The sequence below is a fragment of the Lactuca sativa genome, chromosome 8 (assembly GCF_002870075.4).
Source record: "Lactuca sativa cultivar Salinas chromosome 8, Lsat_Salinas_v11, whole genome shotgun sequence".
Taxonomy (NCBI): Eukaryota; Viridiplantae; Streptophyta; class Magnoliopsida; order Asterales; family Asteraceae; genus Lactuca; species Lactuca sativa.
Window position 1 is genome coordinate 195022718 of NC_056630.2, and position 72089 is coordinate 195094806.

At 37.1% G+C, this 72089-nt stretch overlaps 2 protein-coding genes across 2 annotated transcripts; one reads left to right on the forward strand and one right to left on the reverse strand.

Annotated features, from left to right (window-relative positions):
- Nucleotides 1-26711: 26711 nt before the first annotated feature.
- Nucleotides 26712-31682, forward strand: LOC111900141 (ubiquitin-like domain-containing protein CIP73). The gene is made up of 18 exons (XM_052766178.1): nucleotides 26712-27168; nucleotides 27249-27367; nucleotides 27577-27871; nucleotides 27977-28094; nucleotides 28164-28274; nucleotides 28427-28488; nucleotides 28682-28762; nucleotides 28880-28966; nucleotides 29072-29141; nucleotides 29215-29348; nucleotides 29447-29614; nucleotides 29824-29895; nucleotides 30000-30123; nucleotides 30189-30253; nucleotides 30374-30532; nucleotides 30627-31073; nucleotides 31225-31377; nucleotides 31473-31682. Exons 3-18 carry the CDS (start codon nucleotides 27632-27634, stop codon nucleotides 31530-31532), a joined length of 2151 nt encoding a protein of 716 aa, XP_052622138.1. The 5' UTR covers nucleotides 26712-27168; nucleotides 27249-27367; nucleotides 27577-27631; the 3' UTR covers nucleotides 31533-31682.
- A 22575-nt stretch (nucleotides 31683-54257) lies between these two features.
- LOC111900177 (patatin-like protein 7) lies at nucleotides 54258-56540 on the reverse strand. The gene is made up of 2 exons (XM_023896055.3): nucleotides 55620-56540; nucleotides 54258-54983 (listed from the first exon to the last, which is right to left on the reverse strand). Exons 1-2 carry the CDS (start codon nucleotides 56487-56489, stop codon nucleotides 54633-54635), a joined length of 1221 nt encoding a protein of 406 aa, XP_023751823.1. The 5' UTR covers nucleotides 56490-56540; the 3' UTR covers nucleotides 54258-54632.
- Between the last annotated feature and the right edge of the window lie 15549 nt (nucleotides 56541-72089).

The following is a 72089-nucleotide window of genomic DNA, read 5'->3' on the forward strand; positions in this document are numbered from 1 at the left end:
TCGATCCACAGAGACACGCGATAATTCGTCTATACCTCTTTGCGCAAGGTACTATGGTCACCAACTGTAATAAAGGGGGTTTAGAATGCAATGACTAAACAAAAAAATTTAAAACACGAGTAGACAAATAAACGAATGAATTAGGTTCAGATTTTGTAAGGACTCCAACTCCATGTATGACAATTTAGCAATGTGACTCAAATATGACACAATATTCGTTCAATTCTATCTAAGTTGGTACTTGAAAGTGCTAATAAGCTCTAACACTTCCCATTCACCACATTAATTAACCAAAACAAGCTCTTTGATTAACCTTAACCTTATTAATCTAATCTAAACAAGCTCTTAGAATTAGATTATAAGATTGCATGAAGCTTTATGTGAATGTTCCCAACAACACCCAATACTCCTCATAAGATCGGGAGTGTAAAAGTGTATGAATAAGATTTACACTAAATTCATTCAATAGAGATCAATTTAATGCTTGTTACTTGTTCAATTTCACAAAACAATTACGGATTTTGTAAAAGAGATAACTTAAATGACCTAACCCTAATTCAAATGGCCAATAAGAATCACAATTAGAATCAAACATTCGATTGAAGCAAAATCAAATTCATTAGATAGAAATTAAGAACAAACATCAAGTCATATAATTAGATTCACAACTAGAAAGTCAAAACATGAGTTGGAGAAACTAGGGTTCTAGCCACACATGGCTAGAACAAGATCACAAGTCTAAAAGATGAAATTAAGTGTAATTACAGCTTACAAAAACAAGAATTAATGTTTCCAAATGATTGACGGACAAACCCTTGCAAAAACCTTCGAATTCTCCTCTCCAATGGAGCTCTGATATGTTCTGTGTGTAAAAATGACTCTTAACCTGTTATATGAAAGATAGGAAAAACTGAGAAAAGTTAGTTTTTGGGTCGAACACGGCCCGTGTTAAAATAGGCTAAATTGACACGGGTCGTGTTCAGCAACACACCCCGTGTTGATTTGCACTAAACTGACACGGGTCGTGTTCAGCAACACGCCCCTTGTTGATTTGCACTAAACTGACACGCCCCGTGTTCAGCATGGTCAGCAGCTCTCATTTTGGTCAAACACGCCCCGTGCCCATTTTCAGTGTAAATTCAACACGCCCCATGTACCTCTCTGACTCCAATTCCAAACTTGATTTTTCCAACTTTTTCGTTCTTCGCCCGATCATCCCGAAATCTTCACAATTGCTTCCCGGCACTTCCCAAAGCATGTTCCAACCTCCGGTTTACCTGAAAAAGACATAAAAGTATGCAAATAAGGTTGTTCTAAAGATTAACATGAATATGATGAAATGCAAGAAAAATAAAGAACAATTATGCTAAAAACATAAATAAAAAGGGCTAAAAGTTGTGCAAAAAGGGTGCACAAAATGCACCTAACATTATACTTGCTATCTATGCTGGATGAACGATTTTGTACATTTTTTTTAATGATATAAACTGTATATGTATTTTATATCTACAAAATGTGTTGGGTAAAACATTGGTAGATGTAATAGTTGCTGTGTGACAAAATAAAATGATGAGAGGCCTCGTTATAGATGTTATTGATGATCCAGTCATCTAGCGGAGTATAGATGACGACCACGGACTATTCTAGACAGTCCTGTGGAACGCTAGCAGGCTCGCAACCTGTAGGTGTTTATTTGAACTGTGTGTTTATGGTGAACTGTGTGCTCACCAGATGTACTCCATCCCCCACATGGTTGCCTTAAGGACATTTATTGATGAGGAATCCCCTTAGCAGTAGTGTCCATCCCGATGATAATCCTCAGGATAGGTCCCTTATGATAGATGCTTAGGGACGTAATGTGAGGATAACGGGAACGGGTAATCGGGTTATTGTTGGTTGAGGAAATTAATAAACTTATTTATTGTGGGTTGAAAACCCTATGTGCTCACCAGGCTCCCAAGCCTGACCCACTCAGTTTCTTGTATTACAAGTAGTGGCGCATGAGTATAGATGTGATGTCTTGGGTTGAGAGATTAATGGATTTTAGGCCTGTAAATACGAAATAATGTAGTAAGGCCTATGTTTTATTTTTTATGCTTATGATCTGTATCGAACATGACATCCCGAGTCTTTTTAATGAAATACATTTCTACGGAAATGCTTTTGATAAATCTCTATCATATTTTATTTTGGGACAAATTCCGCAACACTTTTATTTAAAATGTTACTCTGATTTTTAAACAAAGCATAAACAAAATCGGTCTTTTCTGGTCGTGCTTTTGGGGATGTCATAGTTGGTATTAGAGCATTAGTTTAAGCGAACTAGGAATTTATAGGATTTCTAGACTTAAACTTAGAATGCTAAGCGATGATTGTGAGGTGTGAGCACTAGCTTATTTTAGGAACTATGCCTAAAATGCTTTTAAGTGCTAGATGCTTTGTGCCTGATATGCTACTATTTGTTCGGATCTATGGTATGTTGCCGACCGGATTTGAAAACCCTATGTGTTTATGATTCTAAACGTACGACTACGATATTAGAACTAGCATATAAACGTTTCGGAGAGATAAGGATGATTTGAACATCAGTCCTAAATAAAGATCTAAAATCACCTTATTCGTTGTATAGATCAAGATGGAAAGGACCCGTAGCGAAAACGCGAAGGCAAATGGAAACAGAAACCAACCCCTAGTAATTGAGCAAATACTTGTTGTGGAAGCCGCTGCTGAGCCAATAACGATGGCCGGAGTGCAAGCGATGATCCAGGCGATGTTGGATCGTCAAATGGAGGAAACCAGACATTTGCTCCAGCAAAATCAAGAGGAAGCGACTATACAGATCGAACGGCCTGAGTCGAACGAAGGGCAGACTGAGGAGGGGAACTACAGTGGAACCGTTGGTCAGGTCAACCCACCAATAGTTCGACAAAACAACTAAGATGACGAAGTCGAGAGGAATGGGTGCAAGTACAAGGATTTTCTGACTTGCAAGCCATCGACTTTCACTGGAAAGGAAGATCCAATCGGGGTCATGGATTAGATCTCGGAGATGGAGTTAGCTTTTATGACGTGCGGTTGCAGAGGAAAAAAACAGACCACATTTGCAGTGTGTCAGTTTCGAGGAGGCGTTGTATGTTGGTGGAATACCTTGGGGAAGACTCTGAGCCCCAATGAGCCCCTGCAACTGACATGGGCAGAATTCCGGGTGCAATTCAAACGAAAGTACTGCTCAGCTCAAAACCTGCTCGAGCTAGAGAACCAGTTTCTAACCCTGAAGAAGGGAAGCATGTCAATCGATGAATACACGAACAACTTCACAAACAAGATGGAGTTTTCCTTGCGTCTTGTTCCGGATGAGCTGACAAAGATCGACAAGTACTCTAAGGGACTCCCATGGGAGTATGCAGTGCCAGTGCGTCAGGCACCTACTCTGGAGGCAGCTATCTGGGCTACCAAGTCTATGGAGGATATGATTAAGGGAAGAGCTTCCAGCAAAGTTGAGGTTGGCAAGAAGAGGAAATTTGAAGGGTCTGCTAAACCCAACAAAAAGAAAAGCAAGTTCGGTTCAAAGAAGCTCAGGGGAGGAGGAAATGAATTTAAATGGTGTGAGAAGTGCAAGAATAAGCACTCGGGAAAATGTAGCAAGGAAATAACCTGCTAAAGTGTGGGAAAACTGGGCATTATGCCAATGAGTGCACCATCAACAAGAGGGTGTGTTACGAGTGCCGTGAAGAAGGGCATATTGCTAAGGATTGCCCAAAGAAGAGAAATGCAGGAAGGCCCAACATATCACCGAAGCCGAAGGTGAGAGCCTTCCAGATGACGCTAGAGGCTGCGAAGGAGGCAACAGATGTCGTTTCAGGTACCTTTCTTGTAAATGGTTTGCCTGCAAATATACTATTTCATTCTGGAGCCAACTATTCCTTTGTATCGCATAAATTTGGTGGGAAATTAGCATTGCCTGTAGAAAAACTAGATAATGCCCTGATTGTAGAAGTTGCCAGTGGCAAATTCGTACCTATTAGTGATCGTATTAGGAACATCGTCATCGAATTCCACAAAGAGCTATTACCCATAGAGTTAAACGGTTTCGACATCGTTTTGGGTATGGATTGGCTAAGCACCAACGATGCCGAGATATTATGCCGAAAGAAGATAGTTAGGATTAATCCCCCTGGAAAGGAGTCATTTATGGTGTACGGGGACAAACATAGAGTGAATTCTAGAATCATCTCCCTGATGAAAGCCAGAAAATGTATGTCCAAAGGAGGTGCATCATACTTGGCATTCGTAATCGATGCTAAGAAGGAAAAGAAAGAGGTGCAAAATATACTGGTCGTATGTGATTATCCGGAAGTCTTTCCCAAAGATCTTCCCGAATTACCACCTGATAGACAAGTGGAGTTTCGTATAGACTTGTTACCAGGAACAACACTGATAGCAAAGGCACCTTACCGACTAGCACCAACGGAGATGAAGGAGCTTATGACGCAACTCCAGGAGCTATTGGACAACGGTTTCATTCGACCTAGTTCATCACCCTGGGGAGCTCCGGTGTTATTCGTGAAGAAGAAGGATGGAAGCATGAGGATGTGCATAGACTACCGAGAGCTGAATGAGGCCACAGTAAAGAACAAGTATCCATTGCCGAGGATTGATGACCTATTCGATCAGCTGCAAGGTTTGAGCTACTTCTCAAAGATCGATCTTAGGTCAGGATATCATCATCTGAAGGTAAGAGAGTAGGATATTGAGAAGACTTCATTCAGAACTAGATATGGAAACTACGAGTTCTTGGTTATGTCATTCGGACTAACCAATGCTCCCGCAGCATTCATGGATTTGATGAACAGGGTTTGCAAACCATTCCTTGATAAATCTGTGATAGTGTCATCGACGACATTCTGATCTACTCGAAAAGCCAGGAGGAGCATGGCAAGCATCTACGGGAAGTGTTGGAAGTGTTAAAGAAGTATAAGCTTTACGCTAAGTTCTCCAAATGCGACTTTTGGATACGAGAAGTCCAGTTCTTGAGTCATGTGGTTAACCAAGGTGGGATAATGGTTGACCCCGCAAAGATCGAGGCTGTGATAAAGTGGGAACGTCCGAAAAGTCCCACGGAGGTTCTGAGCTTTCTAGGATTAGCCAGATATTACCGACGATTTATCCAAGGATTTTCTTCGATAGCTGCTCCATTAATAGCTTTGACCCCATAAAGGAGCTACGTATACATGGAGTGAGAAACACGAAGAGGCATTCAAGAAACTAAAGAAGAAGTTATGCGAAGCACCAATACTTTCTCTACCCGATGGAGTTGAAGACTTTGCGGTATACAGTGACGCATCTGGAGTCAGGTTGGGTTGTGTTCTGACCCAAAGAGAAAAAGTGATAGCATATGCATCTCGACAATTGAAAGAACATCAAAAGAAGTACCCCACTCATGATCTGGAGTTGGCGGCGGTAGTTTTTGCCTTAAAAATATGGAGGTATTACCTCTACATCATGAAGTGCAAGCTTTTCACTGATCATAAGAGTCTCCAGTATCTCTTTAATCAGAAAGAATTGGACATGAGGAAACGACGCTGACTAGAGTTACTCAAGGACTACGAATGTGAGATACTTTACCACCCTGTTAAAGCAAATGTTGTTGCTGGTGCTCTCATTCGGAAAGTCAACCTTGAAAGGAAGAGGCCAAGAGTGTTGAGAATCGAAGTCGTCTCGACAATTGTGGAAAGTATCAGGAAAGCCCAAGAAGAAGCTTTAGGGAAGAATGACCGAAAGGAAGAACGTTTGGGCAAAACGTTAGTACTCGGTACAAACAGTCGAGGACTGAAGGTATTCCAAGATCGGATTTGGGTACCTAAGACGGGAAGAATAAGAGATCTTCTGATGGAAGAAGCACACAAGACCATGTACTCGATTCATCCCGGTAGCACTAAAATGTATAGGGACCTAAAACCCTACTACTGGTGGTCGACGATGAAGCTCGATGTTGCGAAGTACGTGGCCGAGTGTGTAACATGTGCAAGAGTTAAGGCACAACATCAGAAACCGTATGGGAGTTTAGAATCTTTACCTGTACCCATGGATAAATGGGAAGACATCACCATGGATTTTGTTACTAAACTACCTAGGACAAAGAACGGACACGACATGATTTGGGTAGTCGTGGATCGTTTCACCAAGAGTGCACACTTCATAGCAGCCAACGAGAAGTGGTATATGGATAAGCTCGCAAATGCTTACATGAAGGAAATTGCAAGACTTCACGGTGTTCCTCTTACGATTGTATCAGATCGTGATAGTCGTTTCACGTCGAGGTTTTGGAGGAGTCTACAAGAGGAGTTGGATGTTTGAGTATTGCTTACCATCCACAAACTGATGGCCAGAGCGAAAGAACGATTCAAACACTGGAAGATATGCTGAGAGCATGTACCCTCGAGTTCCAAGGGAACTGGGACGAGCACTTACCTCCGGTAGAATTTTCGTACAACAACAGTTTCCACTCGAGCATCAAGATGGCACCTTATCAAGCCTTGTATGGACAGAAGTGTCGTACGCCATCTTGTTGGCTTGAAGCCGGAGAAAAGCAGTGTATGGGCCCCGAGATAGTCCATGAGATTGCTGAGAAACTAAAGGTGATTAGGGAAAGGATGTTAGCAACTCAGGATCGTCAGAAGAGCTATGCTGACAAGAAAAGACGACCGATGACCTTCGAAGTTCGGGATTCGGTTTTGCTAAAAGTCTCACCGTGGAAGGGACTTATAAGATTCGGGAAACGAGGAAAGCTAAGTCCAAGGTTTATTGGACCGTTCAAAGTTCTTCAGAAGATTGGGAACCAAGCCTACAAGCTGGAATTGTCCGAAGAACTCGATGGTATTCATAACACCTTCCATGTGTGTTATTTGAGGAAATTCACGGGAGATGTTCCCGACATAATTCCAATCTCAGAGTAAAGTATGGATGAGAATAAGAGGCTGATCGAAGAGCCTGAGGCAATTATTGACCGTAAGACTAAGAAGCTACGACGCAAGATGGTCGACTTAGTGCTAGTCCAATGGAAACATTCGAATGGGTCAAATCTCACTTGGGAAACAGAGGATGACATAATGAGTCGCTATCCACATCTTTTTGTTGATGCATGATTCCGGGACGGAATCATCCTAAGGGGGAGAGAATTGTAACTCCTGTTTTTCAGGGCTAAACATTTTTGACGATGTAATAGTCTAGGTCAACTATTGTAACTTTTTTTTTAATAAAGATGAAATATTTGAGTATTATGTGAACTATGTGAATTTTTATACTTATTATGTATTTATAAATATTTAATAAATAAAAGATAAAAATAAGCGTCAAAATTAAAGTGTGAGATAAGTCCTATATCTCTACATAAAGTCGTAGTGGTCGAAACAAGGATTCCGAGGATATAAAGAATGCCAAAATCCGAGTTATAACGAAGAAGTTATGACTCGCCGAAGTTTTACGGCAAAACCGGCACGGCACCGGGAGACGTAAATAGTGAATTAACGATGGAGGACTTTTTAGCCTTAGTGATCTAAACTAAAGTTGTAGTATATGTTAAATTGAGAACATCCATAAAAAGAACGCCCAAATCCGACTTCGTATGATGAAGTTATGATTTTTCTAAGATTCGGCTTAGCAGTGCACGACCCGAAACTCGCATTTTTGTTCGAGCGGTTTTTGACTTACGCGACCTAGATGAGAGTTGAAGATCTCATTAATAGGAACTCAACGGTAAAAATACAGAAGAAAACAGAGTCCGTATGTAGAAGTTATGAATTTTACGTGGACGTTTACCAGTATAATCTTCTTGTACTATTAAATTTAAGATCGGTCGAGAATTAGCCGACGGAGTAAAAATGAAAGTTGTAGATATTATTTTTACCTACGCGTGGATATAAAAAACGTAAAAAACGGAGGTCATATGTGAAAGTTACGGATTTTAGAAGTCGGAAGTTTGTTGTGCGAAAATGGGTGATGTGGCACAATCTTGGCTATTGCTTTCTCCTCAAGTCTTGCCACTAGATGGTGACATGTGGCACCAAGTTCAGCCAATTTTCACCCTATAAATAGAACCTCTTCCACCCTCATTTTCTTCACACCTTTCTCATTCTTTCTTCTCTTTACTCTCTCTCTAGCCCCGAAACCCCCCCCCCACCCCCCCACCCCCCGAAAAGCCTAGGGAACCTCCCAAGCACGTGGCGGAAGCGCCGGAGTGCTCGAAGGCTCCGAGAAGAAGAGATTTTCAGCTCGGGAATGCTGCTCCAAGCAAGGCCCCGTTTTCTATAAAATCCACTATAAGTGAGCTACGCCTATGCTATTTTTAATATGTCGTTTATTTAATTATAGTAACGTTATTAGGAACTTATAATAAGTACTTGGGCTATTATTATGGGTTACATAAGTATTGTTTGACGCTTATATAATAGTAATAATAGCTAGACTATTAATTAGTCTCGACAAATTATAGACTAAACTCTAGTGGTAATAATATTAGGTTTTGTCGAAGGAAATTATTTTTAAGAAGCGAAGCGCTGTCTGAGTTCGGATTCACCACCTTTTCAGGTGAGTGCATAGTTACTTTCAGCTTACACATAGATATGAAGTATTTTATATAAATTGCGTGTTGTGTGTGCATATTATCTGTATACTTGCTATCTATGCTGGATGAATGATTTTGTACATTTTTTTAATGATATAAATTGTATATGTATTTAATATCTACGAAATGTGTTGGGTAAAACATGGGTAGATGTAATAGTTGTTGTGTGACAAAATAAAATAATGAGAGGCCTCGTTATAGATGTTATTGATGATCCAGTCATCTAGCGGAGTATTGATGATCCAATCATCTAGCGGAGTATAGATGACGACCATGGACTATTCTAGACAGTCCTGTGGAATGCTAGCAGGCTCGCAACATGTAGGTGTTTATTTGAACTTTGTGTTTATGGTGAACTGTGTGCTCACCAGATGTACTCCATCCCCTACATGGTTGCCTTAAGGACATTTATTGCTGAGGAATCCCCTTAGCAGTAGTGTCCGTCCCAATGATAATCCTTAGGATAGGTCCCTTATGATAGATCCTTAGGGACATAATGTGTGGATAACGGGAACGGGTAATCAGGTTATTGTTGGTTGAGGAAATTAATAAACTTATTAATTGTGGGTTGAAAACCCTATGTACTCACCAGGCTCCCAAGCCTGTCCCACTCAGTTTCTTGTATTACTGGTAGTGGCGCATGAACATAGATGTGATGTCTTGGGATGAGAGATTAATGGATTTTAGGCCTGTAAATACGGAATAATGTAGTAAGCCCTATGTTGTATTGTTTATTCTTATGATCTGTATCGAACATGACATCCCGAGTCTTTTAATGAAATACATTTCTACGGAAATGCTTTTGATAAATCTCTATCATATTTTGTTTTGGGACAAATTCCGCAACACTTTTATTTAAAATGTTACTCTGATTTTTAAACAAAGCATAAACAAAATCAGCCTTTTCTGGCCGTGATTTTTGGGGATGTCACACTAATGCTTAGCCCAGAAACACGGGCGTTATAGGCACCAAAGCCGACCCTTTATGGGTTGTTATCCGGGTTTGTCTTATGATTGAGTATGGTACTGATCTGTTAGATCAGTATCCTGGTAGATATGATGTTTCTATGTGGTTATGATCTGTTAGATCGGTATCATGGTAGATAGGATGTTGCTATGTTTTGTGATTTGTAGATCGGTTTGACTGTCTGTAGATTGTTATGTGATTACTTGATATATGTGAATGTGTTTGATTAGGGTTAAGGCTTTTCATCTTCGTGCGTGAGCCAACAGACCGGGGCATTCCAACCCGATGGTTGTAGGCCGAGAGTATTCCATCTCGATGATGATTGGACTCATAGTATGTGGGCATTCGAACCCGATGGTTATGGGCTGAGGGTATACCATCCCGAGGATAATTGGACCCAAAGTATGTTGGCATTCCAACCCGATGGTTGAGGGTCTGGGGTATTCCATCCTGATGGATAATTGGACCCATAGTATGTTGGAATTCCAACCCAATGGTTGAGGGCCTGGGGTATTCCATCCCGATGGATGATTGGACCCATAGTTTGATGTTTTGTATATGTTCTATTGTGTGTGGGTTGTTACTTTGGGGGAACTCACTAAGCTTCGTGCTTACGGTTTCAGTTTATTGTGTCATGTACTCCAGATGTTTTGGCAAGGCGAAGGCATGACCATACACATCCTCATGTTTTAGAACTTATGATTTCTAGGAAACATTGATAATGAGAATGTTTTGAAAACTATGCCATAAGAGATTCTGATTTTTAAATAACATTTTGGAAGTATCAGTGCTTGTAAACGTTTCTACAGATAAATGGTTGTTTTGAAAAGTTTAAATTTTATTGAAATTTTTTGGATGTTAAATGTGACATCCCCATTTTTCAAGGCCAGAAAAGACCGATTTTGTTTATGCTTTGTAAAAATCAGAGTACTTCTTTTCATAAAAATGTTGCGGAATTTGTTCCCAGAAAAAAAAAACACGATAAATACGTTATCAAAACATTTTCGAAAAACGTATTTTATTCATTTTAAAACGTTTAGGATGCCATTGTCAATACAGAAACATAAGCATAAACGGAACTTACATTTATTTACACTAGTGATCGACATCTCTTTAATCTCTCAGTGTAATGTGACTTCATATCAACACCTGTGATATAAATAAACTGAGTGGGTCAGGTTGGGAAACCTGGTGAGTACATAGTGTTTTCAACCCACAATAATATAATTATTATGTTTAAACAATCAAACAATCAACGCAATTACTCATCCCCATTATCTTCATTACACTTAAGGATCTATCCTAAGAGTCATCTATCATGCATTTGTTTATTTTGAAGTCCCTTGCTTCTAGGGTGATAGGACTGACACTAAATCCATAGCTGCCAATGCTCATTCGTAAAGCACTAATTCCATAGCTGCTATAGTTTATTCATCGGGAACTAAATCCATAGCTACCAGTGTTTATCTAATAGGTAATAAGTCCATAGCTACCAATTCCTATCAGGTACTAAGTCCATAGCTACCGGTATTTGTCCAATAGGCACTAAGTCCATAGCTACTAATGTTTATTAGGCACTAAGTCCATAGCTACCGGTATATATCTCTCATCATTCATGTCATACCTAACATATTCGTAGATATAAAATACGTATACAGTTTAAATAATTTAAAACATGTATAAAAATCTTTCACCAGCATAGACAGCAAGTATTCAGACAATATACACAAATAGCACGTAATTTATATTAAAATACTTCATATCTATGTGTAAGATGAAACTAACTATGCACTCACTTGTTAAAGTGATGATTCCAAACTCGGGCAGCGCTTCGCTTTTAACGATTCTATTTTCCTTCGACGAAACCTAATATTATTACCACTAGAGTTTAGTCTATTATTCGCCGAGACTAATTAATAGTCTAGCTATTATTACTATTATATAAACATTAAACAATACTTATATAACCCATAATAATAGCCCAAGTACTTATTATAAGTTCCTAATAACGTTACTATAATTAAATAAAAGCTATATTAAAAATAGCGTAGGCGTAGCTCACTTACAACGGGATTTATAGAAAACCGGGCTTTGCTCCCAAGCTGAAAATCTCTTCTTCTTGGAGTCGTCGAGCACTCCGGGGCTTCCGCCTCGTGCTAGGGAGGTTCCCTAGACTTTTCGGGGGGGGGGGGGGGGGGGGTCGGGGCTAGAGAGAGGTTCTAGAGAGAGAGTAAAGAGAAGAAAGAATGAGAAAGGTGTGAAGAAAATGAGGGTGGGAGAGGTTCTATTTATAGGGTGAAAATTACTGAACTTGGTGCCACATGTCACCATATAGTGGCAAGACTTGGGGAGAAAGCAATGGTCAAGATTGTGTCATATCACCCATTTTCGCATAACATACTTCCGACTTCTAAAATCCGTAACTTTCACATACGACCTCCGTTTTTGACGTTCTTTATATCCACGCGTAGGTAAGAATAAGATCTACAACTTTCATTTTAACTCCGCCGGATAATTCTCGACCGATCTTAAATTTAACAGTACGAGGAGATTATACTGTTAAATGTCCGCGTAAAATTCATAACTTCTACATATGGACTCTGTTTTCGTCCGTCTTTTTACCGTTGAGTTCCTATTAATGATATCTTCAATTCTCATTTAGGTCGTGTAGGCCAAAAACCGCTCGAACTAAAATTCGAGTTTCGGGTCGTGCACTACTAACCCAAATCTTAGAAAAATCATAATATCCTCTCACGAAATCAGATTTGAGAGTTCTTTTTATGGACGCTCTCAAGTTAACATATTCTATGACTTTTGTTTAGATTACTAAGGCCAAAAAGTCTTCTATCGTAACTTCACTATTTACGCCGCTTCGTGTCGTGCCAGTTTTGCCGTAAAACTTCGGTGGGCCATAACTTCTTCATTATAACTCGGATTTCGTCGTTCTTTATATGTACGGAAACCTTGTAACATATCCTAAAATTTGGTTAAGATTATTTATTCTAAATAATCTTTTACCGAAAAGTCATTTTCGACCCCTATTATCTCCAAATTGATTAGCTCGGATCTACGGGCGTTACAATTATCTCCCCTTAGGATGATTACGTCCTGGGATCATCAAAGAAACAGGGCTCTCATGGTGACTCCATACGTTATCTCTTCATCCTAAGTCATAACTTTGATGTTTCTTCGAACGAGTATCTAACTCTTAGACTCCTTGACTACAGGCGATGCTCGATCTTGCATCCACTCTTTATCTCATGTGAGACTTCCAATCATGATCTTCATGTTCTTATGTGATTTAGTCACGTCGTAGTACTTCTAACTACAATTTTCTTACTTTAACAACGATCACAATTGCTTTGACTATCTTCAATCTTCTGGCTTAAGTCGGATGTTACATCGAACTTTGTTCTCTGAACCATGTAACATACTCATCGTAGTCAGACTCAATTTGATATGACCACTAGCGTCGGAATAACAACAATCTTCTTAGTCATTATTGAAACGATGGTAACGACATGCTTGAATAAAACGGTATCAATTAATAGCTTCTTGGTAACGCTGTGAATTTCCCTGATTCAAGCGTGAGTCCTGTGCTTCCAGTAGTATATGCATCTACTACCCTTCACACCTACTCATACTCATCCCAAGTATCGTCTCGCAGTTTTCCAAGTCACCATGTAAGAAAATCACATAACAGTTTAACACATCAGATAACAAAAGGAAGGCTTTATTATTTCTTGAAAGTATAACATAGGTGTTCAAGTTCACCCTAGACTATGCCTCTAATAGGCTACATCATATGATTCTATCTCTTTGGTTACCTTATAACTCAATCTTCGGGTATGGGTGCCTAATCCTTGGTTCCTCGCATTGTTTTCCGCTTCGTTGAGGATCATGTGGAATGCCCTTGGCCTTGGTGGTGTGTTTGGCCTTACTGCTTCGTTTTTCTTTGGGAAATTTCTAGACAGGTTCCCCTTGCCTCCACATCCGTAGCATACCTTATCATTATGTGTACAATCCTTGGAATAGTGACCACTCCTTCCACACTTGTAACAAGTCACTTCTTTGTTGCACTTCCCGAAGTGTTTTTTTTACACTTCTCGCACCACTTAGTTTCACCTCCTCCTCCTCCTTCAGTCTTTGAGAATTTCCTTTCTTTGTTGGATTTTGAAGATCCTTCAAACTTCTGCTTCTCTCCTGCCTTATCTTTTTCTAGACCCTTTTCTCTTAGTTGGGTCTCTACGTTCTTAGCTGCCTGATATGGGCATATTTAGTCATATAATTCATGCATTATCTTAATACTTTATGTTGTTGTTGTCTAATTTGATGAAAAAAAGGTGCTTAATGAGTTTATAATTTCCTTTTTCAGCAACAATGACATGCACGGATGGAAAAGGAAGCGGAACTAGCGATTGGAAGCTTGGATCTTGGAGTTTGAAGAAAGAAGGATGTTGCTGGACAACTTGACCCCTCGTCAGTGATTTGGCAATATCTCATGAACCGTAACTCCGATTGACAAGATTCAAAATGTTCTGAAAACTAGACAGAATTTCGGACAACTTTCATGTTTTGAGAAAATGCTGATTCCAAACGGACTCGGTGAGTAGGTCATAAACTCGGCGCGTTGGTCAGAAGTTTTGCGATTCTTGACTTTGCCTTGCCGCACATGGGATTTTAAGTGATGGACTCAGCAAGTAGGTCACTGGACTCGCCGAGTAGCCCCTATTTTCATAATATATATATATATATATATATATATATATATATATATATATATATATATATATATATATATATATATATATATATATAAACGCTTCTCATTCGAACCCTAACGAATGAGGGAAGTTTATGACGATTTTTGGAGCCCAGAAGGGTTCTTAGAAGCTATGGTTTTTGAGATTTCAACCTAGATATCAACTTGGAAGAAGATCAAAGGCAATAACACACTACTTTTATCTTAATCTTTTGCATAAACCGTGTTTCAATCATTAGATTATGTTTTTAGTTTGTTATTTGCTGTAGATATGAGCTAAAAACTCATAACTTCTGTTTAGGATAGATGATTTTGTGATTATGGTTTGATTTATGGTAGGATTGATTTAATATTGGTGATTTTGTTGATTCTAGCTTGTTAAAGAACCTTATATGTGAATGATAACTATTTTTCTGTTAATAGAAAGATAATTGAGCTGCATGAACATCTCTTAGTTGTTAACCTCATATGTTTATGTGACCACTTTATCATATGTCTAGGATTAATGAACATGAAACTAGAATTAATAAGAAAAATAGGTAAATTCATGTGTGAGCTTGTGTGATGACCATCAACAAGAGGTTATTTAAAAGGACCAAATTAGTTAACCATTACAAGTCTAAATTAACCTGAATAAATAACCTAGTGAATTGAATTAAATTAGACAACTGGCCATTGTTTGAGTTAGTTTGTTCTCTAAGGATTAGTGCAGCGAACGTGAATCTAATCACTTGAATCGGTAGCCAATAAAAGAATTAATCCATTGCACTATTACCATAATATCAACCATAGGATCAATTGAGTTGAACTAAACAGAAGTTCCCTTCGTTATTGAATTTAGTTGAATCTTTGTTTATCTAGTTCTTAGTTTCTTAGTTTAAATTTTAGTTAATTGTTTAAGTTTCTAGTCTTGCAAAACTAGAGAAAACCCATTTTCTATTACTTGTTTTATTTAGATAATATTAGCATTTATTTTAATTGTTTACCGTTCTCTGTGTTCGATACCCTACTTGCTTGAACTATATTACTAATCGATAGGTACACTGCCTTTCGTGTGTTTATTTTGTGTCTAAGTTAGTAGGATTAAAACTAGTTTGTTTCACACACATCAAGTTTTTGGCGCCGTTGCCGGGGAACGGTTCAAATATTTAATTTTATTTGCTAATTGTTATCGTTTTTATTTTATTGATTAATTTTTTTATATAGTTTAATTTTTATTTTTATTTTTATTTATTATGTATTTTCCAAATCTCGATGCTTTTGATGCTTTTCTTGAGGAAGTAGTACAGGAAATTGAGCAAGAAGATGAGGAGTGTGGATCAGATGAAGATTTGAAGAAATTTGATAGATGGTTAGATAACATCTTGTCTAACAATCAAGAACAATTTGAGTCACAAGAGATAAAGTTACAAGATGAAGAATTTAATCCAGAAAAAGATTTGGAGGAGCTGGAAAGGTTGTTAGCAGAGAGGTCGGACGAAGAACAAGAACAAGCTGAATTGCAGGAACCAAGTTGTGGTTTGACCATTACCACGACATGGTCCCCTGTTCTTCCGGTTTGTGTTCCGAAGCATGGGGTGACAATTCCAACTTTGGAGAAAGTTCCGAAGCGCAATCCATTTCTGATTAGTATCCGACCGGTCCCAACCCTTGTCAGAATTCTTGGGTTTTATGTATTCAAGCTCATTTGGCCAATTTTAGAAGAAAAGAGCCAAATTTTACAAATTGGTCCAAAGAAAATATTTAATGCAATGGATGGATGGGCATCGAATTTATTAGAAGTTTATTAAGTTGGGAGTCCAGCTAAAGACTCGCACAAAAAGAAGCGCTTGCGGGAGGCAACCCGTCATTAGAGTTTGCTTTTTTTTTTCTTTAAACTTCTAGTTTATTAGGGTAATTTAGGATTTTAATTTTGATGTTTGTTTTCGTTTTTCTATTACTTGTGTGTTGTTTTGATCTTTTCAGTTTGAAGCTTAGGATTGCATGTGAGGGTCTAGAATCAAGGCTGACGAAGCGAGAAATTGAGTCTAGGCAAGAGAGGAAACGAAGTTTTGAGTCAAGCTATGAGTCCAATTGATAGAACGGTTATAGAGTGTTTATTCCCTGAAGAAAAATGAGGGAAATTATTGGTTTATATAACCCCCATACATCAGCAACGGACTTGGGCAGAATAAAATTTTTGTCACACAGCGGTCTACTCGTCGAGTGCATCTTATGGACTCGCCGAGTCCATGTGAAAATTCATGATTTTTCTGCCATTTACGCTTCAACTCGGCGAGTCTACATACTTACTCGACGAGTCGCTCATTCTTCTTACTTTTGAGCTGAAGATTTGATGACATTTGATATGGTCATTAGTTCTATTCTTTGAAGATCATTTTTCGAGCATTTCCAAGAGTTTTTCCCTTATATTTGGAGCTTTTATAAAGACTGTACCACACGAGATGTTTGACACCCAAGGCATGGATGAGTTGTTCCTATGTCTAAACTCAGCTGAAGATGGAGCTTTAAATAAAGAAGATCAACCTCGCAACTACTATCCCAGGGGAGTTTGTTCCAATTCCCTCTTTATTTTATTATTCTTTATCATGCATAATATGCAATGGGGACATTGCATAAGTTAAGTGTGGGGTATGGGGTTGGTTACATTAGTTAAAATTTTAGTTAAATTTTGAAATTTTTGCACTAAAATTGCTAGGGCTAAATTAGAAAATTTTGGTAAAAACAGTTAGGGTTCATGCTAGTATTATATTTGATGATTCCATGAGGACCCAAATGTTTAGTTGAGCCTATATACGTTATAATGCATTTGTGGCCTCCCTTATTCTAGTGAAATCATGGGACAAAAACACAACCTCGCTTAGTTTGAGGATCACAACACGTTTAGCATCGTGTACCCGAAATGTATCCAGGAAAGCTTAAGTAGTCATTGCACACTAGACCAATGCCTTTAACCAATAAAGTATGAAGTTAAATTCCCTTGCTTAAGCATATGTTTTTCTAGGTTTTTAGTTTTGAATGGAAAAAGTGTGTTGAAAAAAAAAAGAAAAAAAAAGAAAAAAAAAGAAAAAAAGTTGAAAAAAAAGAGTGATGAAATGTTTGAATAAAGAATCTACAAAGCTATGAAGACAAAGAAGAATATCATGAAGAAAAGCTACAAAGTATAAAAGATTCAATGAAAAGTTGTATTTGTAATTTTCTTTTCTAGGTTATTTTATCGTATGTATGCTTGGGGATTTAACCAAAAATGACTTGAGGTTAAGAAAGTTTTCTGGGGATGGATTCGGAGGGATGCATAAAATGAGCGTTGTTCAAAAGAAGTGGGCGAGTGTTTATGAGGATTGTGACTATTTAGAATTGAGGGGGGTCCTTAGGAAAAATTTTAGACACAAATGCATGCGTTGCGGTCTTGGCATAATGGTTGGGTTCGATTGGGATTGTCTTATGTGGTATCAGTATGTTAAAATTCAGTTTTGCTTGGGGGCAAGCAAAAGTCAAATGTGAGGTATTTTGATACGGGCATATTTAGTCATATAATTCATGCATTATCTTAATACTTTATGTTGTTGTTGTTGTTGTCTCATTTAATGAAAAAAAGGTGCTTAATTAGTTTATAATTTCGTTTTTCAGCAACAATGACATGCTCGGATGGAAAAGGAAGCGGAACTAGCGATTGGAAGCTTGGATCTTGGATTTTGAAGAAAGAAGGATGTTGCTGGACACCTTGACCCCTCGTCAGTGTTTTGGCCATATATCATGAACCGTAACTCCGATTGACGAGATTCAAAATGTTCTGAAAACTAGACAAAATTTCGGACAACTTTCATGTTTCGATAAAATGTTGATTCCAAACAAACTCGGCGAGTTGGTCAGAAGTTTCGCGATTCTTGACTTTGCCTTGCCGCACACGGGATTTTAAGTGATGGACTCGGCGAGTAGGTCACTGGACTCGCCGAGTAGCCCTTGTTTTCATAATATATATATATATATATATATATATATATATATATATATATATATATATATATATATACGTATATATATATATATATGTGTGTGTGTGTATATATATATATATATATATATATATATATATATATATATATATATATATATATATATAGAAACGCTTCTCATTCGAACCCTAACGAATGAGGGAAGTTTAGGACGATTTTTGGAGGCCAGAAGGGTTCTTAGAAGCTGTGGTTTTCGAGATTTCAACCTAGATATCAACTTGGAAGAAGATCAAAGGCAATAACACACTACTTTTATCTTAATCTTTTGCATAAACCATGTTTCAATCATTAGATTATGTTTTTAGTTTGTTATTTGCTGTAGATATGAGCTAAAAACTCATAACTTCTGTTTAGGATAGATGATTTTGTGATTATGGTTTGATTTATGGTAGGATTGATTTAATATTGGTGATTTTGTTGATTCTAGCTTGTTAAAGAACCTTATATGTGAATGATAACTATTTTTCTGTTAATAGAAAGATAATTGAGCTGCATGAACATCTCTTAGTTGTTAACCTCATATGTTTATGTGACCACTTTATCATATGTCTAGGATTAATGAACATGAAACTAGAATTAATAAGAAAAATAGGTAAATTCATGTGTGAGCTTGTGTGATGACCATCAACAAGAGGTTATTTAAAAGGACCAAATTAGTTAACCATTACAAGTCTAAATTAACCTGAATAAATAACCTAGTGAATTGAATTAAATTAGACAACTGGCCATTGTTTGAGTTAGTTTGTTCTCTAAGGATTAGTGCAGCGAACGTGAATCTAATCACTTGAATCGGTAGCCAATAAAAGAATTAATCCATTGCACTATTACCATAATATCAACCATAGGATCAATTGAGTTGAACTAAACAGAAGTTCCCTTCGTTATTGAATTTAGTTGAATCTTTGTTTATCTAGTTCTTAGTTTCTTAGTTTAAATTTTAGTTAATTGTTTAAGTTTCTAGTCTTGCAAAACTAGAGAAAACCCATTTTCTATTACTTGTTTTATTTAGATAATATTAGCATTTATTTTAATTGTTTACCGTTCCCTATGTTCGATACCCTACTTGCTTGAACTATATTACTAATCGATAGGTACACTGCCTTTCGTGTGTTTATTTTGTGTCTAAGTTAGTAGGATTAAAACTAGTTTGTTTCACACACAACACTGCCCTAACAGCTATTTTCAAGGTAGTTGCCATTTTGACTATTGGGCCAAAGTTAGTGGGCAATCCGTTAGCAAACCTATTAATCTTGGAGAGTTTAGTAGGAACCAAGTAAGGAAATAGCTTCATCCTCTCGGTGAATGCGGTGGCATACTCATCATCACTCATCTTCCCTTTCTTCAGGTTCTGAAACTCGTTGTTTAGGTCTATCAGATCTATCTCTGAGCAGTACTGCATTTTCAACTGTTCCAAGAACTCTTCCCATGACATCCTTAGGGCTTCTCCTCATGGCATCGTATCTGCCAATAGCTTCCACCAGCTCAAGACTCCAGTTTTCAGCTGCCTTACTGCGAAGGCAATCTTCTGTTTCTCGCTACAACTGCAGCTCTCAAACACCATCTCCATCTCAGAGATCCAATCCATAATCTCAACTGGCTTCGGGCTTCCTGAGAGACTCGGTGGTTTCGCACCCAAGAAATTCTTGTACATTCGCCCATCCTTGTCGTTTCTCCTCTCCGGTTCATCCCTTCGTTCTCCTTGAGTCCCCACTGGACTCACTTGGCGGCTGTAGTTCCCTCCCTCCGAGTGCTTGGGAATCAGCTCGGGTTGCTTAGTGGGCATACTAGGTTCGTCCCTATTCGACATCCGCCTCATTTCTTCCCTTTGTTCAGCTAACATAGTCCGAATCATGGCTTGTACTCCAGCCATGGTGATTGGCTCGGGTACATCTTCTACTACGACATGTATTTGCTGAATCACCGGGGGTTGATTCCTATTCTCATTTGCATTCACATTTCCGCTACGGGTCCTTGCTATCTTGATCTATACACCGAATAAGGTGAATCTAGATCTTTATTTAGGATTGACGTTTAAATCATCCTTATCACTCCGAAAACGTTTATATGCTAGTTCTAATATCGTATTCGTACGTTTAGAATCCTAAACACATAAGGTTTCCAGATTCGGTCGGCAACAGACCATAGATCCGATCAAACTATAGCATAACAAATCATTTAGCACGTAAAAGCAATTTAGGCATCATTCCTAAAATAAGCTAGTGCTTGTGTCTATTCAGGTGTATTACCTAAATCTATTAGACACACTCTTCACAATCATTGCTTAGCATTCTAAGTTTAAGTCTAGAAATAAATCCATATTCCTAGTTTGCTTAAACTAATGCTCAGATACCAACTGTGACATCTCCATTTTTCACGGCCAGAAAAGACGGATTTTGTTTATGCTTTGTAAAAATCAGAGTACTTCTTTTCATAAAAATGTTGCGGAATTTGTTCCCAGAAAAAAAAACACGATAAATACGTTATCAAAACATTTTCGAAGAAACGTATTTTATTCATTTTAAAACGTTTAGGATGTCATCGTCAATACATAAACATAAGCATAAACGGAACTTACATTTATTTACACTAGTGATCTACATCTCTTTAATCTCTCAGTGTAATGTGACTTCATATCAACACCTGTGATATAAATAAACTGAGTGTGTCAGGTTGGGAAACCTGGTGAGTACATAGGGTTTTCAACCCACAATAATATAATTATTATGTTTAAATAATCAAACAATCAACCCAATTACCCATCCCCATTATCTTCTTTACTCTTAAGGATCTCTCCTAAGAGTCATCTATTCTGCATTCGTTTATTCCGAAGTCCCTTGCTTCCAAGGTTATAGGACTGACACTAAATCTATAGCTGCCAATGCTCGTTCGTAAAGCACTAATTTCATAGCTGCTATAGTTTATTCATCAGGTACTAAATTCATAGCTACCAGTGTTTATCTAATAGGTACTAAGTCCCTAGCTACCAATTCCTATCACGTACTAAGTCCATAGCTACCGGTATTTGTCCAATAGGCACTAAGTCCATAGCCGCCAATGTTTATTAGGCACTAAGTCTATAGCTTCCAATGTTTACTCACATCATCTTTTATCTCTCATCATTCATCGACCCATGTCATACCCAACATATTTGTATATATAAAATACATATACAATTTAAATAATTTAAAACATGTATAAAAATCTTTCACCAGCATAGACAGCAAGTATTCAGACGATATGCACATATATCACGTAATTTATATTAAAATACCTCATATATATGTGTAAGATAAAAGTAACTATGTACTCACTTGTTAAAGTGATGATTCCAAACTCGGGTAGCGCTTCGCTTTTAACGATTCAATTTTCCTTCGACGAAACCTAGTATTATTACTACTAGAGTTTAGTCTATTATTCGCCGAGACTAATTAATAGTCTAGCTATTATTACTATTATATAAGCGTTAAACAATACTTATATAACCCATAATAATAGCCCAAGTACTTATTATAAGTTCATAATAACGTTACTATAATTAAATAAAAGCTATATTAAAAATAGCGTAGGTGTAGCTCACTTAGAGCGGGTTTTATAGAAAACTGGGCTTTGTTTGGAGCAGCGTTCCTGAGCCGAAAATCTCTTCTTCTCGGATCCGTCTAGCACTCCGGGGCTTCCGCCTCGTGCTAGGGAGGTTCCCTAGGCTTTTCGGGGGGGAGGGGGGGGGGGGGGGGGGTTTCGGGGCTAGAGAGAGGTTCTAGAGAGAGAGAGAGAGAGTAAAGAGAAAAAAGAATGGGAAAGGTGTGAAGAAAATGAGGGTGAGAGAGGTTCTATTTATAGGGTGAAAATGGCCGAACTTGGTGCCACATGTCACCAACTAGTGGCAAGACTTGGGGAGAAAGCAATGGCCAAGATTGTGCCACATCACCCATTTTCGCACAACACACTTCCGACTTCTAAAATCCGTAACTTTCACATACGACCTCCGTTTTTGACGTTATTTATATCCACGCGTAGGTAAAAATAAGATCTACAACTTGCATTTTGACTCCGTTGGCTAATTCTCGACCGATCTTAAATTTAACAGTACGAGGAGATTATATTGTTAAATGTCCGCGTAAAATTCATAACTTATACATACAGACTCTGTTTCCGTCCGTCTTTTTACCGTTGAGTTCCTATTAATGAGATCTTCAATTCTCATTTAGGTCGCGTAAGCCAAAAACCGGTCGAACTAAAATTCGAGTTTCGGGTCATGCACTATTAAGCCAAATCTTAGAAAAATCATAACTTCCTCACACGATATCAGATTTGGGCATTCTTTTTATGAACGCTCTCAGGTTAACATATTCTATGACTTTTTTTAGATTACTAAGGCCAAAAAGTCTTCTATCGTAACTTCACTATTTACGTCACTCCGTGTCGTGCCGGTTTTGCCGTAAAACTTCAACGGGCCATAACTTGTTCGTTATAACTCGATTTTCGGCGTTCTTTATATGTATGGAAACCTTGTAACATATCCTACAACTTGGTTAAGATTATTTATTCTAAATAATCTTTTACCAAAAAGTCGTTTTCGACCCCTATTATCTCCAAATTAATTAGCCCGGATCTACGGACGTTACATTACAAGTACTCTAGTACTTAACTCATTAAGTACTTAATGTAAATCTTTATCTACTAACATATACGTATTTCACATAATACCCTTCACATCTAGTCATGCATCCAAACTCTATCTCCATCTAATATATGATGGTTATGTGACACAATACCATCAATATCTAGCCATACCTACATACTCTATATTCAACCAAACTTACATACACTATCTTTAACCACACTTACATACTCTAAAAATACATACATACTCATCTACATGATTATAAACATATAATCATAATCTATCTCCATCTAACATCTTGTAGGTATTCAACATAATACCATCTACATCTAATCGTATAATTCACATTCTATCTACATTATATATATATATATATATATATATATATATATATATATATATATAAGGTATTTAAGACAATACCACTAACATCTACTCATACACACATGATCATCCATTAGGTTATAATTCATATAACCATTCACTATCTTCATGTAATGAGTTATTGATATTTAACAAAATACCTTTAGCATATAAACATGCATACATAATAACATAAACACATGTAACATGCATACATAATCTAGTGAGAGAGTGAACTCTAAATCACCTTGTTAGTTAGTTAATATTAACTACCCTTGGCTTCCATTCTTCAATTGATGCACCTTGATCCATCTTCTTTGCTCAAGGCATATTCATACAACATATCATGTCCCTTAGAACTTGTCTTGGCCTATTAAGAGCTTAATTGCTCTAACATTTGATCTTTACCTCTAAATCCACTTTACCTAATAAATTAAGCATCACATACTACCTAATTCATTACACTCTAATCTCTAATACATCAATTCACCCTCTCATTAGGTATGGTTTCAAACCCTAACTTTCTATGTATGGATTTCACCATGAAAATCACATATAAAGCTTGTTCAAAGCTTCTAAATACTCTCAATAACATCATAATCAAGGCATACGTTGATCAATTCAACCATTCTAGTGAATTGACATTTTCACCATTAAAGCTCAAAACTTCATATAAGGGATTAGGTTTTGTGGTAGGAAAAGTCAATAAATCAATAAGTTGTTTTTTAAAAAAATGTTTGTCTTAGCTTATATATGTTTTAATGAGTATTTGACTTTTAAAACCCAAAAAGTTAGTTTTGAAAAATTATAAATCTTAACTTATTGGAATTTCATTTTTAAAAGGTTGATAAAAAATTATTTTAAAAGTCTTTTATATATTGCTAAATATTTTTTTTTGACTTATTGATTTTTTAAAATACCAATAAACCAAAAAGTTGTTTTTAAATGAAAATCTCAATCATCCTCTCGGTTCCGTCTTTGAGACATCCTAGTTTGTTTATAAAAATTTAAGAAAAAAAAATTATCTTAAATATTACTAAAAGAGAAACCTTATGACATCATCTTAAATAATCTGGACCATTGATTGTATTTCAATCTTATTTTTTCCACCCTTAGATCAAATTGCTGACATCGTCTTCCCCATATGGAATATATTTACTTCCAATAAATGCTTTCCAATCATCAATCAATAACTTATATTCGTTGAAATGGAATGTATTTAATTCCAATAAAAGCTTTCCATATTTTACATCTTGAATTTTCAGTTATGAAGATTTTAATATGGTCAATTTTAAAAACATATTACTAACAAATCATTTCAATCAAGGCCTTAATATCAACCATTAATATAAATCCGTTTATATTAGTAAACTATTAATATAAAATCTTTTTTTATTAGGAAATCATTAATACCGAAAAATCATATTCAAATTATCACATACATATACGATTCATCATTGAATCCGCGACTCACATTTATTTTCAATCGTTTCTTTTCTTCAAACCTTCTCCTACAACATCGTTAATATTGCTTATAACTTCCATCATCATTCTCTGCTATAAACATTCGCTCTTGTGTGCTAGAAGGTCAGTACCTTCTTTCGTTTTTTATATTTTTTTCGATTTTTTTTGTTCCTATATCAAATGTATGTATTCATATATTTCGATTTTCTTTGTCACAAATTACATGAAATCAGTTAACTACTTTTCTGAAACTTTTCAAATAAACATGAAAAGATATTAGGTACCTTTAACAAAACAAAAATTAACTATCTTGGGAACTGACATTAATTACGAAAATGTTACTTTTATATATTATAGATGATTATGATTTTTTTTTAATTTTTATGTCATAAGAATCCGGTTAATTTTGGCATGATTTTAAAATATCATTGAAATTATTATGTTTTTGTATAATATATCAACCTGCTTTTTTATTTTTGTATAGTAACAATAAAATTTATTAATTTACACAACAAATATAGATATTTCAAATTTTGTAATATTATTATACCTTACAAAATACAACTCCCTCCAAAATAAATTTTCGCCAGTAATTTCATCCATAATTTCAACAAATTTAAATTTGTATTTTCTTTATATAAATTTTTTTTAACGATCCTAATTTTTTTCTCCAAAAGTATATCAAACATTTACGTCTTAGATAATGCTGCCTTATTATAATTATTATTTTTCCAAAAGTATATCCGTTTAATGAAGAATTTGATATAATAAAGGAAGTGAATGTTAATTAAAATGAGATATATATTCCATAATTATTACATGAGTATATTAAAAAAAATTAATATCAAGGTGTAAACATTAAGCATTTTTAAGTGAAATTTCAGAATACATACAAACGATGATGTTGTACAATGAAATATAAAATTGAATAGACTGAATAAAAACACTATTAAAGCAGTCAATCTTGAAAATAACATAGTTATGAAAAATTATAAAGTAAGATAAAAATTATAAGATATTAGGAGATCTGTAAAACGTACATTTAATAAAAGTGTTACGGTTATTAGAAAAAATAAGACCGTTAAGATTAGTGAAAATACAATATATAAAAACTAGATTATCACAATAGTAATGAATGTCATTATTTGATATTTCATATAATTGACAGATATATCAAATTACATTGATGATATACTAAAATTATTCAAAGTTGCGCCAAAACTAATGCAAAGTTCTTGCGAACACTAAATAAATAAGAACAAACATAAAAGCTAACATTTATATTTATAATCAATTTAAAATAAACCAATCATGATTTAGAAAAGAATCTCTATTGATGATATACTAAAATTAAATCTATATAACATTTAACATTTTATAAATTATATTACATAACTTTATTTGAATAAATGAAATAGTTGTCAATATTTAATGCAATAGAAAAAATGGTATATTGGTTGTCAATATATGTTTAAATTAAGTAACATTATTATGCAAAGAACGTCTAATTAAAATGCTTATAAATATATAAATACCATAACTATATGAGACGAGGAAAGTCATTCAACTAATAAAACAAAAAATAATGTCTACAAAGAGATCTTTCAATGATTATATATATTTATCGTTTTCAATGTATTTTCTACACATTTCAATAACCATATATTTTTTTATAATCATTATACAATATCTATAAATGATTATATGTTTTTTTATGCGTTTCCAGCGTTTAACGCGGGCTATAATCTAGTTTCCTTAAGAAAACTTAAAAAATGCGATTAGATTACTCGATTTCACTTGAATTTAAGCCCATGGGAATTAGGTGAGTATGGCCCATATTATCATCTTGACTTGTCTAGGTGAGTACTCCCATATTCCTTTCCCACACGTGACATTTCAGAACCCACTAAGCATCAGGAATCGATAATCCAAAAGTTCGTCGTCCGGAATGTTTTTCCGATCAACTTCCCAGGAAATTTCTTTTAGCCGATCTTCATCAATATTTTCATTTTCATTGAAATCTTGTTGATCAGGTTTGAATTCCCCCATCTTCTTCCTCCTCTCCGACCTCGTTTCTGGTATCGAAATCTTTTGCCCCTTTCTTCACTCCCATATCGGTCATCACCTTCGTGAAAGCAGGATCCCAGTTCCCGGTTTCCTCTGTTACCCATTTTGGATACATTTTACATTAACCCATGCAATACGATCGTAACTGATTCCTTACGCTTCAAGTCCTTGTTTCAAATTTCGCATTTCTGACAACTGATTTCTTCCACTTTTGCTCACAACATCTTTAAATGATCTTTCTCCCCACATTGGTGCATAGTTTGATCATGGAATATTTGAGATGAAGTACGTCGTTTCCATTTCGCCACCCTGTTGTGATTGTATTATTTTCCTAAAAATTATAACTTCATATATATTTTGTTCAGTTTAAAATCTGATTATTTTCAACCATCAAAAGGCGTGAAGGAGACACCCTTCCATCTTCTCCAAGATACAATCAAGAAACGCAGTTGTTAAGAAATGTTCTATACCAACCTCACAAAAGGTACGTTACGTTATTTGCATATCACACCAAAACCCGATACGTATAAAAATTAATCCATAATCGTGATACAATTTGTAATCCATAGTATTCATTGGGTTGGGTTTATCATATTCAAAGGGACAATTTTGAACCATTAGTTTCGTTATTTCATCTCATTTGTATCTTTTCCTCCTTTTTATCTTTCTTATCATCTCGTTTTGGGTAAACAGGTCAATTTGAAGATTGGATTATCAATTCAGTTATCCTCGTTCGACATTCTTGTTCATGGCAGATCAACATTCCGACGAACATGTGAATACATCTAATGTTGATGTTAAAAGTTCAGAACCAAAAACTGTGGCAGATCAACGTTCTGATGAAACTTTGAAATCAAAAGCAGATAAACTTTCAGATGCCGAAGGTGCAACCACGAGTAATGTTACTGTTGAAAGTTCTGGATCAACAGTGGAGATTAATATCAAGACGCTAGATTCACAGTTACACAGCTTTCATGTCGACAGAAATGTATATCCTTCCCTTATCTATGTCTTTTTGTCAGTTTTATTACGCAATTGATTGTTTCATTTATTTCCCTCGATTTAAACGTATAATTCTTCCGACAAAATTCAGATGCCAGTTTCATTATTCAAGGAAAAGATAGCTGGTGAAGTTGGCCTTTCAGTGGAACACCAACGACTGATCTTTAGAGGCAAAGTGTTGAAAGATGAAGATCTTCTTTCTGAATATCGTATCCTATTATTACTTTCTTATGTGTATGTGTGTGTGATTATCAAGTGAGACCCTTGACTATTTATAGACGTTGAAAGTGGACATACACTGCATCTAGTGTCTAGACAACCATCTGATATTCAAGTCGCATCTGACTTCCATGATGCAGATGACACATTTTCAACTCAAAGCAATACAGGTTTGTATTTTCTAATCGATTATTTCAAGAAAATCTTATGATTATGGCAAAATTGTCATATGGAATTAAAAAAGTACATCATAGTGTAAACATATAAACATCAAGTCAAAAACTAAACCAATACGTGGATTTTTTTTTTCCCCACGAACTAGATGCTAATTCTATTGGTGGGCATGTTTCCCAAAATGAAGGTGGTAGTTCAGATATAACTCAGGTATGTCTCTCTTTTCTCATAGCCTTCTGTAAATATTGTCTAAGAAGCCAATATTGATCTTTTTGTTTGTATAGTTGATGAATCTTGTCAAAAATCAAAATCGTTTGTTTGTTGTGAGTGTAAACTGTAAAGGGTATACATTCAGCCACTTTAAGCATAAACATAGTTAATTTTTTTTTTCTTTATATTCTAGGTGATTGGGGCAGTTTTGAATTCCTTTGGGGTAGGGGGTCAAAGTCAAACCTCCATTGGCGTATCACAACCAAATATGCAGGTGACATTCTTTCTTTCATTTTTTTGTTTCATTGTTTGATACACCTCTTGTATTTCTATGTTTTTTTTTTAGTTTTGATAAAAATCTTTTATAATGATTTTGTGTACTTATTTACAGTTTAGCATTCCCATGCAAGTTACCCAAGGAAATGAAAGAAACCCTACTCCTACTCAATCACCAGCACTCGTACCCACAATTACTACTGTAAAATATCATCTTTCAAATTTTTACTTTAATCATCAAAATCCAAAAGTTTATTTTTCTATTTTCCATACAACCTTACTTTATGCTCTTGGATTGTTTTTGTAGCCAATTCCTGATTCTTTAAACACAATTACTGAGTTCATGAACCATATGGAGCAAGCATTATCACAAAATGGTACATAATAACTCACGAATTATTTTCTTAATATCACATAAATATTCCTATTTAATTATTTGATATTTTACAGGGCATCACCCATCAGATAGTAGTGCAACAGAATTGCCTTGTAATGCTCATGGCTTACCATCACCAGCAGCTTTAGCAGTTGTTATGAGACATGCACAACGTCTTCTCAGTGGACCTGTTGTTCATTCTTTATCTGTATTTATCTCTCTATTCTATGTTTTTTTTTATATTCTTACATAAATTCTTATTATATCATATTTCTGATGATTTATAAACTAAAATTTTCCTTATAGAAAACAGCAACACGACTGGAGGAAGAGGAAGGTTCTACTCATGATGTCACAGTGAGAACCCAAATCCAATCAGAAGCCATGCAGTCTGGGCTTGCCATGCAACATTTAGGTGCTCTTTTGCTAGAGCTTGGTCGTACAATGCTCACATTGCATATTGGAGAATCTCCTGTATGTTTTTTTTTTTTTTTTTTTTTTTTTTTTTGCACTACAATAGTTATATACTTATATATATATATATATATATATATATATATATATATATATATATATATATATATATATATATATATATATATATATATATATATATATATATATATATATATATATTGTCATTTAGTCATGTACAATTGAACTGATTAAGGTCAACATTTCAGGCTGAATCTTATGTAAACCCTGGGCCAGCTGTTTATATATCTCCATCGGGTCCTAATCCTATAATGGTTCAGGTTTGTGGTCATACACACACTTGTAAAAAAAAAAAAAAAAAAAAAAAAAAAAAAGAAGCTTTTTAAAGGGGTTAATGAGTAATGAATCCACAATCTTCTTGCAGCCCTCTCCTCTACAAACCAATTCTCTATTTGATAGTCATGCAAATGCAAATGCAAATCCTGGAGCTTATACTCCTATTGGAATTGGAAGTATCCCAAGGCACATTAACATACATATTCATGCTGGTGAGTTAACTCAATTTGCCTTCACATAACTTATATATATGTTCTCATATTTATCGTTTTAACAGGAGTAAGGGAAACTAATGTTGAATCATCAAATCAAGCAAATGTTGATCTTCCACAGGCTCCAATGGTATGTTAATATTGTTTGAGGTCAAGGCTTTGGTGTCAAAGTGTCACAGTCAAAATCAAATACACTTTATGTAATCGTTTCTTTTTTTTGAATGTTGTTAAGATAGTATTTTCTCAACAGGATACACAAGGTGTTGGAAATGTTGTTTCAAGTAGTACAAGAATGAAATCTTTAAGTGAAACAGAAGGTGCTTCATCATCATCCAGTGGGAGGAGTAGTATCCCTACAAATGCTTCTTCCATTCCTGTTGGACTTGGTTCAGGGGGTTTACAACATAAGGTGTCTACCTTTGTTCAAAATATTTTTTTTCTAATAATCCTTTTTTTATTTCTTTTTACTTATATGCTAAAATTACCTTCAAATGTGATTTTAGAAGCGACATTGGCCAACAAGATCAGAGGTTGTTGGTAGTGGCCAATCAGATCCATCTGCAACAATGAATCAAGTTATGCAAGATCCTACTTTATCTGGTCTCCTATCAGGACTTTCAAATCAAAACGGGAATAATTCTCAAGATTTCTTTAAGAATCTAATGAATCAAGTTTCTCAAAACCCTACAATGATGAACACCATTAATCAACTTGCTCAACAGATGGATGGTAATCAAGATCTAGGTGGCATGCGTAGTGGGCCCAGGAGTGGAAATCTTGATATATCAAGTATGGTTCAACAAATGATGCCATTTGTCTCTCAAGCTCTTAATCATGGGAGTTCAAGTTCAAATATGCTTCAACCCACTCCATCAAGAAAAGGTGGTCTTAATAGACGTTACAGCAGTGTGAAGAGTTTGAACACTAATGAAAGATCAAGTGATTTTAAGGTTTGTTTTAACCAACTTTATTTTTTATCCATAATTGTAATGTAGTTTGATTTTACATTACCTATATTGGTTAAACATAAATTAAAGTCTGTTGCTTTTTCATGCAATTTGCCCATTGTTATTTATTGACATTTTGTGTTAATATTTGTAGATGAATCTAGAACATTTGGCCCAGAAAATCGTGGACCAATACCCACCTTTAGAAATCTTTTCATCACTAGTTGAAACTGCTTCTGGATTATACAACAGTGCATATGATACAGGAGCACTTGATGAGTTATGTTCAGAAGAGGAGTTGGCTCAGGTTCTTCATTTTCTTTATCTGTTTTATGCTACCATTTTATTTATTTTTAATGGTTTTATATGCATATTTGATTCATTTGTATTCGGGACTTGTAGGAATTTATGGAGATGTTGAAACGTGATATTTCTAGAAGACTTCAAGGAGATAGACGATGATCATAGCTCTTTTTTTTTTTGGTTACTTTTTACTATTTTACAATGGAAATGGATTTTTTTTTTTTTTTGGGTTGCTCATTTTTTTATTCTTTAATTTCTATTGAATTCAATCAATTGGTTAAAGCATTTAAAGCAATCAAGAAGAGTAAAATCTCTTTTGCTTCCTCTACCATAATCTAAGAACTCTTGACCTTTGACCTTTAGCTCTCTTGTTTTCCTTTCACTCACAACTACGTTTCTCTTGACTTCAAACCCTTATAGAAATTATCTCCATTTTGTTTGGAAGTATACCCTGAAATGACTATCCTTGTGACAATTATAATTACAGCACACTTTCTCGTTACCTTTTCATTCGTACATGAACTTTCATCGCCACCCAATGTTGTTCACGTAGCCTACTTCAATAGGTGGCCCATTGGCCTTAGTTATTGTGTTTATAGGTGTAATTTTTGGAATGGCAATCGTTTAGAAAATCAATAATATTATCATTTGATAATATTATTGATTTTCTAAACGATTGCCATTCCAAAAATGTTTTGAAGCTCTCCAGTAATGTTTTGAAGCTATAATCATGAATTAGACTTGAAATTGAGATCATTATATGAGTACTGTTTCTTTAAAAGCCTTATTTATAACATTTTATTTTTACTAGGGATTTATTAATTAATTAACAATAATATCATGATTAATTTTTCATGCTCCATAACCTTTTTGAAGTAAAGGAAATAGTTTTTTTTTTAAAGGGAACTTCACGAAGGTTCCGGGCCAAATTTTGCACAGCGACTAAAGAAATAGTTATGTTATTGATCTATATATTAAGGTGAGTACTATGAGTTTAAAACACATGACCACAGTTTTGATGAATTTTATGTTTTCTATATCTTTATGTTTTTAACATTAAAAGTGATTTGAGGAGACATTTTCATTTGTCTCGTTGTCAGAAAAGTGACGGTTAAGCTTAGTTAACCCTACGGCTCACTTGTATTCGTATTATATTATTTTTCCTATTTTGTACATCTAGTATGGTACAACGTTCTTTATCTAAATCTTTGTATTATATATTTTCAGGCAAACCATTGCTAACCCTAACAGGTATTTTTACAATTCAACATGGCATTGAGCCACACCTTCCAAGGCCTCGATCTCTCATCTCTCTCATTCCCGTTGGTGTGCATTTTTTCCGATTGATTGTCCCTGCGACTCTACCTCCATCAGTGCTTACTGTTGCCATTATTCTTGCATCAATAATTGTCAATCATTGCTTGTTGCTGTTGTGGTAACCACCGATCAAGCTACCATTAGACGAGACGGTATGGGTACACACGAGATATAACGCCGGTGACGTGGCGCTTGGTGACGGCGTCGTAACGGGGGGAACACCCCCCCCCCCCCTATCTCGCTGCTTCTCGTCATTTGGATCTCATGGCCACGGAAACGAGTAAAAACGGCTAAAATTTAACCGTACAGTTTTCAAACGGTCAAATACATTAATAAAAAAAAAAAAAAAACCTTTTTGCATATATATATATATATATATATATATATATATATATATATATATATATATATATATATATATATATATATATATATATATATATATATATATATATATATATATATATATATACTCATTTCATTTCAAATCTTATCTACATTCATATTTCTTTTCTAAAACAATGGAGCAAAACCAAAACACCTCCCCATCATCAAACCCAAACACAACCTCGTCTGTCGGGTTTGCCGGTTATGAAGGTTATTTCAATCTTTTATCGACTCAAGGCTCACCACAGATCTCATACCAAGGCGCAGCTTTCAACCCCACTTCACTGCCACTACAGTTTCTCAACTCACCTTTCTTTCAACAAAATCAAGGCGGTCAAAACCCAAATTTACAACAAAATCTTTTCCCTTCTTTTGTTTCGATGCAACAACAAACCAACCAACCATCGCCTACGACACAACAATCGGGTGAAGCGGAAGCGGGAGGTAGTAGGAACAAGAAAGGGAAAGGGAAAGGAAAATCAAAAGGGAAATCAATAGCGGTGGAATCTGAAAATGCAGACGTTCCACAATGGTGGAAACCGGAGGAGGAATACGCTTTGACGGCGGCTTGGTGTGCTACTTCAAAAAACGAACTTCGCGGAAATGGAATGAAAAAATGAGCTTATTGGGAGGCGGTGCTCGACAAGTTTCATGCTATTTTAAAGAAATATTTGTATCGCAACAACGACATGTTGAGCAGCAAATGGGGTATGATAACTAAGCGGTGCAGCAAGTTCAACGGTATTTACAACCGGCTTGAGGCGCAACAACAAAGCGGAACCAACGACTTCGATTTGTTCAAATCGGCTAAGGAACAATATCGTGTCGAAATGGGTCATGTTTTCGACTTTGAAAAATCAGGGGAATTGTTGCGAGCGGATCCAAAGTGGAATAAAACGCCTACATCGTCGGAGGTTCAATCCAAAAGGTTTCGCAATTCTAGCTCGGTCGACGTGTCGGACGCACGAACTAACATCAACCTAAACGCCGATGACGATGAGATCCCGGATGATATCCAAGAGATATCCCCACCACGACGACCGCTGGGACGCGACAAAGCGAGGCGCGCTGCAAGGCATGCGGAGGAGGTGGAGACGAGAGCAAAAGATGCGGCGGAAATGAGAGCCAAATTCGACGAACACAATTTATTAATAAAAGGAAAAAAAATGAGTTGAAACGTCGTTATTTGGAGTTCCTGGAAAGGCAAGCACGGGAGAAGCAGGAACAAAAAGAGAGGGAACTAATAACACATCAGTTGTCAATTCTTCGGACAAGCGAGGAGGGTTTAGCGTCTGCTGATCTAGCCGTGCTACAAGCGATGAAGGAACAAATTAGGAAAAAATATTTGGGTTAATTAGGATTGGTGTGATTTTAGTAGTAATTTGAATGGTATTTTTGTTATTAATTTAGGTTTAAAATTATATTTTTTTTAATTGTAATCGGAATTTTAGATTTTAAATATTATGTCTTTTTTTTGTTTTTAAAATTATATGTTTTATAAAAAAATATATTAGTTATTAAAAAAACAAAAAGAAAAAAACGAAAGCAAAAAAAAAAGTAAAAAAACGAAATAGTAAAAAAATTAAAAATATTTATTTTCAAAAAGTTGGTATTGCATCTACTTGCATCTTGTTGCCCATTTCTCCATTTTGTGTCATAACACCATTAGCTTAGGTGGCATGTGAGGTGGCACAACTTGGTGTTGCACCTTGTTGCCCACACCAAATGCTCTTAGGATTGCATCAAACTTTACCATTCCTCCCATTTTAGTTTTAGTGATTTTGAACTTTATGATCCTTCTACTATATTAAGCTCTTTTAGTATCTGTTTATATTTTTGTTACTTTTTTCCTCTTCATCATCATGACCACACACCACTTATTCTACTGTTGTCATATCCTCCAAGCAAATAACTTAGTTTTAAAGTGACGATTGATGGATCAAAGTACAAGCTACGGTGAAAAATATTTTTAGATATGTGTATAGCTGTAAATTTTACACGTCACATAAATTGTATATATGTAACATCCATAAAATTCATGAAAATTTAAGACTTTTTCAAACATTCAAAACCCATTATTTATTACAAAATGTTTTCAAGTATCATATCAGAGTATCCCATAAATCAAAATCATAAAATGTGAGGAGGGGCATGATCAAGCATTCACCTTCCCCCAATCATCCGAAGTACCTGAAACAAAATCTAAAACTGTAAGCCTGAAGCTTAGTGAGTTCCCCCAAAATACCAATGTCATATAAATCATAGCCATATCATAGCAAATAAACAACATGCATATAGAGTCTACAGTATGAGTGGATTTCCCTTACCAGGCCTGTAGTCTATCTGACCCACTCTTAGAACCTTCAGCATGTCTGGTCCGCCCACCCGGGCCTTCAACCTGTCTGGACCGTTCTCCGGGCCTTCGGCCTAACTGATATGCCCTAACGGGTCTACAGTCTATCCGGTCCGCCCTGGGTGTAACATCCCAAAATTCTAGACCAAAAATCTCATTTTTGATATAATGATTCATAAAACAATTTATAGAAAACATCTTCAAGCTATTTCATTTCATGAAAACCATAGATCATATGTCTCAAAAGCATGTCATAAGATAGTAACAATATCAGAGTATAAATCCTAAAAATCTTATATGCGGAAAATCATGTGTGTGAAGCGTTGCTACCATGTTGGCTCCTTTCCCTTTGGGGAAGAAGTACCTGAAACCAAAACTGAAAACCGTAAGCACAAAGCATAGTGAGTTCCCCCATCATACCAGATATCATACATAACACATACTGTCTAACATATACGGGTATTAGCTACCCCTTCGGTCTCTTTTAACACGTAACTTGCCTAGCATATCAGGGTCCTGGCCTACCCCTTCGGTCCTTTCGACCGGTAACTTGCCTAGCATATCAGGGTGCTGGCCTACCCTTTCGGTCCATTCGACCGGTACCTCACCTAGCATATCAGGGTGCTAGCCTACCCCTTCGGTTCTTTCGACCGTAACCGGGGACTATTTCACCCCCTACATCTACCACATAGCATCCTAGTGCATAAACATATAAGTCATATACTGCCTAGCTTATATGGGTGCTGGCATACCCCTTCGGCCCTATCGACCGGTATTGGGGTCTATCCTACCCCTCCTACCACCGTCACATAACATCATAGCATACTAGCACATAAACATAACAGATGGTGACATACCAAATAATTATCACAAAGACAATCATATCTACTATAGCTCTTACTACTGGGTTGGCATTGGTGCCTTCGAACCACTTCTACTAGAAGGTAAGTTACCTCAATATAGTGAAGTAGTTGAACTGTCCTCGGCACTGGGATCAACTCTCCTCAAACTCCTACACATAAAAATCTTTGTTAATTACTCTTTCATACTCATAACCCTTTTAAGGGTCAACTATGGTCAAAGGTCAAAGTCAAAGTCAACATCCTGGTCAAAGTCAACATCCTGGTTGACTCAAATCGCCGAATTGGTCCATCAACTTGTCGAGTTCCTTGATCCATGAAAATCTAGAAATCTTGATCCTACTCGTCGAGTTCCTCCTCACACATAGTCGGGACATTTCGCTCACAACTCGCCGAGTTCCTCCTTAAACTCGTTGAGTTCCTCAATCTTCATAACATAGTCGGGACCTTTCACTCATAACTCACCGAGTCCTTCCTTGAACTCGTCGAATTCCTCTATCTTCATAACTCAAAACCATAGCCAACTCGTTGAGTCATATGAACAACTCGTCAAGTCCCCCATAGTCTAAATCTATACAGTCGTTTCTATTCGGGCTTAATGCATCCAAATCATAGATCTGGTTCCCTAGGGTCGATATATCACGTAAAGTTTCTAACTTTACGTTCATGCATGGGTTATCTAGCTCAAAAGGCCCGAAAAAGGCGTTCACAAGTTGCATGTGACTCCCATAGCCATAAAGTTGGCACCTTTATGCCATGGAGTCCCTCAAAGGCTCTAGATCTGAAGCCATGACTCTAAAACATGCTTCCATCCATGAATGGTTCCAAAAATGGTAAAATACAACCCTAAATGAAGATCTAAGCAATAAGAAACCAAGGTATCAACTTTATACCTCAAATGAGTTAGAAATACAGCTTAACTTCTGGATCTACTGGCCCTTTCTTGAATCCTTAAGCTTCTCCTTCCTTCTTAAGCTTCAAAATCACCAAGAACACACAACAATGGCTCAAAAAAAACTCCAAGGTGGATTAGGGTTTCGTGGCTAGGGTTTAGGGTGATGGAGGCTGGAAATGAGGCAACCCTTTGGAGGTTAAGGTGCTTAAATAGGGTGCAAACCTTGAAAATTAGGGTTTCACTATGGCAGTTCTACTCGTCGAGTTGAGGCTTCTCAACTCGTCGAGTAGACTTCAAGTCCTGCGTATTGATTGCCAATACAAAGTAGATAACGGATCTATAACCTTTTTCTTGATCCAAGCTCCTAAACGTTCAAGTTTCCTTTCAAAATAGCACCCAAAATGACTTCGAACCTCACATACTCACACAATGGGGAGATTAGGGTTTTTCTCTGGTAAGGGACGATGAAAAGGTGGTAAGGAGGCTGGAAGGAGGACATAAGGTCATTTGAATAGGGTGCAAACCCTAAAAATTAGGGCTTTCATGTACAGTAGAAGGTAAGTATTCTAACTCCCTCCGAAATCCAACACACACACCTGAAGCATATCCTCGAGCGTCTAAATCGTTTTTTCGCTCTGGCCATTAGTCTGCGGGTGGTATGTTGTACTGAAGTGCAACTGAGATCGCAACTCCTCATGAAACTTCCTCCAAAATCTAGAGTTGAAACACACATATTGGTCAGAGACCACTAAAACACGCACCCCCATGCCTAACTACCACCTCCCGAACATAAATATCAGCTAGCTTCTCCATGGATATGCTCTCGGCAATCGGGATAAAATACGCACTATTGGTTAGTGTAACACCCCGTTCCTGGTACGCATTTAAAACATTATTTTTTGCTTATTTTAGAAGCTACTCGACGAGTCAGTGGCCCTAACTCGTCGAGTAGCAGCTGGTCAGCACTTGAAGTTGGCGTGGCGACTTGACGAGTCCATATTCCTGACTCAGCGAGTCCACCAGTCTGGATGAAGCCCTAATTTTTAGGGTGTGTACCCTATTTAAACATCATTATAGCCCCAAACCAGCCTCCTTCACCTCTCAGAGATTTATTCCCGAAACCCTAGCCTCCTTGAAGTGTGTGTGAGTGATCTTTACCTTGTGAAGGAATTTTTGGTGCATTATTGATCAAGAAGAAGAAGGAGAAGGTAGAAGAACTCAAGGAAGAAGAATTATATCCAAATTATACTCCTCTTTGTCCATCCTTTTTGGTAATAAAGCTTTCATCTTGATTATTGTACTACTAGATCTAGTTTGTCCCCAAATTGATGGTTTTGATCTCAAAAACCCCAAATCCCTAGTGATGAAGCTTTGTAATCGAGCCATATCTCGGATGTAGCCTCTCTTGAACTCCAAGAGCTCAAGAAGGCCACCTTTTGGCACCCATGGTCTTGTTTTAGTCAAATAACCCCCATAATAGCCAGGTTTGAGTGCTATTGCTTCATTGCATCTTAGATACATGTAAAGTTAGCAAGTTTACGTGTTCAGATAGTCCCAAAAACCCAGATCTATGTATTGGATGCACTAAAGCTGATTAGAATCGACTGAATAGAAACTGCATGCAAGGACTCGGCGAGTCGTTCTTCTGACTTGGCGAGTCAGGTCGCGAGTCACAGACTGGACGTGTTCTTATGTTGAAGGTGAACTCGACGAGTTGATCATACAACTCAGCGAGTCGGATAAAGGTTGGCATGATGTCAATAAGGAAGGGGAACTCATCGAGTTGTGACTAAACTCGGCGAGTAGAGTCGGGTAAAGAAATAGAAGGAAAGATAGGGACTCAACGAGTTGACGGCCCAACTCGGCGAGTCAGGTCAACAGATTATTGACTTTGACCAGGGGGTAAAATAGTCATCTTACCCTAAGATTAGTTATCAGTGTTTGATTAAGTGTCTTTTGGGAATTGTAGCCGGGGAGTTATCGGAGCAGCAGTCAGACAATTCCCGCTCAGCTTTTCACCAGACAACCTTACTAGGTGAGTTTTCCTTCCCGTAGGAACGGGTCTACGGCCACAATGCCGGCCCATTTAGTTAGCAGTAGTTCTGGACTATGGTCTGATGCAGTAGTTCAGTATGCTTGATGTCTTTGTGATACATACATGTTATGTGTTATGTGTTCCGGTTATGGTCTGATGCAGTATGCAGTATATATGTTTATGTTATATGCCTTGATTATGTTATGCTATGATCAGTCAGTTCCGAACTTTGGTCCGATGCAGTGGGCGAGGCCCTAGTTAGTTCCGAACTTCGGTTTGATGCAGTTCCGGACTTCGATCCGATGCAGTGGGCAAGACCCTAGTTAGTTCCAAACTTCGGTCCGATATAGTGGGCGAGGCCCTAGTTAGTTCCGGACTTCGGTCCGATGCAGTTCCGGACTTCAGTCTGATGCAGTGGGCAAGGCCCTAGTTAGGTCCGGACTTCGGTCCGATGCAGCGGGCAAGGCCCAGTATGTGCTTATATGTTATTGTATGGTATGTGGTAGTCTGGGGGAGCTCACTAAGCTTCGTGCTTATAGTTTCAGCTTTGGTTTCAGGTACTTCAGCTAGCAAAGGGAAGGGCTCGGAATGATGGCATGGCACACACCACAGTTTAGCCTGGGAGTTAGACCTTGATATTTTGATATGACGTTGACACTAGTTTCGATTTGATAAATTTATTATGACATTTTGAGATACGCAATTCATGGTTTTTATCTTTTGATATTTGATATTATGGTTTAGTAATGTTTTCAATCAAAAAAAAATTAGGTTGTACTTTTAGGATGTTACATTTTGTCACACCCCCAAACCAGAACGGCGGAATCGTTCGGGGGCGGAGGACGTCATATTCAGTATCATAACAGTTCATAGAAAGGAAAGTACACACCACCATAATATAAATATATTTGAAAAGTTTACATGATTGTAGATGTTACATGTTTTCAAAAGAAATCAAATACAAAATGGTGATCCAAAATATGTTACTAATGCCAGCGCGTTAGTCTTTAGAAGTAGTTGCTACCTGGCTAGCGGTTTCCTGAGAATACAAGTTATTTCAAAGAAAAAGTGTTAACATTTAAGTTGGTGAGTTCATAAGTGGTGTTTTGAGAAGATGTATGCCATTCGAAAGTGTTTGTATGTTTTCCAGAAAAACCCTTATTTTCTTATAAAAGTATGAAATGCATATGAATGTTCGTGATGTAAATTGCAACTAATTGTACCGAGAAAATCCCTTATTTTCCTATTAGTTGTTTGGTTTGTATACAGGAAAAACCCTTATTTTCCTGACATAACTGGCAGTCTCTAAGACCGAAAATCGCAAGCAAGCGACGTGCTTGTAAGTTGTGTCATAGTTTTACATAGTAAATCTATACGAAGATCGCATTTATTAGATGAAGAATAGTTTTAATGACTACTCGTTCATAAAAGCATAATACCATAATAATTGTATATTCGATGAGTTTTATAACCATACTAAACATAATATGCCTGTAGCGACGTTCTTCAGGCGTCGTAGCGTTATGACAACTGTCACCCCAAAAGACGGACTGTAGCTAACAGTCAGGGCGCGGGATCATGACTTCCCGTATAGATCTATACACATTTGACACATTCTCCGAACGGGAGACTCTGGTTATAGACAGGACTTGCAGCACTATTTTCTAATAAAGAAAAGTAACATTTGAAGATATACACGGCTCATGGATTCTCAACTAAGTCTGTATTAAAGTAGTAGTTTGTATGCAAAGTTTAACTTCTTTCACAATGTTTGACAAAGCATAAATCATAAGTTCTTTGAATGCATAAAATGACTTAGTAAAGAATGTTACCCTTGATATGATGTATTTGTATGTAAACGTATAAATAAAACATATTTCTATTTATAAACATATTATATCCCAAGAGGGTAAAGCTGTGTTGTGAGGGGTTTTGTATCATAATAACTTCACAAGATAGTTAAAACCACAGTATGAAAAGTATATCAAAAGGTTGATGTTTCACACGATTTTAGTCGTGTGTTTACTTGTATTCCTCCCCAAAAAGAGTATAAAAACATTTAAAATGTATTTAAAGAGTGTTCAAAGGGGATATGAACTCACTTGTTAGTTTGAAGATAGCGAGATGGAAAACCGGGCATAGTTTCGTCTCAGGAAACTGATTTTTCTCGGGATTCTCGGGAATCTCGGGAGTAGAATCGACCTTCGAGACTTGAGCCAAAAAGACCAGAGCTTCGGGTTTGAACGGACACGGAAAACGAGGCAAAGTTGAGAGAGAGAGAAGAGAAATGAGCCCTTTCTTTGGAAACCCTCGCATCCTATTTATAGTAAGGCTGGTCTGCCTCGGTACGCGGGGCGTACGCTCGTACGCAGCGTGTACGCGTACGTCATGCATGACCGAAGCCTCGACTGCCTCGGTTCGGATGGGACGGGTTACTGGGTACGCGGGTCGGATGGGACGGCGGGTCGGACGGGTCGGAGCTTCAGACGGGTCGGCTTCCTCGGATAGTGCGACGTGGCCGATCAGAGGCCAATCTTCTCAGTTACGCAGGGCGTACAGGGGTACGCAACGCGTACCTCGGATGAGGACGCTGGCTCCCCTTCGGATAATACCCGAATTTTGATTTAAATAAATAATTTATTTATTTAATAAACTTCAAAAATTCATATCTTCTTCATTCGAACTCCGTTTTCGATGGTCTTTATATCCACGCGTAGGTGCGACTACGCTCTACAACTTTCGTTTAGACTCCGTTGGCAAATTCCAAATTTATTTTTATTATTTATTTTATAACTAATCGTGTTTAAGGAATTTCTTTCAAAATTCATAACTTCTTTATTCGATGTCGGTTTTTGCCAGACTTTTTACCGCCGAAATACCATTATCGAGACCTTCGATTCTCGTTTAGGTCATTCCGGCCAAAAGTCGCTCGATCTTCGATTCGAGTTTTTAGCTGTCTACTGCTATATTCGGATCTTGGAAAAATCATAACTTCCTCATGCGAAGTCAGATTTGGACGTTCTTTTTGTGTACGCTCACGGTTTAATGTTATCTATGACTTTCATTTAGATACCTAAGGCTAAATGCTATCGTATTGAAACTTTGCGTTTTCCGTTTAATCGGTGTTGTCGGTTTTGACGGAAATCTTAGAATGGTCATAGCTTCTTCGTCATAACTCAGATTTTAGTGTTCTTTATATATTTGGAAACCTTTAAGACGATATCTACTACATAGTGTACTCCAAATCAGAGCTTTTGAATAATTCATTTATCGATGATAGGGGTTACAAGACTCGGTTTATAATGCCCGGAAATAACGGGTTGTTACACATTTAGCCTGTCCACGATGAACCAGATGGAATCAACACCTTGTTCCATTCTAGGTAATTTAGTGATGAAATCCATAGTGGTCTCTTCCCACTTCCACATAGGAATGGGTAATAGATGCACCTTATCACGAGTTCTCTGATGCTCGACATTGACCTTTCTACAAGTCAAGCACCGCTCAACAAACCAAGAAACTTCCATTTTCATGCAGGACCACCAGTAACTCAACCTTAAATCTCAGTACATCTTTGTGGCCCCCGGATAGATAGAAAACTTTGATTTATGTGCCTCCTACGAAATCATCTGCTTCACCCCACCTGTTGTCGGAACCCAAACCCTACCACACCGCGTCAACAATTCCCCAATTGTCTCTAACAAATAAAGGAATATGCCCTATAATCTACTCGATCTTCCAATTTTACTTTATCAATCCTTCCATCTGAGCCTTCTTGATCAAATCCATCAGAGGCGAAGTGTCAGTCATCCTCAAACAGATGTCTCGGATAGATGAGCTTGCTGCCTTGCGACTTAAAGCATCAGCCACCACATTGGCCTTCCCAGGGAGGTACAGGATCTCACAATCATAATATTTCACCACATCCAACCACCTCCACTTCCATATATTTAGATTCGGCGGATCCATCAAATACTTCAAACTCTTGTAGTTGGTGTAGATAGTACACCGAACCCCATATACGTAGTACCTCCATATCTTGAGCGCAAACACCACAACCCCCAATTCTAAATCATGTGTGGGGTAATTCTCCTCATGAGGCTTCAGCTGCCTTAAAGCGTAAGCAATCATGTGACCCTTCTGCATAAGAACAACTCCCAAAACCGAAATAGAAGCGTCAAAGTAAACCACAAAATCATCCAAACCGTCGGGTAGCATGAGAATCGGGTCCTCGCACAACCTTTGCCTTAGAGTCTCGAAGGCTAACTGCTGATAAGGCCCCACCGGAAGGTGACATTCTTATTTTTCAGGCAGGTCAGAGGCACAACAAATCTTCTGTCACAACTAGGAATTTTGATGCCTTGTAAACATTGAACAATGATAACAAATGTGAACCAACAATGTTAAAACATGTAAGATGCTTATTCAATAACAACAAAATTTCAATCAAACACTTCATACAAGCACTGCAAATAGTCAACAAATAATTGGAAACCCTAGAAATCCTTGTTTAAGTCCATTTTGGACTAGGATTTTCTTATTGGGCCCAATGGACCAATAAGCTTCCAATTGGACTATCTTGGGCTTAGAACTCTTGAATGGTCTCTAATTGGACCCACTTTCATTTATTTTAATATTTTGGGCCATATTGGGCCTAGAATGAAATAAAATATTTAAATGGACCTTATTGGGCCATAACTAACCTAATTTAGCCCTAATAGGCCATAAAAATCATATTTATATTTATTTGGGCCAAAAATCACTCAACATAACCATAAAATAGACTTAAGCATTTAAGGCCCAAATATTCTTTCTTCCCTCTCCATTCTCGGCCCAAGCCCAACCCAAGAAGAGGAGTTGACTCTTGGATGCCACCTCATAATTGTTCAAAGGATTTCCATGCAAAATGACTCATACTTCTATGCACCATCCAATCACTCACTCTCTCTTCTCTCCTCTCTTTCTACCCTCGGCCGAAGACACAAAAGAACACACACACACCTCACAAAAATTCTCTCTAAACCACTCTCAAGATCATCTTCTTCTCCTTTGAAGATATCGAAATTTTGGCTTGAAATCTAAGGATTTTCTTCAAGTAGTTCACATCTTTGGTAAGTTATTTCTTTGATTCATAACATATCTTCTTCATTTTACCAACAATCTTCCTTATCTCATACAAAACTTGGGATCTTGCACCTTAGAAACATCTAAGTTTGAGATCCTCCAAGAAAGCTTGCTAGGATCAAATCTTCTTCATCTTTTCATTCAAAAACCGAAACCACACTCAAGGTGAGCTTCATACCCCTTTCGTTTCGGTTTTTATGAGTTTTATGGGGGAGAATACAAGAAAATGTGTAGATCTATGTGTATATGTATGCTATGTGTGATTTGATGCATGTATGTGTGTGATTTCATGTGATTTGTGATGAATATGTTACCAAAAAGGGTGTAAATCCGAGATCTAAGACATGAGAAAGGAAATAAACATAACTTAAGCTATTTTACACTAAACAAGTCAAGAAAAATAAGTTTATAAGGTTATGATGAACATACTTTAACATAAAACCCATTTTTGGGCTTAAAATGTCAAAAATACAAACTTGGGGTAAAAATCAACAAGTCACGGTTTCTTGAAGGTTAAAAGGGGTCAAAACAGTTTCTATAAATATTTTTCTGAATATTAGAAATTTCAAGGGACTTAAAATGTAAATTTTTAACCTAATGGGCTAATTATGGGCTTCTCGGCCCAATAAGCCTCAAAATGCGAAATTTATAAGTTTGAGGGGTTGGAAATGTAACTTTCTATAAAACAGGGGGTAATTAGCATAAACAAATGTTTATAAGGGTCAAAAATGCTTTTCATTATCAAAAAGGACAAAAAATGCAAACTTTTTTGATTTTGGGCCAAAACTGTAAAAGTTGTGAAAAATGGGTCCTTAACCAAGAATCACTATTCCAAAGGGGCTGAAGCTGTCAGTTAAGTAAACTTTGGGTTACAATCATGTTTTCATCTAATAAATTATACAAAAGTGTCAAGAAAAGTGTTTTAAGGACTAAAAATGAAATTCTTTTATATAAAAGGACCAAAAGTGTTATTTTTATAAAAGGAGGACCAAACTCCATTTCCAAACAAATTAAGTCATTAATACAAAATACAAGATCCACGACTACCGACGAAACAGAAAAACAAATACACTCTCAACAACAAATATCGTTACAAAACGAATTGATTCGGTCTCGAATCAATAACAAAACAAAGTCGATAAACCAAAGCATTTCAATAAACACGCGATAACTATGATGAACCAACTTACAAACTTTGGGCTTAGAAGTTTCAAATCATGCTTGTTGGGCCTTGCTAGCCCATTAACATGATCTTTGGGCCTAAAGGGAATATGCTTACGTGATATTGGGCCTTCTATGATCCAATTCCACGTAAAAGGATTTTCAATAGCTCTAATGTGCTATTGGGACCTAGTGGCCCATTAGTACTGCTAGTGAGGTCGAGAAGTCAAATGCGAGTGGGGCCAAGTGTCTTTCGCATTCTCGATAGCTTGAATAACTCATGGAAATAAAGGGGCTTCGTACTCTCCTATCTCCTCGGTTGTTGGGCTGATGAGAAATCAAAGTAAACAGATTCAGGACGATAAACAAGAGTAATCATGGTGGGTGGATTAAGTGAGTAGTAACGGACGACGCCTTTAAGGATCGTTCGTAAACTGTAGTTATAAACTAGTCATTTTATTTAATGCGTGATTATAACAACTCACAACCCTGATTAATCCAATGTCACTCGAGTAATCAAAATCATTCGACGTATTAGTATAACAATAGACAAGTCACTGTATTTTATGTGTTGGGAAAACATTGGGTTTTCCTGGGAAGTTCAACATTTACACTTGCGTAATTTATACAAAAGTTCAACAATTATACATGTTTTGAAAATCAACAAGCATATATTCACGGATCTTCACACTTTTTATAAATAACGATCTTTTCAGAAAATATCGGATTTTCTGGGTTTTACAAACTACACCAAATCATTTTACCACAACATTACTTATGAACTCACCAACATTTCATATGTTGACGTTTTTTTCAAAATAACTTGTATTATCAGGTAACAGGTAAGCCGAAGAATAAGTACCAAGTAATGTCATGGTGTTTTGCTTAGATTATCTATTGGACAATTTATGTTATGAAATTGTAATGTCTAAAACAACGTACTGGATGTAAACAATATCAGTTGTAACATTTCAATGCATGGTGATGAATTATGTTATGATTCATGTATATTCATTGTGATGATATTCAATTTAAGTCACAAGAGCCCTCAGACGTTTCCACCGTCTGATTCGGGGGTGTGACATCTTCGAGAAGTCCTGAATAAATCTTTGATAATACCCCTCAAGATCCAAGAAACTATGAATCTCCGATGCAATTCTCGGGACCTCGCAACGCATCACAGCCTCAATCTTGTCCGGATCCACCAAGACTCCCTTCTGGTTGATGATGTGCCCCAAAAACTGCACCTCAAGCAACCAAAACTTGCATTTGGAGAATTTGGCATAAAGCCTCTCCCTCCTCAGGGTCTCCAACAGCTCTCACAAATGCTGCTCGTGCTGCTCCTTGGTCTTGGAATATACCAGAATATCATCAGTGAAAATAATCATAGACCGATCCAACATCGGCCTGCAGACCCGGTTCATGAAATCCATGAACACTGCCGGTGCATTCGTGAGCCTGAAAGGCATCACCACAAAACCATAATGACCATAATGAGTTCTAAAGGCCGTCTTCTGCACATCCTCATCCCTGACTCTCATCCGATGGTATCCTGACTGCAGATCAATCTTGGAAATCCAAGATGCACTTTGAAGCTGGTCAAACAAATCGTCAATCCTCAAAATTAGGTAACGGTTCTTCACCATTAATTTTTTCAACTCCCGATAGTCGATACACATCATGTGCGACCCATCCTTCTTCTTCACAAACAGGATCGATGCTCCCGATGGAGAACTGTCCGGACGGATAAAACCCTTGTCTACTAGCTCCTGCAGCTGCGTAGACAACTTCTTCATCTCAGGCGGTATCAAGCGATACGGTGCCTTGGCTATTGGAGCCGAACTAGGTATTAGACCAATCCGAAACTCGAACTGCCTCTCGGGAGGCACTCCCGACAAATCCTCGGGAAAACATCAGGAAAATCCCACATAATGGGTATCCTGCTCAACTCTGTTGTGGCCTCAACCCGCATATCAGAAACATAAGTCAGAAACCCATAACAACCCTGCTATAGAAATCTCCCGGCTCTCGCAACTGAACAGAGAGCTGGCCCATGTAAAGCTCTATCACCAGTAATAACCAGTTATCCCCCACTTGGGGTTCAAACTCTCACAAACTACCGCTCACAATCAATCATGACCCTACTGGGGCCCAACCAATCTATCCCAATGATCACCTTCGATCTCCTCAAGGGAATCGGTACCAAGTCAATAGGAAACCTCTCACCAAACATATTCAAGACACACCCTTGAAAAACCCTTGAAGTACTCATGGTATAGTAATCCACAATCTCCACCTCTAGAGGGGAACCTAAAGTTCCCGAAGCATCTTGAAACTTCTTGTTAATCACAAGAGACACGAAGGATCGGGTAGCCCCCGAATCAAACAGAACATGAGCAGACAAACCATTGACCAAAAAGGTCCCTATAAAAGATCATAATATTCATAAGCATAAATAAAGGAAACAAATAAAAGATAGGGCTAGAACACATACCAGCCACTACATCTGGCACTGCACGGGCGTCATCAGTAGTCAACCAAATAACCCTGCTCTTCACCATAGGGGCCTCCGCCTTGCCCTGGCGGCCATCGATAATCCTCAAGGAAGTTGGCATGGGCGCCACCACTGCTCCCCCAGAAAATCTAAGACAATCGACCTCTTTATGACCAGTCTGATTGCAATGGAAACAAATCAAACCCTTTTAGGGAAATTCCTACTCATGTGACCCGAAATGGCCATAATTGAAACATACTGAGCCTGCTGCTCGACAAGCTCCACTATGCGGCTTTACGCAACGGCCCCGACCTTGCTGGCCTTCTCGATCATGTCTTTTAGGGTCTTACACCCCGAGAAACTCACGAACTCCCTAATGTCATCCCTCAACATAGCATGATATGTCGTCATCCTCATCTCCTTATCTAGCAACATACTACAGAACAAATAATGCCCTCTCCCTAAATTTGGCGATGATCTCCGCCATAGTCTCGGTAGTCTGGCGAAGGTCCTAGAACTCCCTAGCCAGCTGTTGCACCTCTATAGTTGGTGCAAACTCCCTCTCGAATCTTTGAATAAAGTCTTCCCATTTCATCTCTACCACCCTTGCTGTCTCCATGGGTCGGGTATCCTCCTCGTACCAGTCTGATGCTCTGCCCCTCAACAAGCAGGATGCAAATCCCACCTTTGCCCCCTCAGGGCAAGAGCTCGTTCGTTGAGCATTCTCCATGTCAACGATCCAACTTCGGATAACAATGGACTCTTTATCCCAAAAGAACTCATGTGCTCCACACACCTTAAACTCCCTGAATGAGGGAGCTCAAGCCCTAATCCGACCTGCAACAATCTCAGCTCAAAATGACCTGATCCGCTCCTCCATGAGCACCAGAATCCCCTCCTTGATGGTACCAAAAATCATAGGGGAAGCGTCAAGTATGCCGCAAGTAACCTCGGCTACAATAAGCTCACACAACCTCTCATCAATCGGTTCAACACCTGAACCTAAACCCAAACCAGATCCCGGACCTGAATATGAACCTCCTCGAGTAGTCATCACCATCCTCGAACTAAAAATACAACATAAAAGCAATCAATCAAAGCGATTAGAGGGGAATCCTTAACACCGGACCCCTTAGAGTTTCTAGATCTGCACTTGCCTCAGGTACATGTCCTATGCTTCCAGTAGTACGGGCCCAATACTACCTTCCACACATACCTGTACCATCCCCAAGGCCAATCTGATTCCTCTAAGTTACCACACTACAACCATAACAACCTATGTTACACAACATACACATCATAGACCCTTCCATGAACTCTCAACCCTTAGCATTAGCAGTACCAAGAACCTCAATCAACATTGTTGGTTGCCCTATGCATGCAAGTTGTACACAAAATAGGATCACATAGACTGTCGAATGAAGATTCTACCCTAGGTCCACAACCAAACAAGGAACAAAAAATGAGGTCGAACCAATCATTCTAGGGCTATACAGTACTAAGCATATACAACTTTGAAAGCATACAAATAGCAAATAATAGAGTCGATATCAATTCCAAGTAATACATGGCATCAAATTCTATCGAGCTATAAGGCGTCACATAGATCAGGTAGTTCTATCATATGATTCTTAAACATGCAGTTACCGTATCAAGCATACTAATCACAATACATAAGTAAGGGTGACTTGGGAAACACTTACTTGAGCTCGGTTGATTGCACACATTGCACTCCTCTCTTTCTTAAAGAATCTTTTTCAAATTTCAAGTTCTTTTTCTTTTTGAAAAGATTATAATTTCCTTAGTTTAAGTTCTAACATACTTGAAAGTGTGCCCGAATCCCTCAAACCAAGGTTCTAATACCAACTTGTAACAACCCAAAACTAGAACAAAATTTGTTATTTAGTTTATTTTTCTTTTAAAAGAAAACAATAGTTAAAACTATCACATTGCTCCAAAAAAACCATCACATAATAATAGTGTCAAATCATTAGAGTACAATATCAAAAATGTAGAAAATAGTGAGGAGTGAATGTTGTTTCATCAAGTCGGACCCTTCCCTTTAGTACCTGAAATCACAAATACTAACTGTAAGCAAAAGCTTAGTGAGTTTCCTCAATGTACCACATACACAAAATATACAGGTGCCATGAGCTACCCCATGGTCTTTTATCGCAATGACGAGGGCCAAATCACAGTCTTACATACAAGTGCCATGGGCTACCCCATGGTATTTCCTTGTGATGTCGAGGGCCAAATCATGGTCTTACATACAACTACCATAAGCTGCCCCCATGGTCTTTCATATAATTATCACAAAGACAACAAGCATTCCACTTAAGGAGAAATGGGCCGACATTGGTGCCTTCGACCCATAGATATGGTGAAAAAACTCTCCTTAAATGCTGATAACCCCAGATAAACTCTCGAGCTGCTAGACTGGAGAAATCCTTGTGCTAACTAAACAATAAAGTCCTAATAAATAGTTGGGTCATAATCCAGACTAAGACTTACCAGATTTGCCTAATTTCTAAGGTGGGATTGGCAAAACTAGACTTCAAAGCCAAATAAAATCCTAGGACCAAACCCAAGGATCATCCAAGATCCAATATGAGTCCATTAACTGAAATAGCCCAACAGTAAGGAAGTCCAAGGCCTAACCCCAACAAGCAAGCCCATCGATTTGGGTCTGAAACACACTTTGGACTGAATTGGACCGTACGCCCGACGTATCCACTGGTACGCACAACGTCCCTAGCCGAAGTGTGAGGGTCGCGAATAGGGAGGCAGTACGTGTGGCATACAAGAAGCTGTGCACGACGTATGTACCCCCATACAATCCATGCAAATGTATCTTAAAACCTTAAGACCCAACGACCAAAAATTAGGTCTGAAACCCTTATGACCTTTATGGTCATAAAGTTGCAAACTTTATGCCTTTGGGTGGCTACAAGGAGTCCAACTCTAAAACCTAGCTTATTTCACCCATTCCTACACTCTAACTCTTGAACGAGGACTAAACAAGGTCCAAGCTTGCACCTTTATGATTTAAGATGTCTAGAAACGTCTGGAAATACAACTTGAAAGCTTAGAAGTAAATCATACTCACAAAGATCTAAACGTTGGGGACAAAAAGTAAGAAACTAGCCTCAACTAGAACTTAATGAAACACAAACCAAGTTGGGAGCTTTATACATCCTAGTGATACAAAATGAAGAGAAGATGTTGGATCCAAAGTCTTAACGGAAAATCTTTCTTATTGAATAACCTTCTTCACAACCAAAAAGCACTCATAATCGCTCTAAAAAGCTCAAAATGCTCTAAACGAACTAGGGCTTGCTAAGAAGGTCGAGAAAGGGATTAGAGGTTGAGGTAGGGGAATGTCTTGGGCAATAATGAGGTTTAAATAGTGCACAAACCCTAATTATTAGGGTTTTGGACTGAGCCACGTACGTCCTGCATACTGGAGTACGCACAGTGTACTCGTATGGAGCCTAATATGCTAAGCGTACCAAAACGTACACTCCACGTACACGAGCAACATAAAAAATTCAAGATTTTGAAATCGGGGACCCTTTTTGCAACAAAATCAAAACTTAAGGGTTCAAAAGCAAACGTAACTAGTGTAGATGTTACATCTATCATCTACTTTGTTTCTCATACTCTTCTCTTAGCGTCTTCTCAGGCTTTTCTGATACTCATACTCTATCTCTATTCTGTCTCTTACTATGTTCTTTATTCTATCTCTTCTCCGTTCAATCTCTTTTCTAGTTTTTTCTTTTCTCTATTCTTATCTCTAATGCCTCAACATTTTGTTCACATCTAGACCCAATGATCACATATCATACTCTAATCTTCACTATCTTCTAAGGGAACATTTCTCTGTATTCTCTAACCGTACCCAATATGGATTCCTGCATGAGCCATCTATCTACATTCCCAAAGGGAATCATCATCTCTTTCCCCATAGGGATATAATCTCATTCCTGAAGGAATCATACTCTTGTCCCTGAAGGAACCTCTATCTCTTATTCCCGAAAGAATCATACTCTTGTCCCCGTAGGAATCATACTCTTATTCCTAAATGAATCATACTCTTTATTCTCGAAGGAATCTCTATCACTTGTCCCCGAAGAAACCATACTCATATTCCCGAAGGAATCATACTCTTGTCCCCGTAGGAACCTCTATCTCTTGTCCCCGGAGGAACCATCTATCTCTACATCTTTATATTTGTTATATGACTCATCACATAACACTAATCCCATGAACGATCCATTCTCTTTATCTTATCAATATATCTTTTAATCTTTCTCTTCTAATACTTAATTCATTAAGGTGTTGTTTGTTTTTTGTTTTTTTTTTAAAACATCATCAAACTACTTTCTGCTGTGCGGCGCAACACTTTCCCTGTCACAACAGTTTGTTTTTTTTTTTGAAAGACTTCAGACTATAAAACCTCTACGCGTGTGCTGCGTGGCGCAACATTTGACTTGCCTCTTGAAACCTCTTCGACTTTCATTTTTTCCAAGTGTTTTTTTTAGAATTTTGGTATAACTTTTTTTTTTAAACTTTGATTTTTTTAAACTTTTATTTATTGATTTGATACAATTTCTTTTTATAGTTTCCACAAATATTTTTAACTTGATTTTTTATAAAAAAAAATACTTTGATTTTTTTTTTTAATTTTTTTACCGTTTCTGTTAATAATATTTTCAGTTTCAATTGCATATTTTTGAACGTGTGTAATTTTATACGAACTTTGTAAACATCCTTTGCAATACTTTCTTAATTTTTTTTATTATTTTCCTTTTTTATGTTTTTTAAAATTAGTTTTTTTTTCTAAAATAAAACTGTTAGCCTCTTTTATATTTTTTTAAGTTTTTTTTAAAAAGTTTTATATTTTTTTTACACGTTCTTTTTATTACTTTTATTCAATGTTTTAAGACTAAAATTGTTAAAATTTCGGTGTTAAGACCTATTTTCAGTTTATAAAATTAGTGTATTTAAATTTCAATTTACTGCAGCAGTCTGCAGATATTAAAAAACAAACATGCTTCTTATTATAGGCTGCAACAGTTTGTTCCACCTCTTCTGCTACAAATGATTATAGAGGTGGTCCGCAGACTTTATGAATTTTTGCTTCGAAAAAAACAAACAATTAATCTCTATCTATTTCTAATAAAATACTGGCAATCTACACAATACCAATAATGTCTAGCATACACATTTGATGGATTGACCATTATGCATAAAAAGTAAAGTAAATGGATTAATGTTGAACACTTGGTGAACTGTTTGAAGTTTCTTAATATAATATTGTGAATTAAAAATGTTTATATTACTTAGTGGGCTTATATTTTCCTAGTGTACTACTTCCATGTTATGTCCTAGGTAAGGATTAATCATCACGAAAGAGACATAATGATATGTTTGTTGATAATTTGGTTAAACTTAGACTTTGACCATTTTAACTTGAGGAGGACCAAAGATAGTTTAGTTGATAATATGGTTAAACTTCGACTTTGACCCTTTTAATATTCTCGCATATCATTTAAGGTATGCTTTTATTAAATTAAAGATGATTGAAATTTCAATGTCGTGAATGGTTTGGGACACTACTAATATTATGAAGTTAAAAGATATTTTTCCAAAATATATTGTTATTTTAAAACTACTCATGCGATAAATGTTAAAAAATGTTCCACATGACCCCTTTTTACTAGATCGATTTTCACCACCAGGCAATCTAATCCCTAACGTATATTTATCTACAAGATACAACCATACATTACTTGGACACATAACACATACAACATTTAGCAAATGATTGAGATCACTATCATCAATTATCTTTGTAATATTTCTCAAGGTAGGATGTTGAAAAGATAACATACGTTGCTATCTTTTAAACATAACTTTATGGCTAGCAAATCAAATAACCAAGAAAGTTTTAAACCTAAACTTTTTTAGTTTATGTGACGGTTTTTTAAATGAACAATTAAATACTTATGTATGCAACATTCCTTTATCATTAATTTATGCAATACTCATATTTTACCTATTTAACAACGTGTCACTTCTTTGCAAAATTAGACAAGACTATCTGATTATGCAACCACATTTCAATCGGTGAAAACAAGTTATAAGTAAAATGCTATGCAAAAGAAGTTATAAGTAAAATGCTTGCATATTTTGATCCTTGAATGAAACGTTCCAAAACACTTCGTTGGATAATAAGAAAAAATGATGAAAACATTATATAAACAAACATTTTACTCTTTCATATATCATATAAATAAAACTTATAATCGCATCATAGTTACAGGACCAAGATTTACAATAAAAATATCAAATGATCCAAACAAAGAAGATCACACCTTTCCAAGCCAAACCACAATATCAAACTTCACTATAAAATTATGCTACAAGGGGGAAAAAATCAACCCTTGTGATAAGCCCTCCCTCAAATCTTTGTTAATACTTCTATTAAGTAACTATACATGAAAACTCAAACACAACACAATCACAAAAACAATCTCTATAATTCGGATATGTAACCCAGCACATACACTGTTTCATTAGTAGTGTCGGCGGAAAATTCAAAACACAACAATCTCAATCTCAATCTGATTAACTTGATGAGATAGTGGACAGTGTTGTGGCCGATGATGATCTTGCAGAAGATGATGTAGTTGTTTCGTTTAGTAAAACTAAAGGTAGAACATCAGTCTTCCGCCTCTCGTTTTCCTTCAAGATTTCTCCTGCGAATAACTCTAACTTCTCTAAATTCGTACTGTTACACTTTTTTCCATGAAATAGTATCGATTCCACGTTTTGTTGTTTTAACATTTTATCTGCTAGTGACAACATGTTTACATCCTTATTATGTTGTTCAAGATCCAATAAGCCTTTGTTTGCTTGGATACGTAAGTAACCACTTGTTCGCGATTGTCCAAATGCCATTGATACCGCTTGATCAACCTAAAAATAATTATAGTTAAGGTTATAATTTTTAACAATCATATAAAAATGCATATACATCTAATGTGAAAAAGGGTATATGATGTTTGAGAAATATTTCATACAATAACGACATATACGAGAAAATACAAGACCAAATAAGGACAAATGAACATACATTATTAAATTATCTTTTTTAGTTAAAACAAAAATAAAGGTAAAGCATAAAAATATAATTCATTATGCGACAACCGACTATTTTGGTTTAAATTTTTTATAAGTTATTTTTAAAATATTTTATGGACCATTATAATAATTACAATTATTGCAACCACTTTAATTGCACCTACCAAAAATAGGGTTGATACTACATACTTTGGACCATTAACATTGCCATAATGCCATGTACCCGACGATTTTATTATTTATTTATTGTCCTTTTTTCCAAATTCCAAATTGAGTTAAAATGACAAATATATCCTTTCTCATGCATTGATCATTTGTAAGTTAGATCTCTGACTTTTACTATAGCAAAAAGAAAAGAGTCAAAACGCCTTTTTTCGCAGGTTCGTACTATATGGTTAAATAGTTGTACGAACAGTAAAACGGCTTTATAGCTCATGTTTCAGTTAAAGTATTTAATGCAAAAATGCTCACCGTGTCGGAAACTGCTTCACCGACGATCTTAACCAACGCCGTTCGCGACGGAGTTCGGTTGCCGGCCATAACAGATAACGGCTCTCCGTTACCTAGAGATACAACAAGCAGGTCGTTGATGCTCTTACAAAACGGAAACTCTTGCTTGTTATATAGGACGTGAGTGATCGCCGCCGCCGTTGGGTTGTTCATCGCAACCTCACCACCGACAGCTGCAATCTTCGTTCTCCGGTCGACGGAAAATGTTTTAGCAGGTCCACGAACAGCGGTTGTGGCGGCACACACGTCACTCAGCTTGAAATCACATCCGTCCATCTCTACCGCATCAGCACGAGAAAACACAAACGGTGCGCCCATGGTAAGATCGTAGCACGGGATCAAAATCGTTTTAAGAGTATCTTTCAACGTCAAATCTCCAAACGTCCGGTCAAAAACCTTCACCGGAGACTGAAAAATTCGGCGGAGAAGACCTTGTTTAGAAGACCGACAAAGTCTCCGTCCATTTTCCGTCACAAACTTAAGCGCTTCGTCGGCGGTGAACAATGGCCGATCATTTTTTCCTTTAGTGAAAAGTAAAGCGGCTAGAACACCACCGATTCCTGATCCTGCAACAACATCGAAGAAATCTGCAATGTGGGCATCTGGGTTTCCAGATTTACGGCGGAGGGAGGATTCTAGATGGAGAATTGATTTGGCGGCTAAGATACCGTCGGTGGCTCCACCTCCATCAATGGAAAGAATTCTGATTTTTCCGGTGGGGGATTTGATTTGTTGCGATGGATTGTCGTAACCGAATAAGAAATTGTTTTCGAGAATGGAGAATATATCGGAGGTGAGTTTGTCCATTTGAGAGTCGGAATGTGCCGCCATTTGAGTGTGTAGGTGGAAGGAGATACAGGGATGGGGAGAATGAAGATGTGAGGGTGTTATATATAAGAGTAAATTACACGAATGGTCCCTGTAGGTTGCTTTCTTAACCCTATTTTTCTTTTTTCCTTTTTTTAACGTGGATCACAACATAGTTTGCTTTTGTTTTGATTTTGGTCCCGGACTTTGACCATTGATTTATTTAATTATTATTTTTATTGTTATATGAATTAAATTAAATATCAAAACTAAAAATAAAAGAGATCATAAATTAAGGTTGTATTTAGTTACGAAAAAAGTGTTTTTGATTTTTGATTTTTGTTTTTCCTTTTCGGTTTTCGTTTTTTATTTGAAAATTTAGAAAACACCAAACATGTCTAGTTAAAACTTATTTATTTTTCATTTTCAATTATAAAAAATAAAAAAACGTATTTAGATATGTATTTTTCTATTAGTTTTCATTTTTAGAAAATGATATCGGTGGTAGGGCGGAGGTGGGGGCGGCGACGGTAGCGGGTCAGCGACGATGGAGGTGATGACAGGCGGTGGTGGTGACGACAACAATTGTGGTGGTGATGGCTGCGGCAGCGATGGTGGTGCCGGTGCTGGTGATGGGGTAATGGTGGTGGTAGTGATGATGATGGTGATGGTAGGTCGGTGATTGTGGTAGTGGTGTTGGTTTGGTGGGTGTGTCTGTGTGTGTTTGTGGGTGTATGTGTTTGTGTGTGCATGTGTGTGTTTATGGGGGTGGTGGTAGGGGTGAGGGTAGGAGTGGGTTTGTGTGTATGTGTGTATTTGTAACGACATAATTTTTCAAAACAATTTTTTATTTTTTAAACAATATAGTTATCGATTAAACATTCTCAAATCTCATGTTCAACAATTGTTATCAACAAAACATATCCCAAGATCACAAATAAAATTATCTGCATGTGTGTACGGATCATGTCAGCGCATTCCCGCGATCATCACTGGTACCTGAAACACATAACACATAACACGGTAAGCATAAATGCTTAGTGAGTTCCCTAAAATACCACATACAACACATATTAGCCACTCGAGGCCATAACTTTGTATGACCCTCTAGTCAATGTGTATCAGTGGGACCCTCCAGTCCCATAACTCTGTGTACCCTCTGGTCCTAACTTTGTGGACCTTCCAGCCCTAACTCTGTAAACTCTGAATCATACATAGCACAAATCACATAGAAATCACATCATACAAAAGCATACAAGGTACTCTGTCAAATAACTCTAATTACCACTCTAGGTAAAGTATAGTGAGAAGTCTTACCTCGGGTAACTCAAATAATCTTGCACACAAATATACTGATCTAGTCTTCGCCTAATCACATAAACAATATCCTCAAATAAATAATGGCTCTCAAGGCTAGATTAAATCCTTTTCTACTATCTCACAGAAGGGTAAAAGACCATTTTACCCATCCTTGACCCAAAAGTCCAAATGTTGACTAAAACCCTAAAAGTCAACAAAAGTCAACAGGGAACAGTACGCGGGGCGTACCAACTCGTATACGCGGGGCGTACATCGGCGATCCAGAAATGGGGTCTCTGACCCTTACGCTGCGCGTACTGAGATTTACGCCCAACATAAGTCTCAGTTTCACGCATTTATGGATTTTAGGTCTTAAATGGTTAAGACATAAACTCAAGATCCAGATCTGGCTTTTCTAAAATCACTTAACCCATAAAGTTGAAACCTTTAAGCATTTGCATGTCTGTAAAGGTTACCATTTATTTCAAACATATGACCTCTTTCCTAAATAATCCCTAACTCATGCATGACTTACTATTCACGTCCAAGATTGGATTTTTATGATCCTACAACTCATATTACTCTGAAATATGGCAAATATGAGCTTATGGAGACCATTTGCTCATAAAGTCTCCAACTTGGGACCAAAAACCCTAAGAATTTGTCCATGAAGCACAAAACAAAAGGGACAAGGAAATATTTGAGCTTTTTACCTCCAGGTGAAGCTTCTCCCTCTGTAGAACTCAGATCCAAGCTTGTACTCCAACTTCTAGCCTCCACAAGAATCTCCACTTCTTCTTCACTAACACACAAAGGCACTTATAGCTCAAGAACACTCACACACTAGCTTTGGACTGATAATATTTTCCTCCTAGGGTTTCTCTCTTCGAAATGGTGGCTAAGGATAAGATCATAACATTCCTTTTATAGCCCTCAAGTCATATTAGGGTTTTGCATCTGGGACAGTTACGCCCATCGTAACTTTGGTACGCCCAGCGTACCTAGGCGAGTCTGTGTCCAAAATAAGCGCTTGAGTACGCGTAGCGTACTCTTTAGTATGCCCAGTGTAATCGATAGCCATGCATCTCTTTTAGGGACTAACTTGACAACCTGCTAGAGAAGAAGGGTTAAATAGTTATACCTGAATTTTAGGATGTTACAGTATTAGAGGGGTGTGGGTGGGGATGTATGTGTGGGGGTGGGTGTGGGTATGGGTATGTGTGTGTGTGTTTGTGGGTATGTAGGGGTCGGGGTAGGTGTGGGTAGGTAGGGGTGTGGTGGGTTGGAGGTAGGTAGAGGTGGATAGGGTGAGAGTGGCTGGGTGTTTATATTTTAGAAAAATTTTGGAATTAAAAAAATATGGAAAACAATCATTATCAGTTTTTCAAAAGTTCCAAACTTCTTTGTAATTTTAGAAAACGAAAAATTTTAATTTACCGTGAAAATTTTAGAAAAATAGACGAAGTAAATGCGTTTTCAAACTTCTCATTTTTCTTGGAAATTTTTTCCAGAAAACTGCCCATTTTTCTGTAACTAAACGCAACCTAAGTGTTTCATTTTCTCCAAAGGTTGACGTCTTTGGTCTTCATTTTGAGCAATCTCCTTCACCGCCACCGGTGATCTCTCACAACAACCAACATCCTTTGCCCCTGCCATGGTAGAATTCTCACATCCAATGTCCTTCATACCCGCCATCAGTATTCGCTGCCCCCACTACCGACTTTATCTCACAACATTAACATCCTCCTCCTTCGCCGCCAACATCCATCGTCGTTTCTAGCCTATCCAAACCAACGGAAATTTCTCACAACTTATGCACAGTAAACCAAGAATTTTCATCTAAAGCCAAACAACATCGTGTCTGAACGACGATCTGTCATATAAAGCTTATGTAGAATAACCCTTTTACTTTGATCTACAAATCAATGTAGGAGGTTAATGGTGGGTTTTTTGAATATTTATTTCTCATAGATGTGGGTTTTTGGAACTATTTTGGGATTTTTTTTGGAAGGTTCTATTAAAGGTTTTAACAAGGGTTTTAGAATGGTGCATGTGCTTAACGCATGTTTTAAATCGATGTTAGATTATAGGCTATCCAATTAAGGGCTTTTTTCTTCAAGGGGTTAGTTGCATGCATCAACGGAGGCAACGGAATTGAAAGAATGAAATAACTTTTATATTTCTAGATTTGATTTCATCAAGGTCCTTGGATTTATGTTTTATCAATGGATGTTGTCGAAGGTTAATGGTTGTGTTTGTCCGAGTTAACGAGATGTCTACCATATCTTTAATCATAGAGGGGAAGAAAGTGGAGGGGATGGGGTAAGATAATTAGGTCTCAATACACTAAATAATAATAAAGTAAGAAAAGATATAAAAAAAATCTAGTAAATGTAATATAGTCATTTTTAAGTCAGTCGATGATCAAAATCGAAGCAAAAACAAAATCTCAGAACGAACCAAGTTAAAAAAACAAGTGTTAAGGACTAAACATATAGACAAATTTAAACCACATGACAAATTCATGTAATTTACTTTATATATAATTTTATATATAACGAGTAATGAAAGGGATGGTCTGGTACATCAAGAGTACATCTGATGTTAAAGAAAAACCAACATTCTATTTAGCAGAAAAATAAAAGATGGAGATTTAAATTTATTTATCATCAAAATCTCGTGAAATGATATGATATTTTGATATGCAAGTAACTGATAATTTTTGGTAAATGTTAATAGTTCTAAAGGTAGAATTGAGAAATAAAAAAAACGATAAGAAACACACGTCGTGCAACTATTTCAACCCCCCCCCCCCTCTCGTTTTCTCTTTCCGTCAAATGTCATCATTTCAATGGTTGGTGATTATTTTTCTCTATACATTTTTTTGGGCATAACTTTTTTCTTTTTAAAAAAATGTTCTAAAAAAAACTAAAGTTTATAAAATTTAATTATCTACAAAATGAAAACAATCATGAAAATTTAATACATACATAAATACATATATATATATATATATATATATATATATATATATATATATATATATATATATATATATATATATATATATATATATATATATATATATATTATAAAAAAAGTTAGGAAAAAAAATTCTCTAAAAATCATGAAAATTTAAAAAATACTTTTGCTCAATTTATTAACGACTTTCTAAAAAAAATTAAAAATAATTTTTTGATGTATTTATTTTTTAATTTTAAAAAATATTATTTTTATAAAGTATAATGGAAATTTTTTTTATCCAAATTTAGAAACAACAAATAATATTTTTTTAAATATTGTTATGGATACAAAAGCTCTTTTTAATTTTTATAAAAAAATCAGATGTGAAAATTTTCATTTTCTATTAGGCGTGTCAAACCCAAAAAATGATAGTGTACAATATACTCCAAAAGAACACTGTTATATTGCACTAAAAAACAGTACAAGACAAACATGGTCAAACCAAAGAGAGATGGGACAATCGACATGTACCTTTTTACACAAGATACTTTGATCACAAAAAGGGAGTTTGTTTGAAAAAGTAAGATAATTAAATAACAAGGCACGCTACAAATGATTAACTAATTAAAGTAAGTTTAGGATTTTTAAAGACTCCAACTCTATGTATAATGATTTACCAGTGTGATTCCAAGATGACATGATATTTGTTCAATTCTACCTAAATTGGTACTTGAAAGTATTAACAAGCTCAAACATTTTCCATTCACTACAATAATTAACCAAAATAAGCTCTTTGATTAATTTTAATGTTATTAACCTAATCTAAACAAGCTCTTAGAGTTAGATTGAAAGATTGCATGAAACTTTATGTGAATGTTCCCAAAAACATTCAATACTTGTAACACCATAAATTTTCAAACAAAATTTTCATTTTAAAATCACATAATTCTCATAACACATTTCACAAAAATCTTATTTATTTAATTTACAAATCGCAACTCTATAATTGTTTGATTAATAATCCAGGATCCTTAAAACATAACTCTTTCACTGGTGTGTACAATCAAATCGGTGCCTTCCTGCGATCCTGAGAAAAACCTGAAACACATATCACATAACACGATCAATACGAATCTTAGTGAGTCCCCCAAAATACCACACACAACTCATTAGCCACTCAAGGCTATAACACAATAAGAACCTCCGGTCAATGTGTCTCAGTGGGACCCTCTGGTCCCATAACTCGGGTGGACCCTCCAGTCCTAACTCAGTAAGCACATAATAATACACAACATAAATCACATAGACATAATGCAGGATACCACAATACTCAATATAAACACATAAGAACCTCCGGTCACACAAGAATTACCACTCTAGGTAAAGTATAGTGAGAAGACTTACATCGGATGATGAACAGCCCCTATAAACATTACTGATGTGTGCCAACCTCTATCTCTGAGCCAAACCCACAACTAACCCAATTAGGAACTAAGTTTGAACTCTCACTCATTAGGTATAAAGGTAGTCCACTAACCACCCCATCAAACCTAAAACCCATTGGGCCCACCAAGTCCCAATAATAAATGGGCTTTTCCGAGGCCCAACTCTTCAAATCTAAATGGAAAGCCCAACTCAAGGGCCCAAAGCACATAATCCGTTAAGACCTTGGCTCATATTGGTCTTAATCCGTTAAGACCTTGGCTCATATTACAGATCTGGACTCCCTAATGGCTCTTACTCCATAAAGTCAATGACTTTAAGCCTTGGCATGGCTGATAAGGTCGTAAACACACAAAGCTCTCACTCTTCTATCACAAAATGCTCTTATCTCATGCATGTCATGATTCCAACGTCCAAGTCTTGATTTTTATGACATTACACCACTAAATACACTCAAAGGGGGGTTGATCAAAGTCTCTGGAGCTCAATATCTCATAAAGTCTCCAACTTTTGGGACAAAACCATAAAATACTCTACTAAGATACAAAAAACAAAAGAGTGAGAAAGCTTGAAGCTTTATACCACTATATGAAGCTCCCAACATAGATATGCTCAGATCCAAGGGCCTGGACTCTCTCTCCTTCTTCTCTAAAGCTTCTTCTTCTCTCCAAGAACACACAAAAACACTCAAAGGCTCTCAAATGCACTCACAAGCTCCATGAACGAAGATTAGGGTTAAAGAGGGTTTTGAGCATTCTAACACTCCTATGTTGTGCATGCAACCCTAGAAATCTTGAATCTATGTTTTCTCTATTATACATGCAAACTTTCATTTTTTCTAAGGTTTCATCCTAACTAGCATATCATGGAGTATATGTAATACCAAAATCTAGTAGGATGACATACCCTTCTGTTAGCTTTGATTCCTTAAGACTTTGTAAGCCTAGCACACCAAATGTGATGCCTCAAATGCTTCACACAACACCACCAACAATTGAAATAACTTGAGAGAAGATTATTTTGCACCAAAATCGGCTAGCCCTCACTTGTGTATTCTTAAGTCCGATTTTGCTAGTATGAGGCTTCTTTATATTGTGTGCTCATTAGGGTTACACCATGTAACTCATGACTTTCCACATTCCTCATGATCCATGGGTTATAACCTCCATGGAGTATCCATGGGTCACCACATGGGTTTAGCCCAACATGAAGAACTATGGATCACAAGCCCACTATATAAGAATGAATGATTTACCAAATCAATGCCCATTTATTTAATTAATCTCTTTTTGATCACCATATTAATTCCAAACTAATTCTTGATCAATACTAATTAAATAATTAATTTAATATATTAGAACATATAATATATTAATAAATCATAAATATCATCTTCTCACAAAAGTCTATCCAAATTGTTCCGATGCCATGCAACCTAAATGGACCATGCTAAATCGGGTCAAGTACATACCAAATATAGTTATGGACTTAGAAACCTTATCCAACAGTCTCCCACTTGGATAAGTCTAATAACTATAGTTGCAAGTACGACTTCAGGATCCGACCAACAATTGTAGCTCTTAAAAGTATCGTGGAACTAAGTTTTTCCATTTTAGATAAGTGATCATTTAATCCTCTGTTCAAGATATTAGCCGGACAAATACATGGAACTATGTCGTACTTATTGTCCAGCAGTTTGTTTCCCAAATTCCGATTTTTTTGACATAGAACTTAATCAAACACATCAATTCAGTTCTGAACGGTCCCGACACATAACTCAAAACAAAATCATCAAAGGGCCCAAGATATCACTTTTAATCCTCCAAGGACTAAAAGGAACATATAAACTTTGACTCATATGTTGCACTAACTAATCATCAAATTGTACACAACAGCACGTTTTATAACATCAAGTTACTGATACGTTTTCGTACTATCAATGTACAACCAAATAATAGTCAACAAATCATATCTATTGGTTTGAAGACTTATATGATATTACCGTCTCACGATCACTCGAGATAAATTCCATGAAGTGATACAAGTGAGTGCGGGTTGAATCTGTTACTCAGAACTTATGAGCACTCATGAATGCTGCAACAACAATTGCTATGTATAATACAATTCAGACAAATCTACAAACCTAATTCATGATAGTCTTATTTCAATACCTACTTCCAAAGTATGATCGACTGTGGATAGTTCGAATAATATAATTATTCTGGAAGTCAAAACATGCAAAATGAAACAATAGTAAATGACTGACACAAGACAGTATCATACTAGTAAATAAAAACCGCCTTTTATTTAAACATCAAATGTCAATTACATTTCAACTATTATATGTTTCGAAAGATATCTAATTACTAACACTAATATCATCCTTTAATCCAATATGACTTGCATGCTATAAATGATTAACCCTACATAGTCCCTTCGTGAGGGGATCTGTTGGGTTTTCATCCGATGATACCCTCTATGCCATGAGGAGTCCCTCTTCTATTGGATGTCTAATGAAGTGGTATTTTCTGTCGATGTTCCTAGATCTTCCGTGATCCCTTGGTTCCTTGGCTAAGGAAACTGCACTCTCGTTATCAAAAAAATTCCATATGCTTTTTTATAGCTGGTACAACTCCAAGGTCTCCAATGAAGTTCTTTAACCATATTTCCTCCTTCGTCGCCTCGCTTGCTGCTATATACTCTGATTCGGAAGTTGAATCATTTACTGTCTCTTGCTTGGAAATTTTCCAAGTAATTGCTCATTCATTTAGGGTAAAGACCCATCCCGACTGAGAGCGGAAATTATCTATGTCAGTCTGAAATTTGGCATCACCATAGCCCACTACTCTCAAGTCATCACCCCCACCAAGGATAAGGACCCAGTCCTTAGCCCTCCGCAGGTACTTGAGAATGTTCTTCACTGCAGTCTAGTGAGCCTTGCTAGGATTCCCTTGATATCTGCTGACCATGCTCAAAGAAAAGGCCACATCAGGGCTAGTACAACTCATAGCTTACATGATCGAGCCTACAATAGAAGCATATGGTACTCGACTCATCTCATCTATCTCAGCCTCTATACTCAGGCTCCGAGTCGTACTTAGTTTGTCATTACTCTGGATCGGTAAGTCACCTTTCTTGGAATCCTGCATGCTGAATCTTTTCAACACCTTATCCAAGTAGGTACTTTCACTAAGTCCAATTATTCTCTTACTCCTGTCTCTCAATATCCTTATCCCTAGGATATAGGTAGCTTCCCCAAGGTCCGTTATAGCGAAACACTTTCCAAGTCAGGACTTAACTTCCTACAAGATTGGGATGTCATTTCCTATGAGTAGTATGTCATCCACATACAATACCAAAAAGCTAACTATACTCCCACTAGTCTTAACATATACACAGGACTCATCCTCGCTCCTCAAAAAGCCAAACTCTTTGACTTTATCATCGAAACAAAGATTCCATCAGCGAGATGCTTGTTTTAATCCATTAATAGATTTATCAAGCTTACACATGGTATTAAGGTACTTTGCATCAACAAAACCCTCTGGCTGACTCATGTAAACATCCTCAACCAACTTTCCACTAAGGAAAGCGGTTTTGACATCCATTTGCCATATTTCATAATCATGAAATGCAGCTATGGCTAGCATAACCTAATAGACTTAATCTTTGCTACTGGTGAGAAGGTCTCATCATATTCAACTCCCAGAGTTTGAGTAAAGCCCTTCGCAACTAGTCGTGCTTTATAAGTGTGTACCTTCCCATCCATGTCGGTCTTCTTCTTGAAGATCCATTTGCATCCGACTGTCTTACGACCTAGTACATTGTCAACCAAGTTTCAAACTTGATTGTCATACATGGACTGAATCTCTTTGTCCATAGCCTATTTTCATTTGGCAGACTCATGGCCTTCCTTGGCTTCCTTGAAGTTGTTAGGTTCATCCAAATTTATCAGTATACTATCACTGATAAATGTATCACCTTCTATAGTAATATGGAAACCATATTAAAAATCAGGTGTGCTCCTAACTCTTGCGGAACGCCTCAGAGGTACAGACTCATCAATCGGCTCAACAGGAGTTTCCTCTTCAGGTTAATTGCTAGTGTTTGAGGTCCTTCACCGCTTGACTCTTGAAGTTCTTCAAGGTCAATTTTCCTCCCACTGTTTCCTTGGATTATGAACTCTTTCTCACGAAAGACTCCTCTCCTCTCCACGAACACAACATTGTCACTCGGTCTATAGAAGAGATAACCAAAGGATTTATGTGGGTAGCCGATGAAAAAACACCGCTCACTTCGAGGTTCGAGCTTGTCATGTGTCTCACGCCTCACGAAAGCCTCACAACCCTAAATCTTGATGTGTTCTAAAGTGGGAACTTTCCAAGTCCACATCTCGTGAGGTGTTTTGGCAACCTTTTTGGTAGGGACTAGATTAAGGATATGGGCGGCAATCTCAAAGGCATACCCCCAGAATGAGATTGGTAATGAAGCTCAACTCATCATGGAACGAACCATGTCTAACAAGGTTCGATTGCGCCTCTCAGCCACACCATTCATTTGTGGTGTCCTAGGAGGTGTCAATTATGAAACAATTCCACATTCCTTAAGATAGTCAAGGAACTCGATACTAAGATACTCACCACCCTGATCGGATCGGAGCATCTTTATCTTCCTACCCAACTGATTCTCCCCTTCTTGTTTAAACTCTCTGAATCTTTCAAAGGCTTCTGACGTATGCTTGATTAAGTAGACATAACCATATCTACTGTAATCATTAGTAAAAGTCATATAGAAGCGGTTAGCATCCCTTGTGGCGGTTCCGAAGGGTCCACACACATCTGTGTGTATGAGATCCAACAAACCTTCTCCCCTAGCACAAGTACCAGTTAAGGGTGACTTAGTCATTTTTCCAAGTAAATAATATTCGCAACTATCATCCAACTTTAAGTCAAATAACTCCAATACTCCATCCTTTTGGAGTTGGCTTATGCACTAGTTCTTGTTGACATGTCCAAGACGACAATGCCACAAGGATTCCTTATCCAAACTAGTGGAAGTATCAATATGCAATACATTATTTCCTAAGTTGTCTACAACTGACATAGTTTCATATGCACAATCACAAGGTAATGCTTTAAAATAAAAAACACCATTATAAAAAGAATTAATACCACAACATTCATTATCAAATGAAAAAGTAAATCCTTGTTTGTACAAACCATGAAAATAAATAATATTTCTCACTATTTCAGATGAGTAACAACATTTATTCAAATCTAATATTAACCCACTACTAAGAAATAAAGAATAAACTCCAATCTTGGTGACATGTGAAGCTTTCTTATTCTTCATGATCAAGTTTATCTTCCTTTGCTCCACATCTTCACTTCTTTTTAGGCCCTACAAATCAGAACAAATGTGAATTCCACACCCTGTATCAAGGACCCAAGAATTAGTATGTGGTGAGTTATTAGACAATATAGTGTAAATACCTGGATGGGTGGGTTTAAGTTTCCCATCCTTAACATCTTGCAAGTACTTGGGGTAGCTTCGCTTCCAGTGCCCCTTTTCCTGACAATAGAAGCGTTGTGCATCCTTTGGGTTGGAAGAGGGAGTGGCAGAACCACCTTTGGTTCCACTCAGAGGAGCCATCAAGATACTTTCCCTTGGTACCCTTCGATGGGGTCTTCCTCTTTTTCCCTTTACCTTGCCGATTTCCAGAACAGGGGATGTAGTAGGAGTGGTAACACCATTCTTACCTTTGAGACTACTTTCAGCAGTTCTCAAAAGTCCTTGAAGTTTTCTAAGTGTGACCTCCTCCTTGTTCATAAGATAGGTCATGTGGAACTGATCATAATAGGAGGGTAAGGAGTGTAGAATGATATCTTTTGCTAACTCCTCATCAAAGTTCACATTTAACTTTAGCAAACAGTCCACGAATCTTTGTATTTTCTGCAGGTGGCCCATGATAGACTCTCCATCCTTCATTTTTATTGTTATCATGGAGGTGATGATTTCATACCTTTCTTGACGAGCACTCTGATGGTATCTTTCTATCAGGTCCTGGTGCATCTCATAAGGGTAGAAATCTTCATAGGATTTCTAGAGTTCTGATGTCATGGTAGCTAACATGATACAAGATACCTTAGTGGCATCCTTCTTATGGGTAGTGTACTCAGTAATCTCCTCGGGAGTAGCTATCGACTCTTCGATGAAATTAAGCTCCTTGTCGAGTACATATTTCTTGTCCTCATAACGAGTGACCATCCTTATGTTCCTAATCCAATCATTGAAATTAGTTCCATCACAGATGACTCTCCCACAAAGGTTCATCAGAGAGAAGGAGCCAATAGGGTTTGAGCCAGAAGCATTATTGGAAGACATCTGAAAAAAGGAAGAAAGACAAGTTTAGATTAGATAAAGAGTCCTTAATAAGACACCAAAATGAAATATTAAGGCTAGGACCAATCACAATATTTTATAACTTGGAAGAGGGATGTCGTAATCCAAGCTACAAAATATTTGAAGGTAGGTAAACGACGATTTACCAATTTCCACCATGAAAAATGAAATAGATTATTATGTTTTAATTGGATTGAAACTCCTAGATCTTTTGAGATTCATTGAACAATTCAATGGCATGTTTAAATCTCGATTATGCCCTTTAAGTTTGTGACTGGGATACCGAGGATCACAAACAAGGTGTGAGTAACCATGCAAATTAACTTGGTACTCTTAATTCTATCACCTAATCGATGTGTCGGTTAACCACACATGCTCCACCGATCTATGATAACAGTATAATGTTTGAATTTTAAACTTTTAAAATTTTAGGGTTTGGAATTAAAGTATTTGAAAGTGACTTTACAAATTCCAAAACTTGAGGGAAAAATTTGAAACTATTCAAAACCTTTCATTTCTATAACTTATGAGTTTTAATGATTTTAATGGAAAAGACCTTTGGAACTCCATAACTTAAGGACAAGTTATGAAGTCCATTAAAAAACATTTAGATCAATAATTACACTAACAAGCATGTCAAATAATTTCTATGATCTAACAAAACTCATAAGCATGCATAATTCATATCAACAATTTTCAAGAATCATATAAACTTAATATAAAACTTGAAACTTTGACAATTATCTTTGGAATTGGATAAGCACAATCATTGCCACATCAAAAACAAATTTAACAATCTAAAAACAGTTTAGGATAATGATCCTAGTCCAATTCCAACATTGAAACTCGAAATTCTGCATTTAAAGCCTCCAACTCGTCGAGTTCAAGAACCTACTCGACGAGTTGGATGAATTTCAACATGGACTCGTCGAGTCCCCCTAGTGGACTTGGCGAGTTCACTGAACAATGAGCAGAAAATCGATTTTTTAGCAAGTTGCATCAAGTATAATTGAAAACAAGCCTAGTCTCTGATACCACTGATGGGTTTTGAGCATTCTAACACTCCTATGGTGTGCATGCAACACTAGAAACCCTGAATCCTTGTTTTCTCTATTATACATGCAAACTTTCATTTTTCTAAGGTTTCATCCTAACTAGCATATCATGGGGTATATATAATACAAAAATCTAGTAGAATGACATACCTTTCTTATAGCTTTGATTCCTTAATACGTTGTGAGCATAGAACCCCAAATGTAATGCCTCAAATGCTTCACACAACACCACAAAGAATTGGAATAACTTGAGAGAATAATATATTGCACCAAAATCAGGTAGCCCTTACTTGTGTATTCTTAAGTCCGATTTTGCTCATATTAGGCTTCTTTATATAGTGTGCTCATTAGGGTTACACCCAAAATGAAGAACTATGGATCACAAGCCCACTATATAAGAATAAATGATTTACCAAATCAATCCCCATTTATTTAACTAATCTCTTTTTTATCACAAAATTAATACCAAACTAATTCTTGATCAATACTAATTTAATAATTTATATTAATATATCAGACTTATAATATATTAATAAACCATAAATATTCTCTTCTCACAAAAGTCTATCCAAATTATTCCGATGCCATGCAACCTAAATGGACCATGCTGAATCAGGTCAAGTACATACCAAATATAGTTATGGACTTAGACACCTTATCCAACAGGTTTGAAATATGAGGATGGTGGCCAAGAATGAGGCCATCCAATTACTTATATAGGGACACACCCAAAATTAGGGTTTTCACTATGTGCCTAGTACGCCCAGCGTACTAGGTGGCTCCGCTTAAAAATCACGCACATGAGTACGCTAAGCGTACACACACGTATGCCCAGGGTACTTAGCTGCCACCTTTCTCAAATAAGGGACTTATCCTGCCATAACTTCAAACTTCCATTGCTTCCTCGATAAAACTCCGTTTCCAATGTACCTCATATCCACGGAAAAGTGACAAGATGCCCTACGCTTCTAGAAGCTCGTTGCAACCCCGAGACTTCCTCACACCCGGGTTGCAGCCCATGAACCCTAATCACGGACTATCCGAAACAAGATGTTACAATTCTCTTCCTCTTGAATTAGAGTTCGCCCTCGAAATCGCTCCTTATCAAACATAGATCGAACCCAATAACCTGAGAAGTACTACTGAAAGGACCTCATATCATACAAAAATTTCTTCCGAAGACACCTGAACCCAACAAGAACTACTGAACCCAAAGAAGGACAAACCCTTCTGCCGCTGCGGTACTCGATCTGACTCTCCAGAACGTAAAAACTCTAGTGGTCTGTCTCCCTGCCAGACCACCCTTACAAAATATCATCATGCTAATCACTCATCGACTAACAGACTCTAATAGCTCTCTACCAACTCTGATTCTCTAATCGATCCCGGTCAAACTTAAGAGGAATGGAAAGGTCATAACCCACTAAGGACCCACCGCCTGAACAGCTTTCAGAACTCTTCTGAAGGAATTATCCTCAAAACTCTGCCGTCAGAAAAGGAAGCGGTCAAGCCAACTTGGAACGATCCTATGACACCCTTAATCATAAGCCCCAATTCATCTCAAATGTCCCTTCCAACACTGAGCACCAGGTCAACTCCGACCCAATAGTTGAACCTCCAAAGTTTACCCACTACACACCCAATAAAACGACTTACCGGCTTCCTTCTCATAATAACTATCTTGGCTCATTGTGACACACAAGTCACGAAGTTCGCTTTACCCCAAGCAAATACTACAACGCATCTGAAGTCGTATCACCTCCGACCTCTGTCGTCTACCATCTACTAGTTCCATGCCTCTCGTGGTTCTTCACATACCAACGAAACCGACCCACTCCGGTCTGAGACATCAGATGGAGATCATTACCCCTCAAAATGAAACCTTTCTACGCATACGGAACCTTGTCTCGCCTACTCAATATATGAATTGTCGCAAACTCAACTCGAGAGTCTGATTCCACAACATAATTAGAACCACTCATTTCCAATCTGATACTCAACCCGAACCCGCGATTCGTGAATTTATACACACACCACCTCTCCAATTCCTTCCGATTACGATAATCCCTCCTCAACCCGGGATACAACAATCATCGACCGTCACGGAGACCCCAGTCTCGCCCCTAGTCTGGCACCCAGGTCCTAGAAGACTCATGCGGTAAGGCTATCCAAGCCTAAGAACTCCTCTGCGTCATACTCTGACTAGTGAATACTATAGCTTCCGGCAGAACAATATTCACTCTTATCAAATACTGAGTGCTACGGTCCCCCCCTCCCCCGTAGTCCTACGACACCCCCTCACTGAGTCTTGAATGCTACGGCTCCTTGTAGTATCACAACACTCTCTCGCTAACTAGTGAATACTATGGCTCCCTGTAGTACCACGACACTCTCTCGCTCACTAGTGAGTACCACGACTCCTCATAGTATCACATCACTCTCTCGCTAACCAGTTAATACT

Coding starts and splice junctions, on each gene's coding strand:
- LOC111900141 (XM_052766178.1), top strand. CDS start 27,632: ATGGCAGATCAACATTCCGACGAACATGTGAATACATCTAATGTTGAT. Junction 29,142..29,214: donor GCAAGCATTATCACAAAATG/GTACATAATAAC, acceptor GATATTTTACAG/GGCATCACCCATCAGATAGT. Junction 31,378..31,472: donor CAGAAGAGGAGTTGGCTCAG/GTTCTTCATTTT, acceptor CGGGACTTGTAG/GAATTTATGGAGATGTTGAA.
- LOC111900177 (XM_023896055.3), bottom strand. CDS start 56,489: ATGGCGGCACATTCCGACTCTCAAATGGACAAACTCACCTCCGATATA. Junction 54,984..55,619: donor GTGAAGCAGTTTCCGACACG/GTGAGCATTTTT, acceptor AATTATTTTTAG/GTTGATCAAGCGGTATCAAT.